Raw genomic sequence first — 72,089 nt, forward strand, 5'->3', positions numbered from 1 at the left:
TTTTTTAGTCTCGAGCAAGCGACTGTACGACGTTCACGTTACATGATTTGACTGACTTTTATGTAGAGAGGGGGACAGCGCACCACATTAAAAGAAATGATCATTAATGTTTTCATAACCGCTGGCCAAACTCAAAAACGAAACTAAAATTAAAAGATCTTTGAGAGCAAGGGGGCCCCCTGGTGTTTCGGGGGCCCTACACAGCTTGCGTATTCTGCGTATAGAGAGGATCTGCTCTGGGTTTAATACCATGCAGCCTTGGAAATCGGTCCAATAAAGAATTTCTTGGATTCTCGTACAAGAAATGTGCCACTTCTGGTATTTTGCCGGCAAGGGCAAAATGAAATCGAGAATTTTTTAAAATCCAGTACGCAAATTAAAACAGCAGAATCGTGACAGCCTTACTTCGTTGTTTGGAAACATCCTTCAAAATATCTTGAAACATCCCTTAAATGTCATCTTGCAGAAGAAAGAATTTGGAATTGCATGACTTGTGTAAATGATAACATTTAAATTTTTTGATGAACTATCCCTTTAAAAAATAGTTGCATAGGTCCCCTGACAATGGCCTATGTGTGTCAATAGGGTTCTCTTCTTTGCTGTATAATTAGACATTTCCATTGAAATGTATGAAGTAAACAGAAGAAGCACATTATCTGATCCAAGCCACAAAGTGCTCTCACCCTCAACCTAAATATCCTGGAGGAAATACCAGCGGAGGCTAGACTGAATAACCTAATAAAGCCACAGCACCTAAATCATCAGATGGAGCGGAAGCATGCCCCTCGAATACAGCCAGATGGAGATGCTAATTGGGTTTGGACCTCCAATAAACAGCGCTGATGCCTTTGGGCATCTACATGGCGGATCAAGTGGCTGTATGAGGATGGAGGTGGACTGAGGTGACGAATTTTCACGGAGGGAGATTGAACAGGTTTTTGTGAAGGACAGAAAGGCAGTGAGCAGAGGAGGGAAAACCTCAGAAGAAGGTGGGAGGAGGGAAGAAGATCTGATGCAAGTGTGTGAGCGTGAACCTGAAATGTTGCCAGTCTGTCTGTGAGGCGTGTTGCCCCAGATGAGCCGGGACCCATGGGAAGACATAGATTTGTTTCCAGGTACACCTACAGCACCGGGCTCCCCTGCCACAGGCAACCTGAAGCGAGTACATCCCGCTGTTAACGCCACAAACAATTATGATGAAACTCTGAGGGGAGCAAATACGTAGCCGTGCATAAACAGCACATATAGGTAAACAAACATATTTCTACATGGAATATATTGCCTGTTCTTTTGTAGTGACTCACAGTCACACCCACACATACACTTTTTTCCTTAGCTATCTAAATAATAATCTGGGTTTTATCGTAAACTAAAAATAAAACTAAGGTGAATTTTTTTTTTTCTATGATCAAACCATCTTCAGAGGAATTTAACCATCTCCACGTGTCAGATAAGACATCCCACCTGCCAAGCTGAAAATGAAAACCCACTACTGTATCTAATTAAAAGTGTACTATTAAAGTAAAATAAATAACAGTTAATAAGTTGATTAGACGTATAATAGCATTGATATTACTTAACTTAACTTAACTTAACTTAACAGACAAACTGTCAGTAAAGGTGCTGCCACATTACTTTTGGAAAAAAAAACAAAGTTCCATTGTCAGTGTAGCAATATATTTTATTAAGAGCTCACACAGAAGTCCCTTCAAAACCAAGCAGCTTTCTATTGGTCAAAGCTGCAAACTTGAATCCTTTGTGAAATCTGTAGGGAAATATTTATGAATCTCCGTGACCAATTAGAATCTGTTGCAAAATCAGTGTGGGGAAATATTTTCGAATTCTGTGTGACCATCTGGAATCCATTGCGAAATCTGTGTGGGGAGATATTTTTGATTTTGCTTGTCATGAATCTGTAGCAAAATTGTGTGGATTCCTATCGAATGACTGCATTTTAGCTGCAAAAATTCGCCAAATGACAGATAACATGACTGCATAACAAATCAAAAATGACAGTGGATACTGTATATCATCAAGTGCTGATATATGCTCTGTTTATTATAATCATGCACTGCATTTATCTCTTTTGCTGCTTTCAGTGTTTTAGCACTTAAATATCTGGTTTTCATCGTGTTTCAAATATTTTCACGTTTTCATCATTCATCATTGTAAAAAACAAAACAAAACAAACAAAAACTTTTGAAAGTGATTCCAATGACATGGTTTCTCTGTGTTGTTATCATTAAGTTATAACTGTGGTGTGAACTTAGAACTATATTCTAACAAAATTAGAAAACTTTATAGAAAACCTATTATAGAAAACTTTATAGTTTAGTCATCGTTGGGCGGGCCTTTATTACTTGGTGATTTTCAGTGACTTCTTCTGCATGTTGCATTGCTACGCCAGTAGGTGGCAACAAGTGCATTTTTTAGTCATTGAATGAATGATTAATTTTCATTATTAAGTGTTTTAATTGATGGGGCAAAACTAGATGAAGGAATGGCCAATACTGGGTCTAAAATGTAAGTTATTCATTACCACATGTTACTTATTAGTTACTCATTTGTTGTAAAGTTGTATAAAAGCAGTATAAACGTGTCTGTGATGGCTTGTGTGGCCTATAAATGAATCACATTCGATGTCGATTAATGTTCCGAATAATATTTTGAGCAGCACTCATGCCATAACTACTTGTATTGTTTTTAAATGAATGAATATTCACAAACTCTTACTACTACTACCATAGTGAGAAGTGAATAGACTGTTTATTCTCTTCATGAACCATTTTCTCATTTGAAGCGATTCTTAAAAGGAGTTGTTTTTCAGGTGTAGCTAATTTTTTTAGATATGTTTCAGCAATGTGTGTTTCACATATTTCAGCAATATGTGTCCAAAATAGCTACTCTAGGTAGCTAGACACACACACCCAAGCCACGAATGAAAAACAATTTATTTGGTCAGACAGTGCACCTAATCCATTTATTGGATCTAAGAGTTGCAGAGAGAAAGAGACAGACAGACATGAGAGACAAAAAGAGACTGAGATCTTTGAAGCAAAGAAAAACAAGTGAGCAGACACTCTGGAACTGACACGTCCTCTCCCACACAAAGTGGTCATCATCCAGTATGGAACAAAAACACGCTGCAGTCTGATCTAATTAACTAAAGAGCAATATTTGCTCACCCGGAGGACAGCTAATGCAGCACTGCCTTTATATGGAACGAGGCGAGAGCAAGGAACCAAAGAAAGAGTGTAGAGCTTTTAGAGTAAACACATTTGGTGCCCTTGAAAAAAAAAACATTCGAAATGTGCTTGGACGGAAATGTATGGACATAATGCAATTGAGTCTTGGTGTGTATGTGTGTTGCTTCAAGTAGTCAAATGTAGTTCTGATGCAAAAGGCTGTAATATATATAAACTCCATCAGTTTTTTCCTGTGTAACTGTGTAAATGCAGAGCACGATGTCTGTGAAGCGACACAAAGCCCATTGTGGTGACCTTCCCTTTTGATGTGCTCTCTTGTTCTCTTTCTCTCTCTATTACCCTGTTTTGTTGAGAGCTCTCCATTTAGCTTACATTTAAATTCAGAAAACGCTCAGGAGCTTTTGTCTGATCCAGCTGATGTCGTGGAGGTGACAGCTCTGTCTTTGGCCAGGCAAATATATGTATGTTTGTGTGTGTGTAACTCCAGCTTACACTTTGACGCTACACTTAAATGCTTTAATAACACTAAAAGGAATAAAGGCCGGTGCTGACGTGGATGACCTATTATGGGCCCCCTGCCACTTCGCTTTTTTTCTGTCCATCTATCAGGGCTACTTGCTCTTTTCAGACATGAAAATACATAACCTGCCTAGCCCTTGAAAAACCAGTATGGGAAGTAACATGCAGATATTAGAGCGTAGGTTATTTGTGTGTAAATGACAAAGAGTATTTTTAGATGCAGGGGAGATGGGGTCTTTGAGGTGATCTGGATCTCTTGAGCACTCTGAAATACTATGAAGATGCAGACTTAAAGGGATAGAAATATCTCTCATCCTTCACATACTGTTATGTAGTTGCAAACCTGTATGACTTTTTTAAAGAATTTTGGTAACCAGCTTTGTTACCCCATTTCCACCACGTAAGAAAAAAAAACGTACTTTGACGAATCATAAATTGAAATTATGAGATATTAAGTCATACATAGATAAAAGGTGAAATTATGACACGCATAAACATAATTTTGACATAAAAGACTGAAATTAAGTAAACTTTTATGTCATAATAATGTCTTATATCAGAGTTTACGTTCTCATAATTTTGACTTTTTATCTTATTATGACTTAATATGTTTTGATTTTTTATCTCATCATGATTTATTGCGATTTCAAATTTTGTCCTAATTATGATTTTTTTTTTTTAAATCTCATGATTATGATTTACCAAAGCAAACATCTTTTTCTCAGAATATTGACTTTTTATCTTATCAATACTTACCTACAATTTTTTAATTTGTATATCATAATATATGACTTAGTATGCCTTCATTTCAACTTTTTATCTCATAATTATACTTTTTTGTCTCAATTTTGACTTTTTATCTCATAATTACAATTTACCAAAGCATTTTTTGATGGACTTTCAAAACATAAATTTCTGTATGGACAAAAGAAAAACAACCTCATGGAATGAGGGTAATTATTAAAGGATGACAATTTTTTAAATATCCCTTTAACACAGCTCTATGTAAGCTGATGACTTGTACATTATCTCAGCAGTCAAAAGCATTGGTTAATTCAGTGGTGCTCTTGGATATTAACCTTACTGGAAGTGATTTACTGATTTAATGTGCATGTTTGCAATAAATAGTGCCATTAACTGACCATCTCAGTGAGCTCATATAAACGACAGACTGCTGTACAGTATATATATATATATATGTATATATATAGATGCAGGCTTATTCCATAGTCACTTAATTACTAGCACTTAAGCTCTTGCCATAATATTTACTACTATTAGTAACCCTTCACAAGCACGCTTGTTTTAAACTCCCCTTAAGCTCATACTAAAAATCATTAGCCATTATGCTTGAGGTAGTGCAGTCAGTCCCCCTTTTTAAAAGCTCAGTCTTTGTTTCTCAAAAAAAATTGATAAGGAAAACGTGGATCAGAGTTTAGTGCAGTGTGACAACAGAATAGACTAAAGTGAGAGTTTTAAATAAAGTTTGACTGTCACACAGATGGCTCCCCCTGTGTGCTCTGAGCTACTAATTTATCTTAAACACACTTGGCCAGCTGGGAAATCCGTCCTGAAGAGCAACACTGACCTCAATATACAACCTGCCTGGTCTATAAATGACCACACACACACAGACAGAAGCTAAACAAGTTCAGCTTGGACTGCGTTAGTGCTTACAAGAGTGTGTTCTCCTGAGAACTGTACTTGGCAATGCAGTATTTCTATAGAATATAGTGTCAAATGAAATATGACGTGCAGCACACTGTTAAAATAAAAGTTCTTTGTGGAAGTCAAAAGGTTTATTCGAAGCCCTGAGGGGACATGGAGATGGAAAATATATGAGATGGGTGGAAAAATTATATTTCAATGCTTTTGAGTTTATTTTGTAAAACTTTCTCATTCTCATTCAAAAGTGTTGCGTTCCCCCGAGAAACAGTGCGCAGTTGTTTCTCCCACCTCGTATTATTTCCATCGCAAAATGTTTGAGTGAATGCAAAGTTTCTTGGGGGAGCAACAATTTTGCTAGAAAACGCAAAAGCATTAAAATAAATTTTTTCTTTAGATTAATTTTTTTTCCCACTCACCATGTCCTTTTAAGAGCTTCATAGTAGGTTGTGTTTTTAAAATTTGAAATTCGAGAGAAAGAACGTGCAAAATATATTTTTAATGGCTGTCAAACTTATCATGGTAACAATAAAGAAATTAAAGAAATATACCGAAAACAATATTTAAAATATATATATATATATATTTTATATATAAAGCAGTATAAAACAATATAAAAGCAGATTACTTAATAATTTTTTTTTTAATTTTCTAGTATTATGTAATATTTAATTATTCAAATATATTTTTTTAAATTATATTTAACTTTTTTTTAACTGATAAATAAGTTTTCAGATATTTTATGCATGAAAATATACCCTTGTATTTTTCTTTTAGGAATAGGGGGCCCTGTAGCCCTATAAAGGGGTCCAGAACAGGATAACCTATAACTATATGGTGTCAGGCAATACAATTTTAATAAAATTTTAATTTGTGCCTTTGCATTGACTTATCCAACCTGCATTCATTTTTTTAATCAATATAATGCCTTTTGTTCCATTTTAAATTCAAGATATGAATGCAATTTGCATTTTACTCTGCATGCCGAGCACATAAACCTTGCAAGAGTTTCAGCGGCGCAGCTCAGAGCAGCAACGTGTCAAGCAAAATGCAGGGAGGTAATATTTATATCTCCAGAAAAACCGGTAGTGTGTCTTTTTATGGAGGCCAGAGGCATGACAATGGAAGAGAGATGGAGTGAGAAAGAAAACGAAAAAAAGAGATAAAGATAGACAGCATACTAAACCGAAAGAGCGATAGACACAGAGACATGCCTTCTGGCTGTAGATGAGGGTCACAGCTGTGTTTGGTATGGTATTTTTAAACGCATCAATGCTGCTCCAATCCCTGCACCGCGCCTGACCTATTTATAGCCTGAGCCGGCCATTGTTCTATTTCTGTCACCTGTGGGCCATGCTCTTGTTGATTCACATGCAAATCGGCCGCCTCCTCTCTGCAGCAAGCAACTTGATAGAAAACCAGAAAAAGAGAGAGAGACAGAAACAGGAGCTGAATGCAACTCCGAACCACCTTGGAGGACAAAAAAAAAAACCTGTTTGAGAGGGAGGGAGGACCGAAAACAGTGAATCTGCCACATCGGGGAGAAAATAACAAGCAGTTTTGTTGGGACAAGAGGAAGGCAGAGTGTGAGAGACTCTCCTGCTGATTCTCAGAGCCACTTAGGTGTCGACTGGAGAAGAATGAAGAGATGAGCAGAGCAGAGGAGGAGTGAAGCTTTTTAGTGTTAGTGAGGGAGAGCTCTGTCACTCTTCGGGTGTCAAGCGGAGGAGGAGGAGGAGGCAGGGGCGAATGTTCTTGGTCTCTTGAGGGAGAGAGAGAGAGAGAGACACAAAAACACAGAGAGAGAAACCGAGAGAAGAGGAGGGGACAAGCTGACAGCAATACAGGAAGAGCAGGGCTGGCAGACGATGTGCTGCTAACTGAAGTACTAATGCTCCAGACCATTTACGAGGCCGACTCCTGTTTCTCCACAGACGGCATCGGGAAACACCGGCTGCCTCTGACCCCTCACGACGTTGACATGCACAACGTCAACAACTCAGGTGACTCTTTTTGTAAGATCTCTGGCAGTCTTTTGTATTGTGATAAGAAGGGTCTTGAACTTGTGGAGTTTTATCCTGCAGGGCTGCAAGATTTGAAGTGCTGTAAGATTGTTTTTGTGTTGTTATTATGCTGTCTGAGGAGAGACTTTTAGGAGAGCATCATTCTGTGGATGACTATTAGTGGGTTTAACCTTAAACCACTAAATTAACAAAGGGGAGGCTCAAGGTACATGTAATTATCCTGTCAGACGTCAGAAAGTGTAGGTTATAATGGGGATAAAAACAGAACACGTACAGGATGTTATGCGACTTTGGCCTTTAATTCAGGAGAGAGGAAACTTCCTGAGAAATACGGCGTCAACATGAAAGGCGCGCTACTTTTCGCGTTTGTCAAAGACAATCAACTCGTTCTATTTTTGACCTGACACTGTTTGCCGAGAGCTTGGGTCTGACATCACTGAGCGAGGATGTGTTAGCTTCATTGTCTAAAATTTGAGCGTGACTCATTTTTGCTCTTTGCTGTTGTTTCTGACTTGTGGTCGCTGCCAGAAAGCTGCTCGCGCAAACTCTGACTGGTTCAAAACGTGTTGTTCTGGGAAATCCATGATATGAAAGTTTGGGTGAATGTGGGGGAAGAAAGTGCATATATAATAAGACAGATTGAGTCATTTCGGTTCCTGAAAGAAGGGTGGAGGACATTGCTTCACCTCTGATTTTTCTCTCTTTGCACTTATCATCGCTGAAGCGCAGGAGATGGTCTGCCTAGATTTCAGCATCGTTGCAACATAACTGAAAGTACGCTACATTTTTTCGACACACAAGTCAGCGCACACACTGCCTAACGCAATCCTGTGGTTCTAAATATAGCTCTAACCCTCATTTGTACGAGTACTGTGCACAAAGACAAGAGAAAGACTGAGCTGTCGTCTTTAATAAGGCTCAGCAGAGCAACCTGTTAGGGGACAAAGTCCAACCAATCAGGGCAGTAGGGCGCCCCGTTCCTCGCCCTAAACTCCTCCGCCTGATACCGAGCCATTCAATTAATGCTCATCTGTCCAGTGAAAGCCCCGTACAGGCATGCATGGCATTATAAAGAAGTATGCAGTTAAACAACAGCCACCCGAGCGAAGCAGGCAGGCCTGTTGCTCACTCTGTGGGTCAGCTATTCTTAGTATGTTATTTTCAGTTTATAGCATTAGAGTGCTAAGATTAGCTGCCGTGGCGCTCTGCTATCATACCATCTCCACAAACTCTTAATATAACCATACAGTGGAACAGTTATTAACAGAGAGTTTGTCACCGTCATGTGATATGCGGAGAGGTTTTACATCTGTTATTGTTGACAAGGGGTCTGCTTGTTAAAAATGTCCGTTTCTTCTTTTTGTGTTTCTGCTCGATGCAAATAGCACTGCTGCAAAATTCCGAGTGTGGGGTATCTGGAGTAGTTTGACTGTGATCTTTTCACTGTGTGATCAAAAGACAAACTGAAGTTAATGTGTTGTGGTAACTGAGGCAAATAGGTCAAGTTATGTGTTCCTTAAGGATTTAATCTGTAACACTGAACAAGCTCAAGGAATCAGCTCTTTGGTTCAAAGAAAAGATGTGATCAGAGTCGAGGCAGAAATCTATGGGAGCGATGCTGCAGTCGGAAGATGTTTATTGTAATGCTAATTTGCACCCGCTGTCAGTTTTAAAGCATTGAAGCTAGTCTTTGTACAATTGTTATAATCATTCTGACAATTCAGAGTAAAGCAAATGTTAGAAGGTTGAGTTTTCTGTTGAATGAACAAAATGTTTTGAATGAATGGTTGAAAGTCATCTTCTGTTTGGCGTGAAATGTCTTATAGTAATACAATTTGTTCTGGTCTATTTGACTGTGCTTCAGCGAAAACACAATACTAAGTGTCTCAAATGTAAAGAACTCATAAAGAGATCTAGTCTAATATACTTGCAGTAATTTTATGCTCATCGAGCAAGCAGTCCCTTAATGCAGGTGATAATTAGCGACAATTAATTTATTAGTGCAGTTTTTAATATATTTCTGAATAAAATAAATGACTGTTCATGCATCATCTTGTTGTTTTTATCTGTAGCCTTTAACAATTGCTCCAGGCTATTTTATATTAAAAAAATAATTTATGCTAATGACAGTGATGAGAAAATAATGTGATCATGCGGTCTATGGAGAACTATAAAGTAGAAAATTGCACCTTTTGTTGGGCTGATCTTATGAACTTATTATTCATCATAACAAGTTGAATGGCTCTCTGGCTGATGTTTAATGCCAGGGCTGTGATTACACGTTGTTGGATGGAAAAATTCGTTTTTACATTTTCAAGATTTAGATTATTGCAATAAATCATTTTGATAGGTTTACTAAATAATTTTGAAGGAGTTTCAATGTATTTAGTTTTTAATCTCACAGATATGTATATTGTGTTCCATACAAACACAGTATTTATACATGATATAACACATTTTTGAATTATGTTATATACACACACACACACACACACACACACATACATATGAAAAATGTTCACATTTTTTAAATGTTGAGCGAAGCTATTTTCTATTCTTATTTTTAAAAATATATTTTTAATATTTATATTTTTATAAGAATTATATATCAGGAAAATTAAGTCAAATATATTTGCTTTACTTATATTTACTTTTAATTTTTAAGGCATTTTTTACCCCTGTATTTAATAATGCATCCAAAAATAAACCCCGAAAACATATTTTTTTGCTGAAAGGGACGATCTGGATTCCCCCTGTCTTGTTTTTGCTGTGAGGAATAAGCTTCTACTTAAAAATACAGCAGCGTTTCCTGCTTTAGACACGCCTGCAGCCCAGAATAACATCAGCCGTAATGAGCACTCAGTCACCGCAGCATATGCAGCCAAAAAAGCATCACTGTTTTTACTAAGAAACACACCGTATCTCCTCCAAATATAAAAAACTGTTACTGACAACAGAGGTTAAAAAATAGAATTCAATTTAACTGTGCCGGAGGCTAATTTATAGGGCACCTGATTATTTTGCAGCTTGTTATCTGTACTCCGTATATAAACAATGTACCAGCCTCACTGAAGAAAAGGTTAACATATGCAGCATTTGAAGCATACTAAAATATGAGAATATTTATGCTCTTTTTTTATACATTAAATAAAAGTCATGAACTCTATAATTTAATTAAGCTATTCAACATTGCACTGACTCTAGCAAGCCTATTTTAAACTAAAGGTAATTTTCATTTTAAATTAAAAGGTAGCAATCTTTGATCCCTTGTCCATCTTGTCACTAGATGGCGATTTAACCCCATTGATACAGGATGAACATTTTTGCAGTCAATTCAGAAATAAATTTGCTGAGTTTATTGAAATTAACCAAGGTTCAGTGGATGATCCTCGAACACTTTGGAATGCAGTTAAAGGATTTATAAGGAATAACTCAATTTCATATGCCTCTTTCCTTCAGAAAAACCGACGCAAAAAGATAGTTGAACTGGAATCACAGCTCCAGAATCTGACTAGAAATAATCAGCGTTGTTTCTCAGACAATACACTCAGTAAAATCATGGCGGTTAGGTCCGAACTCAATTCATTATTGAGATCCAGGGCAGAATTCCTGATCCAAAGATCCAGGCAGAATTATTATTTTCAAGGGAGTAGATCAAGCCACCTTTTAGCCCTAAGATTACGCAACAGTGAGAAGTTTGCTAATATTTCAGCAGTGAAATCCCAATCTGGGCTCATTATGACAGACCCAAAAGACATTAATATCGCCTTTCACTCTTTTTACTCTAACCTCTATACTTCATCTGCTGATGGTGACCCTGACTCTTTTGCATCGTTTCTGTCCAACCTTGATTTACCTAGGCTGTCAGATTCAGATCCGAAATCCCTGTCTGAACCGATCACTCTTCAGGAGCTGGAGTCAGCAATTCGATCTATGAACAAGGGGAAGTCCCCAGGCATAGATGGCATTCCAATCAAATCATATACTACTTTTTGGTCGGATTTAGGCCCCCTCATGTTAGATATGATACATTTTTCAGTTACTCAAGTCAGGAAATCGTCTCAAAAAACTATAATGGTATTCTAGCCAAAATATCCTCAGATTTGGAAAATTGGTCTCGTCTTCCTATTTCTTTTCAGGCCCGTATATCGGTGATTAAAATGAAAGTTCTCCCACGTAGTGATTTCTTTTCTTCCATGATTCCTCTCGCTCCACCGGTTGGCTACTGGAATAAACTAGACGCATGTGTTTCATGGTATACATGGGATGAGAAACGACTACTTTACAACGATGTAGATTACATGGAGGTCTTTCTTTCCCTAATTTTAGACAGTATGCTCAAGCCTTTCCCTCTGCCCTTTATCAGTTTGGTTTGATCCTGACGTTTTTGTGTCTTGGAGAGCAATTGAGGAATCTATTGTTTATCCGTATAAATTTAAGCATCTTGTTTTTTCGGGAGTTCCGCTTAGGCAGTGTAAATCTCTGTTTTGTCCCATTGTAAGCCATCTCCTCTCCACATGGATGGATGTTGAAAGATGTTCACAACTAGTTACAAAATGGCATAGGCATTCGCCTATTTTCCACAATAATAACCTTTCGTCAGGCAGTACTCCATTTCATTGTCCGCAATGGACTCATAATAAAGTAAACACTCTGGGAAATATCTATGATGATAGTGGTTTAAAATCCTTCCAGAATCTTAAAACTCAATGTAATCTGCCAGGCACCTCCTTTTTTATGTATTTGCGTATTAGATCGGCCCTACGGGCATATGGGGTGCCTTGGAACTCTCAATTGCCTGTTCACCCTTTGCATAAACTAATCCTTCCTTCTGAGGAATCTCCCTCCTCTGCTTCAGTCATCTATCTCTTTCTTCTTGAGCATTCAAGCAAACCTTTATCTATTACAACTGTTTGGGCTTAGGATTTTAATGAGGATGTGCATGTTTTATTTTCCGATCAGGTATGGGGTATGTTTAAATTGTCTTCTAAAAACCCTAATCACCAAATGATTCATTGGAAATTGCTGCATAGGGTTTACTTGACTCCAATGAAACGTTTTTATATGAATCTGTCATCTTCTCCTAAGTGTAATCTCTGTTCTCAAGGAGTTTTAGGCACGTTATTGCATTTTTTTTGGGAGTGCTCCTCTCTCTCACCTTTTTGGACTCAGCTCTCACTGGACCTATCATATTTGTTGGGTACTGAGATGTTTGACTCCGCATAATTTTTTCATGAATGACTTTTGGGACTTCACCTTGTCCGTCCAACAAAGATCTTTACTGTTAGCTGCTCTCACAGCAGCAAAACAAATTGCTAGTCAACCGTTGGAATCCTCTTCACACAATGGACAGATGAACCTGGACTGTGTATTTGTTGGACATTATCTCAAAGGAACTCTCTACTTCTCATATACATGGATTTAACGTGAAAACTGTAAATTCAATGGCATTCAGCTTTTAATGTTGTGTCTTCTCTTCTAAAATCTTTGTAAAAATTATTTCATTGTCATTTATCTATTAATATTAATTAATATTTATTATTGTTATTTATTTTAATTAATTTATTTTTTGAGTCTACCAAGGGGTGGGTTTTAAATTTGTACAGCTGCTTTTTGTTTTGTACTACTGTTCCACAAAATAAAACTTAATAAACAGTTGTTAAAAAAAAAAAAAAAGGTAGCACATTATTGTGTGAGACGTTTCTTCCAATACAGACTGTCATGTATGCATAGACACTTAATTAAGAGTCTAATTTAGTACCTTTTTCACTTAACAGTGTGTGGGAGGTTTGCTTTTATGGCTGTATGCAGCACTACAAACTCAAGGCTTTGATCATCTCAGTAATCAACAGTAATGAGAAACATCAGTCTATGAGAAATGCATTGCTCAAGGGATTATGGGAAATGTAGTACAGCAGAAGAGTCACCATATCCCTGTGGGGAAAGGGAACCATTTGGACGCGGGGCAGGATGCTTGTCATCCCTTCCTGCTAAAAATAAAACAGGGTGCTTTCGGTCTTCGAACTTGTGTTTACTGATTCAGTGCCACATCTGCACCACCATTCTCATCTCATGTCATACCGTTCAGTTGAGAACTTGTAAGTAAAACCACAACTAAAGACAGTTCTTGAAAGCTATAAGGTGCTTGAAATGTTTGTGGTGGTGGGGGGTTAAGGGTGGGGGTGGGTAGCGCAATAGCTTACATAAATTTGACAGGGTGCTCTTATTTTTGCCTCAGTTAAAATTACCAGATGGCTCCACACGTTTGACAGTCTTTCACACATTCCCTATATTAAGAGTGTGCTCAGAAAAGCAGTTATATTTAGCCCAGTTACTGCTGTTTGCGATAGCTCTTCTTGGCTTCATTACACATAACGTTCTTGCAAAGGCTCGAGGCCAAAACAGGTGATGCAAAAATGGCCCACGTCCCACTGTAGTCTCAACAAGTGTCTTGTTAACATAATTAAAATAGAGTGGCGGGATTGACGAAAAACATGAACGTCATTGCGGTTCTATAGCATCCAACCTGTTGATTCATTTTGTCAACAATGTATTATGAAAGCTAAGCGGACTGAAGCAATATAGGTGTTACCGAATTACGCAATCGGTTGACGTTTGTTGTTAGTGGTTCTCACACAGTTTGTACGCTAAATATGAATATGTGAATGCAGTCCTAAAACACAGGCAAAGTTTCATGTGTACGCAGTGCAACACCTCCACTGAATGATACATCATGAAACAGTCAGTGAATAGTGAATCAAAAACTTTCAGAGCAACCAGTTTAGTCTGATTCACAAATGTATGACTCTTATTAGTTGGTTCTTTTTAGTGAATCAAAACATTCAGGGCAACCAGTGTAGTCTGATTCACAAACCAATGACTCTTAAGTAGGTCATTTGTAGTGAATGATAGGAATGTAACGATTCACTCAACTCACGAATCGATTAGATTCACGATTTTAATTTTTTTACAAAATGAGATTTAAGTCAAATTATAAATTAAATGTGTCCTTTTATTATTGCTTGGACAAAATGCAGCACGTTTCTTTGTGAAATTTAAATATAATACTATATAATATACTACTATAGCACTTGCATATTATTGCTCTTTTGTTGGTTTTGAATGCTTCATTTGTAAGTCGCTTCAGATAAAAGCCTCTTCTAAATAACAAACTGTAAATATAATGTAAATGTAAATAACAAAACTAAATTGAAATTTTAAAACAAGCTCCAAATCAAATAAATAACACAAATCAAATAAATCTCTTCATATAAAGAAAATAAGGCTTTGTCTGTGCTCTTTCCATTTAAACTTAGAGGCAACCACTGCATTTTAATCATGATCCAAACAAAATGCTGCATACATGCAACATGAGCAGTTTTTAATCTAAATTAGATTGTATCATTTCGAAATTTGAAGCAAAAACAGAATGGTCTGACTTCAGTTTTGCGAACTGCAAAACTACTTATAACTACTTTATACATAAAAATATCTGAATGAAATGAAACAGAAGACGAGCTGAATGAGACACAGATTCAGTCTTTAAGTTTCCTGGTTTCCACTGTAAACAAAGCAGCGTTGCACTTATGAATTTTAATATGCATTATACAGAGGCATTATGAAAAGAAAAAATACCATCTAAACTTTTCTAAAAGACAGTAAGTTCCCCTCAGACATACATTCATATAAACTCCTACCCCTAACTGAATTGCAATTTGTTTAGCATCTCAACCGATTTGAATCATCACATATATGAATCGATTTTCAACCAGCTCGCGGTTAATCGCTACATCACAAGAGAATCAAAAACTTTATGGGGAACCAGTGTGTAGTTTGATTCAGGAATGAATGACTCTTATGAATTGGTTCTTTTTAGTGAATCAAAACATTGAGAGCAACCAGTGCAGTCTGATTCATGAATGAATGACTCCTATGAGTCAGCTTCTTGTAGTGAATCAAGAACTTTCAGGGCAACCTGGGTAGGCTGATTCGGGAATTAATGACTCTTATGAGTTAGTTTTCATAGTGAATCAAAAACTTTCAGGGCAACTTTGCAAACTAATGATTCTTATTAGTTGGTTCTTTGCAGTGAATCAAAACATTCAGAGCAACCAGTGTCCGAAAGCTTAGGCAGCTGACTTGTTGCACAAAGGTACCTCACAAAACTGATTTCAGACCGACTTCTGAGGCAGCTTAACTCTTTATTGATTGAGCAGAATATAATTTTGTCTGTATCTAAGTAAATATTTAATTACAACAATACTAATTTTTCACTAGAAATGACATCAAAAGTGGAAAAAGTTAGTCAAAACATACATTTACACAACAACTAACCATGAACCACAACTTTTAGATATCTTTTTAAATTTTTTTAGTTCAAATGCACAGGATTGTGGGATATCATAGGCAGTGAAGGATACATCTATGCTGCCTTCAAAAACTGAATCAGATAAAGGTATGTCAGTAGACAGGATGTGACACAATCAGGGCCGTCGCTAGGGGGTTGAAAGGCGGTGACGATTATAGGGGCCCGCGGCTGAGGGGGGGCCCCCGGCGATCTCAACCGACTGGCTGAGGCCAGCCTAAAAAGATGCTCAGGACATTTGACGGGCCACTGCTGTGCATCGTCACGAAAGCTTATCATTTACACGTGTACTTTCAAAAGATTTTAAAGCATTCAAACACAAGATGTGGAAAAGCTCAACTGAATACAGGCGCGCCGTGTTCGGTGCCCACGCAGAGAGCCGCGTCTCATGGACAACAAGACCGAACCGAGCTCTCTGCGTCCTCCTACACCTGAACGAACAAATACAAATCGCAGTTTAAACTTTCAAAAAGAAAAAGATGTGAAAGAGCCCAATTCAGCGCACGGTGTTCTGTGCGCATAGGGCGCACGAAGAGATACGCGTCTCAAAGCGCTTGAACACCGAATTTGCCTCTTCGTTCTCTTGTACCGACAAATACAAAATTATGTCAAAATACCCGTCTTGGAGAGTATCCTTGAAAAAACTGTTGGTTATATCTAAATTGAAAGTAAACAGTGGAGAAAGAAATCAGATGTGCATCATTATATTGGATGCACTGTCTCTTAAAGTGACTGCGCCTAATTTACTACTGTCGGTGTCCTTAATGTTAATCCAAGAAAATGAAAGAAAGAAAATCAATCACTGCTCTTGACTGAATTACTTTGTAGTTTTAACAAGAATTAATCCACAGTCAAACCAAAAATTATTCAGACACCGGATATAATTTTTGATATTTGTTTTTACTAGTGGGTGCAGGACACTATGGTTAATTTTTATTGAGCATAACAAAATAAAGTAAACTGTGACATATTATACCCAAAAATTCTTCATACAGTGGACTACCAGTAAAACTGATAAATTTGGGACCAAAAATTATTCAGACACTTTGAGCTGACCATGTTTTGCTTAAGTGTTTTTTCTTTATGCAACCTTTTTACACCACAGACTGAACGAAATTAAGCATTGCTTGGTAATTGGTCAACAAAGTATTGATAGTTGTGTATATTGTCATACAGTTATCTGAATTTTTGATTGATTGTAATCCATTACATACTTTTCTATCAAAGTCATCTGACATTATCAAGCTGAATTTGTTCTGACACAGTTTAACTCTGAGCTCTTGTCATATTTTATTACAATTTTCTAAACTGTGATAATGTGAGAAATGTTGAAGGTGTCTGAATAAATTTTGGTTTGACTGCATATTTAATTTTTACAGTGAAGACTATGCAGTGCTATTTTACATTTGATTATTCGGTTTCTGTACCTGGACCCCTACAAACTTGAAAAAACTTAAACATTGTGTAAATAGCACAAATAAATAAATAAAACAAATATACAAATTAAACGATTTCAAACAGGGCCCACTGGTACAACCTGCACTGCGGCCACGCAAACCCCAGCTACGGCCCTGGACACAATCATTGAATTCCTACTTCCGTATATGCTGCCTGCATGCCATAATTCCTGAACAAATAACTGTAACGACGTGGACCTTTTAGTGAATCAAAGAAATTTAGCACAACCAGCGTAGTCTGATTCACGAAAGAATGACTCATATGAGTTGTTCATATGACAGTGTGTACTTAAAGATACACATGATGTGTTTCTTTGGTAATATTAAAAAAAATATATATATACATTAATTAAATGCTTCTGTTTTTTGTGTGTGTGTTTAGTATTGTTGTTCAATTAAAGCCAATTATTGGATTGTATTAATGCCGCCTCAAAAAAAGCAGCATAAAAAGTGTAAAATCACCTTTTGCAGGAACTGATTTAAACTCGTTGATGAAATTATCTCATCATTTTGGAAGTTTCCCCAAATATTTATTCTTAAAAGGTATTAAAAGACAGAAGTGTTAAGGAACCAGAACTGTGAAAACGAATCAAAAAAGTAATCATTAAATTCTTTCCAGTTACCATCCTTAAACCCTATAGTTCACATTAGAAGAAACCTTTTGACCTTTGATGACGTCAGTGCTTCTCTTCCCAACTATGTGTCGCAAATGATGTCATGCTGTCTGGAACAAGGTTAAGTTGTATTATCCAGAGAGCCATTTGGTCTAACCTGGTCATTGTTAATCTTCAAACCGCCTGCTACCAGTTGAGTTGGGAGGTGTGAGTGGGTTGACCTGAGGTTTCTTTGCCGAGAGCTCGGCTGGATGGTCGGATCAAAGTGTATCATTTTAATGACGGTAGTGGGGAGGGCAAGCAGGGAAACATAAGATAAATGAGATATCACCGTGGTGAGCGCTCCAAGCCAGCAGGTGTTTCTGAGGCTATTTTTAGCTCCATTAGGGCAGCGAGCCCAATGCCTGTGACTCATTGTTGAAGCTCATTGGCTGACTCCACGAGTGCTGTAAGTACACAGGCTGCTCTTTGTAAAGAGCTCTCTCAAGTCAGAATTAATATTCCCCCCCCTCATTCCAGGATGCTTAGGGTCATCTATTTGGCTCACTAGAGAGAGCTGCTCCTTGTCTCTTCAAAGTCAGCTCTCTGCTGAGAAGTGCCGCCACGACAACAAACCAAGGTGAATTTTTGCTAAACACCGAGAAGTTGGACCTGGCAGGCATTGCCGATGTGCATCAGTGTCGACAGAAAGAGGGAGAGCTTGTGTGTGTGTGTGTATGTTTCTGTCTTATATAAGGGATGATATAATATCCATGGGTGCTCTCGGGGAGGAGACACCACACAGCGCAGCTCAATATCTGCAGGAAGAGGAGTCATTATGATGTCGCCAGCGTTGCCATGGCAGCCAGTTTGGGTGGTGGATTGGGTGTGGGTTTTGTCATAGTCTAAGATTGCACCACTTGCTTTTACGTTGCTATTTATAATCAGCGGTTGCGCATGCAGACATTTTTGATGATGGCGGAGAACATTATGTTCAATCAAATAAGCACACAAATGCTTTACCATTAATGTGTGAATTGCTGTGTGTGTCACAGTAAGTGCCTTGCTATGGCAACTCATTAGGGAAATATTCTAGACTTGAGAGACACTGGTTCATGGATAGGATTTGTAATTTAAATGCTTTGCCCCTGTGTGTGTGTATGTGTGTGTGTGTGAGCATGGAACAGCTGGTGGTTCACTATGCCAATAACAAGCTTTCTGAGGATTAAAGTTACATAGTTAATGAATCTAGTCTCTTGCATCCAGTGTGTTTATTGAAATCCCATCCATCCATCCATCCATCCATCCATCCATCCATGTTCTGTTTTTCAATCACTCTGTCATTCTATTGTTCTGTCATTTTGTCATTCTGTTGTTCTATGAATTGTTCAATCTTTCTATTGTTCTGACATTCTATCTATCCATCCATCCAGCCAGTCATCGTTCTGTCTGTCATTTTGTCTGACGTTCAAAATATAAAATATTTTGAAGATTGTTTCAATTTTTTTTTCTTTTTCTTTATCCCCATAATGAAAAATAGTAGGATTCAAAACAACAACTTCAGACCCCATTGACTTTCAGCTTGGACGAAAAATAAAATATTGTCTTTTCAAAACATTTTCTTTTGTGACATAAGAAATAGAGTGATACAGTTTTGGAACAACAACAACTTTAAATAGAAATGACATTGCTGTACCTGAAACCATGAACAAATCAATATTCTCAGTTATTGATTCTGTTTATCAGCCATTAAGGATACTTAAGCACTCATTAAAAATTAGCCAACTAATCCATCATGCTGACTAAGAGGAAAAACCATTTGACTTAATCATGTTTCCAGACACTTGCTTACTCAGTTAACCTTAAAGTGACTTGATTTCTGTTTGGGACTTCCTGTCGTTACATCATCCCCAATTGTGTAACAACCACTGTGTGCTTTCCCTTAATGAGAAATTCACTGGTCCATAAGTATATCCTGACCAGCCGTTCTGGTCTTCTTTGTCTTTCTTCTCCACACCCATAGATCATTCTGTACATATACACTTTCCAAACGCCATGTCTTCGTAATTGCTTTTCGTCATGCAGAAGAGTCACAGTCTCTTATGATGAGTGTCTCCTCTTATCCTCTTTCCGAGGGACTGTCCTCCAGGCTTGCTATTGATTTTCACTGTGGGGATGCCCGCTGTTTATTGTACCCGGTGTATTACTTGTAATGAGGCACAGCTTGAAGACTACAGCAGCAATTTTTCATAATGGTGAAGGTGTGATGATGGCTCTAAGGAGGGAGGATGGTGGGGGAATAAGAGGCAGGAACACAAGCATCACAACTTTCTGAACAACAAACTGCAGCCCTGCAGTCTCTATACTGACCAGAGGTGTCAGTAGAACACATTGGACCAAACCAAGGCTAGAAATAACCCTCAGAATTGCACATGGAATGCTGGCTGGGGTTCTTATATAGACACTATACTGCAGAGTTGTTTCTACTGTATCATATAGGGCCATACTTAGAAACATTTGATGGGGGAGGTGTTCAGCTGAGGAGGGAAATTAGGACAACATTTTCTAGCATTTTGGAAGATTCAGCTTAAGAGCTGTTCACACCAAGCTATAACTATCAACACAACTATAATGATAATGACACAGGAACAATATTGTTAGAATCAATTTTATAGCAATTTTTTTTTTAACAGCTGATGAACACTAAAAACACTGAAAGCCAACTTGACTTTAAAACCCATACAACAATTATTTTCACATTAATTTTAAAATAATAAAGTTTAAATTTAATGTCTCTAAAAGTGTCATGTGGTGTAACTATCAAGTAAAAATAATACAATAAAAAACATTCTCTCGCAATGAATACATATGAATGAATAAATTGTCAAGGTTAAACGTTTATTTATTTATTTGTTTAGTTATTTTATTTTTATAATTATTCATGAATGTCATGTTTTGCAGTAGTGAACACATTGCATTTTACACATGGTCTTGACTTGTCATAAAAACAATGCATGCTGGTTGTACCACATGACTTTGATTTGATGGACTCGAGTTTTTTAAATATTAACAATTTCAAAACCAAAGATATTCATATCCTCATATATGTATACCTGATCGTTTAAATATATCGAATAATTAATAATAATAAATATTTTAAAGACTTTTGTACTAAATCCTTCTATTCTCCTTCTTTGTTTCTCAGTGGACATTAAGCCAGAGATTCTACTGGCTCTTGATCCGGGCTCCCCACTGGACCTTCGTACAGACGTTAGGATGCAGAGCTCTGCTTCAGATCCCACTCTGTGGGAAAGACAACTTCAACAAGAGCTGCTCCTCATTCAGAAACAGCAGCAGATTCAGAAACAGTTACTCATCAGTGAGTTCCAGAAGCAGCACGAGAACCTGGTTCGCCAGCATCAAGCTCAGATACAGGAGCATTTGAAGGTACCAACACAACCCTGTTGAAATACTGAGCTGACGCAACACAAAAATCAAGAAGTACAACCGTACAGTCCAACTAGATGAATAAAGGTATAATAAATATCTGCCTCTCAGTTGCAGCAGGAGCTACTTGCTATGAAGCAACAACAGGAGCAGCTGGAGAAAGAGAGGAAACTAGAGCTCCAGAGTCAGGAGAGAGAACTGGAGAGACATCGCCGTGAACAACAAGTCCTGGTCCTCCGCAACAGAGAGAAGAGCAGAGAGAGTAAGAGCTCATCATCACGCTCACGCTCACGCTCATGTTCACCCACACAACACTCAAACACTCCACAACCTGTCTGTACCTAATACCATCAAAATGTCATCAGTCAAATGACACCTTTATATGACGTCTGCTTCTTTTCCATGTTCACTAGAGAGGTGTTGAAAAATCCATTAAAATTAAATCATTAAATAAAAATTAATACATCTTCATTTAGTAAACATACACGTGTATATATATATATATATATATATATATAAATAATATATATAGAAGTAAGAAGTAACTATATGATTACAGATTAATAATAATGATAATAAAATGTTGGAGGAAAATGTGCTTAATTATCACGAATAATTAGGATAATTAAAATAATTTCATATTTTTTAAAAAACGTATGCACCATTAGAATAGATTTAGTTTTTGATAGTTCCCTTTTTTGTAAGAAGACATCATTTCTTAATTTTGTCTTATTTAAGTCATAGAAATATGACTTAATATTAACACCCTTGACAGGTTTCATACAAATTACTCATAAAGAACTCAATTATGTAAATTTTGCACAACATTTTATTTAACAGCCTTCAAGAGTGCTTCACTGCTGCTGTCCAGAAGAGGGAGATATTCCTTCTTTTGTTTAAAGGTGCTCAAAAATGTTTAGCCAATGATGTTACAGAGGCATCTGAACTGGAGCTTTTGAGAGGAGTGTGTGGGTGAATGTGTAGGAGAGAGATGCTATTGTTTGAGGCCGATCCTGCTGTGTCTGGGAGTGGCAGTAATACAGTCATTGCTCTGACCTTGAAATGAAGCCAAACTCTGGAAACAAACATTCTTTCTGTTTACAGTGACTGTATCACGCCAACCACAGAATGTTAGTCGAGCTCTGTTAGGAATATTTCAGTTTTATTGTATCTAAATATAATTTGAATCAACCCCAAGATGCTCATAATTTCTGTTTGTGCGTCTCCTGGTCTGACAGGTGCAGTGGCCAGCACTGAGGTCAAGCAGAAACTCCAAGAGTTTCTGTTGAGTAAATCCACCAAAGACGGTACAACCAATGGGATCCCCCAGAGCTCCAAACTGTGGTACGCGTAAGTAACCTTCACATACCTCAAATACCTTAAAAACATTTGCTGTTTTAAAAGAGCTGGATTTATTTTTTTTAAACTTTTCATTTTAAATTAATTTAAATTTAGATACTATTTAAAAACTAGTACTGTCAAACGATTAATCGCGATTAATCACATCCAAAATAAAGGTTTTTGTTTACATAATATATGTGTGTGTACTGTGTATATTATGTATATATAAAAAGACACACACACACACATAATAAGTATTTACATGTATTTGGATGTATATATTTATATTAATATAAATTATATATAGATATTTAATATATAAACGTAAAATATTTTTCTTAAATATATATATGTATGTGTGTGTATTTATATATACATAATAAATATACACAGTACACACACATATATTATGTAATGTGATTAATCGCGATTAATCGTTTGACAGCACTATTAAAAACGTAACATCTTAATAGATAAATCAAAATATTATTCACTATGATTGTAAAGTTTGGTGTCAGTAAAATTTGTAATGTTGTGAAAGAAGTCTCTTATGCTGCATTTATTTGATCAAAAATACAGTAAAACAGTAATATTTTGAAATATTATTGCAATTTAAAATACCTGTGTTTTTATTTGCATATGGTTTAAAAACTAATTTATTCATGTGATGGCAAAGCTGAATTTTCAGCATCATTACTTCATGATCCTTCAGAAATCATGCTAATAAGCTTATCGGATGCTCAAGAAACATTTCTTATTATTATCATTGTCAAAAACAGTTGTGTTGCTTAATATACATTATTTTCAGGATTATTTCATGAATATTATGTTTAAAAGAACAACATTTATTTAACATATCTTTGTAACATTATAAATATCTTTACTGTCACTTTTTAAGAATATAATGCGTCCTTTCTGAATAAAAGTATTAATTTATTTTTTTTAATCTTATTTACTCCAAACTTTTGAATGATTGTGTATTTAAATGTTGTAATATATATATATATATATATATAAAAAAATAAAGCAAGACTGGAGGAACATTTTAGACTTTCCAAGGTAATAATATATAGGTGATTTGAACTAATAATCAGTAATGTGATACTAAGGTGGATAGTACTAGAGCACAGAAGAGCTGTCAGCTGTATTTATGGCTGTGAGGTAAGTTCAGGAGTTCAGTTTGCATCTCCTTTCTGTTCAGGGCCTCCCATCACACCTCTCTGGAGCAAAGTTCACCTCCTTTGGGAGGAGCGCCCTCCTCCTGCAAGATCTCCCTGCTCTCCCCACAAGACTCCCGGGACGACTTTCCTCTGAGGAAGACAGGTAGGTCTCTAAAAGTTGGCCTCTCAAAACTGTCACAGAAAGACGTTACTCACACTATCGTTTCGTAATATCACCATAATGTGTGTTGCATTCATGAGACATACGACAAATTATATTTAATTTCAGTTTTTATTGCTTTATGAAACATGGGAGGTGGGGTTATGACTCAAAAGTCTTTTTCCCAGAATTACATGATCCCTTGAGAGACGACGCATAGGCTCAGATTTGCATTATTTCAGGGATAGTTTAACGAAGAGTGGATTTCCACAGTAGGATTTCTTTTCCTGCTATAGAACCACAAATTTCCTAAAACGCTAAAGATATATAATTTTCAGCTATATAAGAGGCTTTAATTATTTAGAAAATCCTTGACTTTTCACAGAAAACACCACAGGTTTATTGACTCAGTGCTGGAAGGAGTCTCGTAGGAAGTCAGTATTAATGTGAGTCATGACTCCCACTTGGCTGGCCAGTCATGAGTTCTTGCAAAGGCCGAACTGTTCATAACTATGCTGTTAAGTCACGGAAATGACATTACATTCCTTCCCCTTTGTGTCCCTTTGAATTATTACGGTAAACAATTATACCTGCTTAAATGTTTTACCATATGGGTTGGCATGTTGTGTATTTACATAATTTAGGGATCAGGCAAGTGAGGTTTAATCCTAAATTATGCGGACTGTGTCTGCCAAATGTAAACTAATCTAAGGTAATTATCTAGGTTGTTCTGTTCAAATAAGCACTTTATAGACACATGAAAGAGACGTGTTTATTGTCTTAGCTTTTGAACAGTAACCTCCCAGTTTCAGCATCAATTTCTGCTTCGCTCCACTGAAACCAGCCAATATCCTGAGAACTAAAAGGAACGGAAGGTTCTGGAATCCAAACAGCCTGCTGAGAAAGCAATGGCTGTCCCAAGCAAAGAGAGAGAGAGAGAGAGAGAGAGAGGCCTGAGCTGTTGCTGTTAGGAAAACTTACAAATGTGAACTGCTTTGGTCCCTATCCCACAGTATTGAGATCAATAACATATGGTGTGACCATAATAAAGAAAACAAAAAATCTTCTTATTTCAAAAAACATTTATTTCAAATTTTTAGAAATGGGTCATTGTGTTCATGTTGGATTCATATGGTTTTAAATTTTTTTTTTAAGAAACGTTTACATTATGACTCATTACATTAATGTCATGTGGTGTAACTATCAAGTTATAATCATCAGTAGTATAATTTGAGTATATTTGAATACATGTGAGTGTAAAATGAGTGTAAAAAGTATTTAAAAAATGTAAATAATTTAAATGTAAAAACGTTTTTTTAAATGATTAATTCATAGATATAATAAAGTTTTTGAGAAATTGCACCATATGATATTTTATTAACCTTGCTTTGTGAAAAAAAGATACAAATATCTAATATTTTCAGAAACCTTGACACAAAATACATGATATTTTAAGAGACCTTGACACACTTTGTGATATCGCTTCCTAATCTTTTTTCCCTTTTTTTCCTCTGTTTCAAGTTAGTTGCACCATATGACTATAGTGGACAATTTTAATGCACAGTTTTATTCTCTCTAAGAAATAATAATACAATTATGCCTGCTGCTACATATCTTAATTTTTCAATTAAAAGTTTTTGTTTATTCATTGTTGTCGAACTTATTCAAGCAACAAACTTTTGGAATAAACCATTTAAGTTTATTTAGTTCATCAATGTGCACCATATGTATGGAACTACTCATCTTTAAGTGTGTTAATCTTATCCATTGCCTAAAACTTTTAAAACCTATTTCCTACTAGTTGGATTCCAAACTCTATATGTGGTCACACCCATGCAAGGTCCCTTCCCCCTCTTCCTGTCTGTCTCAATTAGACTCCCCTCAAAGTAGGCATGCAACAGGAGCCACACAAAGATGCTGGTTGTTCCACGTCCTGGATTTCATCTGAGATGCTTGACTGGCATATGTCAAGAGGTTAGGTTAGCGCTGTGGGGAGCACTAACCAAAACAAGGCAAATTTAGTGAGTGCAACAGGAACGTTTTTAAAGAGGTATCCTTCATTACTCTTGAATCCATAGCGCCGTATCATCTGCAGAACTCAATGTGGCTTTGGTTTGATCACACTGTTCTCGACTGAAGTTGTCAAAGACAAACAAGCCATTTAGCTCCAAAACATTACATGTTTGTTTAGTCGCCATGTATCTTCTGTGCGCCGAGTTATGGACCAGAAAAGATCTGTGTGGTGGCACGTGACACTGCTGCGGGCAGGAATAGTCCAGCTTATTGAAGAGAAGGAAAAACCTTCTTAGTCTTGACCCACATACCAAACATGTGGAGCAGGTGCAGCTGAGATGAGAGGCATTTGAGTTTGTGTGGTTTAAATGGTGGATATTTTGGGCCCCCAAGACCAGGCTTGTTTTATTATGTCATGCTATTTCCCCCTAACGGATATGAAGGCGATGGGGGAAGGGAAAAAAAGAAAAATGAACCGAGATGAAGTAATATGGTTTGCAAGGGCAGTATTGTTGCATCACATAGTCCTCGTCTCCTGGGTAAACAGGTGTTTGTATTTTTACTAATGAGAGAAAAAGTATCAGAGAGGCAGCAGGCAGGATCAGGTGTGTGCAAGTACACATTGCCTTTAGAAAATTTGACTAAGCTATTCTTCAAAAGAAATGCCAAAAATTCTCAAAATTTAAGGAAGCACCAAAATTGAAATGCCTGACTGGTTAGATATATATAATATGATTATATATATATATATATATATATATATATATATATATATATACATACATACATACATAAATAGTAATATACACAGTAAACATGTTCTTTTTTGCCATAGTCTATTGCTGTGCCTTTAAGTTAATAGTAGATAATGATCTGAATCTTAAAATAAGGAATATAAACTTTAGAATATTTATATATAATAAATGATTTATTTATAATGTATTAGTGTAAAAAATTTGTCAATATTTACCCTGATAAAAAAAATGCACATATAATCTTATTAACAATATAGTGCCAATACAGTGGAATTAGTGTGAACTGCTAAAATTTACTAGTCATAAATATTTCTTACCAGTCATGTTTTGCCTTATTTTTATATTTGTCCTTATGTCAGTTGAATGTCCTTGTCTAATTTCACTTAAATTTTTGTTTTTGTAGTAATTTTGTTTTTTTTATAGTATTTGTATGTCTTATTTATTTATTCATTTTATTTATTGCTTTTAGTTTTAGTTATTTTACTACTGTAGCTTAATCTAAATGAAAATGAGAGATGTTGCTAAAGTTTTTTACATTTTATTTCAAGTAACAATATATTTTTAATAGATTTAGTTCCATTTAACAATAATAATCCTGTCTCTCACTATTTACATCACTGAACATCTCTGAATACTGGTTTAATGTATTAAGTTACCATAACTAACAACAAGCAACTGCGTTTTATTTATTTAGCCATTTTTACTCTATTTGCTGAGTGTTAATTATTGACCATGGTTAGCACATCTTAGAAGATATGATCTTTTTTGGTCACTTTGCGCATACATATACACTCTTCACACTTGTCAGACACATGCTACGCCACACAACTCTGAGGGGAACTTTGTCTTTGGGTTGAGACAACACAATAAATAGACCTCAGCAGTGTGTGCCCTCCAGCGCTGCTTTCAAATGTAATAATATGATTGATTTATGTGCCTGTTAAGTCTTTGCCTCATATATATTCCTGTTTGACTTGGCCTCTGGTTCCAGGCCGTGTGTCAGCGTGAGGAAAAATCAAGCAGGTGTCGGCCTGTCACACCGCTGTTTTTGTGGAGTAGAGCGATGTGTTCTCCCATGGCATCACGATCACAGCCTCCTACTAAACCCACCAACAATCGCTCTTCCACCTCCACAACAATAGGGTAGTGTTCCCGTGGTGACAGGCTGTAGCGCCGAATAAAAATAGAAGGCAATCAGGACGGTGTGGGGTGCAAGGCGGATTGGAGAGGGCTCCCTGCAGTTCACTCTCGGCCCACTCCGCTAGCGGGATTTACATCCCATTAGTGCGCTGCTGGATGGGAGCAGACAGTCCTGCCTCTGCTTCTGAAGAGGCCTGAAATAGCAGCCCAGCCTGCGGTCCAGTTCTCTCCCTCTCGTTCTCTCCTCTGAGATTACTGCTTACAGCTGTGTCTTCCCATGACCTCCACTTCTCATACTAACTCATCCTATATGATCATATCCATTTGGTCAGCTGTCTTTTTAGTATGGCAACAATCTCTCTCTCCCTCCTTCACTGCAAAAAAATGCTTTTCTTGTTTCCAGCCAAAATATCGAACAATTCTGAAATCAAGAAGGATTTTCTAGACAAGTAGAAATTATTGTCTTGTTTCCAGAAAAAAACAAGTCAAAATTAAGTGACTTTTTTCTTAAAAACAAGCAAAATAATCTGCCAATGGGGTAAGCAAAATAATCTTATTTAAAACAGAAAACAAGATTATTTTATCTATCTATCTATCTATCTATCTATCTATCTATCTATCTATCTATCTATCTATCTATCTATCTATCTATCTATCTATCTATCTATCTATCTATCTATCTATCTATCTATCTATCTATCTGTCTATCTGTCTATCTGTCTGTCTGTCTGTCTGTCTGTCTGTGTCTAATCTTCATCTTCTCTTGCTAAACAATTTTTGTACTGTTGTTTGTTTGCCAGTGTATGTCCAGTGCAGCTTGTGAAGCAAACCAGTAGAGAACCAATGATCTAGATTATAAATTGCACACACTTGATGGTAGTGTTACTATTGCACAATGGGGAACTGAGGGGAAACAAATAAAAACAGTGCTCATAATAATGAGACTGAATTTCTGTATTTTTGGCTGCAAGTTGTATTGTGGGTGTTTCCCAAAGGGAGGGACTGAATGTGGGTGGCTGGCTTACTCACTCGCTTCCCATCAGAGAGTTGTTTAGAAACACTTGCCTGTACATTACAGTCATATAAACAGACACATCTCCATAATTCAACAATATTTAAATGACGACAAAATACTCCATATGGTTTATCTGGTGGTGGACGAGGAGATACCCCCCTTACTATGTAAAGCGCTTTGAGTGCCTAGAAAAGCGCTATATAAATGTAACAAATTATTATTATTATTATTATTTAATATAATTATGTAGATTTCTTCTTCACTTGCGGTCTTTCTTTTTTTTTTACACATTTTGCATGAATATGTATTTGCATAGACAGGGTGTGGCGTGCTGCAGTCACTCACCAAAACATCTGTTACCACCAAATTTGTCTGGTAATTTATTTACTACCATACAGAGACTAACTATTAAAAAAGAACCTCTACAGCTAAACATTGCTAAAGTCTTGAGTTCATTTAAATATCTAGTAGACTTCATAAAATATCTATAGATTGAATTATTTGGAGTTGTTATTATTCTAGTATTACAGTTTTTCTCAGTCGCTTTGGTACATTTCTCAGATCAGAATTGAAATTCTCAAAACTACCTGTTCAATCTTCACATCATTGTGTCACTTGTGCACATCAAAAAAGCAGTTTCTCATTTCTTTGAACAAGTTGCAAATGCTTTGGTACATCCATGCAAATTATTATGTACAATTCTCTGCTGTTTCCTACATTATCAATTGCTTATGTCATGTTGATCAAATGTATTACATAGTTATATAAACTCTGTGCTATTGTTTTACCTCTCAAAACATCTAGTCATTAGTTCATCGTATAAGTCATTAAATGCAAAATGGTTGATCTAGTTGTCATAAACTGTCAAGCATATTTTCTACACACGATTTTTTGTAAATTTCCCATGAACTGTGCAAATGAATCTTGACTCTCAATATAGATCAACCAATTATAAACCAATTCTCTGAAATAGCTCAAAGGTGTATTTCATGACCCTTCAATTGGATATATAGCATATAAGATATAAGGAAGCATATATAGACAGAGGACAACACAAAAGTTACAAATTCTGACGATGGATGAACATCCAGAAAACGATCAGGGACAACAGCCGAGAGGAAGAAGAGAAGTGAGGATGCATGGAAGTGTACAGAGGCCAAGGACAAGAAGAGGCCAAGGACAGAGGTGCATATCAGATGAAATAATGTTGTCAATCATGGCCTTACAATGGCTGAAGGGTGCAGCTAAAAATTGGGAGATCGACCATATCCTCAATAATTCAAACATTTTGAAACATTCCCTTTCAATCAATATCCCACATACAGTAATGTGTAAATTTGTACTTTTGAAAGGAAATATGGCATACATAAGAAGTGCAGCCTTCTGCATGTCAGTACAGTAACTGTTATCCAAACTGTTGCCATAGTTTACATCAGAACATCCCTCCAGAGTACACCGTTATATTGACAACATGACTAAGCAATTTGACTGTCTAATAAGTACACAATGACACAAGGACTTGTCATTCTGATGGCACTGACATGTTTACTGACACATATATTTATTTTTGAGAGATGAACTAAGTATTTTGAGCAAGAGACTGGCTTTTGCAGGTAATCCATGGTGTTTTGCTATTTGTACGAGAAATGCACTTACTGTTTTGCAAATGTCAAGGATTAACAAAAAAGCGATTGAGGAAAACTGCAATACGCTAATAATTTTAATAATATCATGGAAATTAATGTAATAGTTTATTTAGATTAAATATTATGTATGGTAAAAAAATTAATACAGTAAAAACAGTAGTACTGTAATATACTATTACAGTTTAAATGGTTATCTATTTTTAATATATTTTAAAATGTTATAATAAAACCATTCTAACAAGTTGATGTTATTTCATCATGTAACACTTTTGTTATTATTATTAATGTTGAAAAAGAATTTGCAGCTTATTATTTTTGTTTCAGGTTTCTGAAAAGCAATAGAACAACATTTATTTGAAATCGAAATCTTGTGCAACATTATTAAGGAATACTTTCCTTTTCAATCAGTTTAATGTGTCTTTGCTGAATAAAAGTAGTATTTCTTTAATAAAAGATTTTACTGATCCTAAATGTTAATTTCAATTAGTGCTGTCAAATGATTAATCGCATCCAAAATAAAAGTTTTTGTTTACATAATATATGTGTGTGTACTGTGTATATTTATTATGTATATAAATACACACACATACAGTATATATATTGAAAATATTTAGTAGACAAATATCTATTTACATGTCTATATTTATATTCATATAATTTATATTATATATAAATATATCTAATATATATATATAATATAATATTTTTTTTCAGAAATGTATACATGCATATGTGTGTATTTATATATACATAATAAATATAGACAGTACACACACATGTATTATGTAAACAAAAACTTTTATTTTGGATGCAATTAATCGCGATTAATCGTTTAACAGCACTAATTTCTATACAAATATATATTTTTTAAATATATTTATTATTTAAATACCTAAATTTATTCTTTCTTATTTTTCTGAGCATATTTGTTTGATGGTGTATGGTCAGCCTGGCTCTTTTTTTTTTCTTACTTAAAGCCTTTGTTGCTCAGGCTAATTTACTCCAGATGATGAGGAAACTCTGATCTTTGAAAACAACCTGCAAATGCCCACAGATCTAATCACAGTCCTATAACATCACAGTACAGGAATGCTACTGCAGAACAATGTGGATTCCTCTCTCCTACTTTCTGACATGCATAGCTACAAATGCATCAAAACATTTCCGTAACAACGCTTGACTAGAAAAGTTTAGACTAAACAGTTGAGATCCTGAATATTTGATTAACGTGTTATTATGTTTTCTCTCCAGTCTCAGAGCCCAATCTGAAGGTGCGGTCCAGGTTAAAGCAGAAGGTTGCAGAGAGGAGAAGCAGCCCGCTTCTTAGGAGGAAGGAAGGGAGCATCATGACACCCTTCAAAAAGAGAGCCCTGGAGCTTCTGGGTAGGAGTGCCATCCCATAATGCATCTTAAAATTAGACAACATACCTGGGGCATAAACAATAAGATCTACCGGTTGGCTGTTCGCTGGCGGTTTCTCTCCAGTAATCACAGCAGCCGTCCATGGTCTGTACAGCTCAGTGTGCTGATGTTGTTATGTAACAGCTGCTCTGCCAGGTGTCATCCAGAGGACCATCTAGTGCGGTTTTGAGCCTTGGCCGGTTGAATGATTTTTTCCATTGTGTTGCAGTCACTTGTGTTTATTTGTAATGTATGAGTGGCAGCAGTTGGTGGTTGGCTTTGGAAACAATGTGGCAAGATTGTCATCCAGTAAATGTAAATATGCCAGATATGACATCCTCCTATTGCTGATTATCTCAAAAATAGATAGATGGGTCAATGGAATGATGTTTATTTTCTTATGTTTACATCTATTCATTTATTTTAAAAGATTTAAAAATTGCAATATGTATACATAGAATTTTTTAAAATACATTTCTGAATTAAAATTCATTTTGATATTACTGGGGGGGGGCAAATCAGAAGTAACAGGGTGGTTTCAAAATGAAGAAAAAAGCATGACATTTTTGAAACAAAAAGATTACATAAAAAAAACCCCATTATTTTATTAATATTGTTTCGTTAAAAAAAAGTTAAGCATGAAGTAACACATAAAAAAAACATATTTAAAAACCTTATTGAAATTGAAAATCATTTTATCTTGAAAATGTATTTCAAAACCTTATTGAAAATGTTAATATTGCACAATGACAACTGCATGTACTCAAATTGTATGTAAAATATACCTGGAATTTACACTTGATATTTAATTTCATATAAAACATTTGTTGAATTTGATATAAAGGTTTTTTTTAAAACAATATGAAGGATTTATAGATCTACAGTATATATAATATATTATCAATAATGTCTATTCTTGCACTTATGTCTGTTTAATTGAATCTTCCTCAGAATCCACAGCCAGCAGCAGTGCACCAGGATCAGGGCCCAGTTCACCCAACGGGGCCTGCAGTGCCTTGGGGGCTGAAAACGGACCGTCCTCTCTACCAGTCACCACACGTACTGAGGTACTTACATTAAACATGTTTTATTACAGGCAAGCAAGTCTATTAACAGTTAAGTTTTCTCACAGCAGTTTCATCAAAGCTTTCCTGAAAGATTAAAACCTGTACGACTAAAAAGAAAATTTGATGGCCACCAGGCCACACCCATTAATTTGTCTTGACACAAGCCCAGCCTGTCTTCATGCAGCTATGAAAACACAAGTCTGTCTCTACAGCCTGTGACCTGCTTGTCCGTCTCAGTCCAATGAAAACGGCTCCCAGCACGGACAATAAAGAGTCAGTTCACTTCCTCCCACAAACTCCTGCTCTGTACCGCTAACCTTTACTGGCATAGCTATGTGGTTTTCTTTGCCTGAAGCTCTCGTAAAGCGCAGGGCAAGAAAGAGTAGATCAGATATAGTTCAAAATAAAGTTATGTACAGGGCTCATCTATGGATATTCTTACTGCCAACCTTCAAAATAGTGTGCAGGTTCCAGGTTCAGCACATCTAAAGCTCATTCGACTTTATATTATATATAAATCACCAACTCTGACTCCCCTATTCTTTAAAAAAGTGTTGGTTTACAGTGAGGCATTAAGAATGGAAGTGAAAGGGGCCAATTTGTAAATGTTAAAATACTCAATGTTTCAACATTATAGACACAAGACGTAACAAACAAACAAACAAACAAATAAATAAGCCCATTAATTGTATTGTGAAGAAGACGCTTACTAACTTTTTCTGTGTAAAGTTATATTCAGTTTTATTTCATTGCCATGACAGCATAAGGACTAAACCTCTGATATGACCATAAAGTTTAGGTTTAACAAAACAACTAACTTCATTTTTTATTTTAAATCGTCCAAAAATGGGCCTCAATCAATTCCATTATAACCTTAATTTTTGCTTTTTTCTAAAGAAAACTAAGAACAAGCCAGAATTTAATTTAAAAAGTATGCACTGCGTGAAGCGCATGGCATTGTGTTCATTTACACGTGAGCAGCTCGTTACAGTGTTTTTAGTATCTTATGGTGAAATTTATAATTGTAAGTTTTTGTTAATTTTAATAAGAATTTCATAATCATTTGCATATATAATCACAAAATTGTGAGCCAAATTGTAAAGCCCTACAATCTTAAAAAAAAAAAAAAATCATATCATCCCAATTAAGCATGGTTTTACTACAAATAAAACCAAAAACCCATGGTTACAGTAGTTAAACTGTTAACCACAAATTAACCATGGTTCAGTTTACCATGGTTAACCATGGTATTTTTAGTAAAATTGTGGTTACACAAATGGTAATCAATACACCAAAAAACCTGGTTACTACACTACAGTAAAACCATGGTTACTTTTTGTAAGGGATGCAGCCCTACTGCCAACTGAGCGTAACTTGTATTGAACCCAAAATATCCTATATGAACATGGAGGGCTTTTCCCTTTTGCTGATGTTCATTAGCTCCCTCTGACTCACTTGCTGGTGGCTTCACGGCTTGGTTTCTCCGGGTCCCTGTGGACTTTGCTCAAAAGAGGTGTATTCTGGGCAAATGCGACATGTCTCTGTGAAGCCTCAGCTTAGCAGCTGTGTTATTCTTCAACACCACTGTTTACACTCCCATGGACCTCCAATGCAATAGCCGACAAGGAATGCTTATTGCGCTGCGATCCAGGGTCGAGGTGGTGGGTGGTTGAGCTTAATTGATCCATCAGCCGCTGGTAGCCAAAGACACGTTAACAACACTAACACGCCCGATCGCTATTGTATTGACATTAGCTTGATGTCTCATGGATCGCACCGGTGCTACCCGCAGACACCGCGCCAGTTTCGAAAGCCAGCCGTGTTTGTGATCCGTTACATTGGGTATCTTCTTTCAGAGGGAACTGGTCCCCTGGGTCAAATAAGGCCGGATATCCACATACAGGTCAGTGAATAGGCAGGAGGGATTGGAGGGTAAACAGTACAGCCCCTCTGCCACATGCTGATGGGCCACACCACTGGGTGGAGGAAGTACAGTCAAAAACTGATCAGCAGTGAGACTGCTTTTACTCTGATACAGTTTAGTTTGAGAAATGATAGCAAATGGGATACGATTCTGCGTTTGTGAGCTTCTCTGTGGCCTTGGTTTTACGTCCTCCAGTTGAGCTCATACAGCTCCGCTGTTCAAGTTCAAGTTCAAGTTTATTTGTATAGCGCTTTTTACAATACAAATCGTTGCAAAGCAGCTCTACAGGAAATTAAGTTTCCACAATATATTTATATATTGCAGAACCTTAAAATATTTAACTTATGGCAAAATTTGGTAATTCTGTATGTTGTCTGAGCGTTGGCATCCTCTGAGGTCCTCTGAGGTGTTGGCATTATCTTTTCTCAGGTGTTCGGTCATCTCAGATCATTTAAGGGTTGGATCCAGATTGAAGCTTCTGTAATTCCTAGTTACCACGGGATGTTAATCCCGTGACAGAAACAGAGAAACAAATAGAGACATAATTAGCGTAGCTGCTGTTCCATCTAAGCAAAAATGATTTATTCAACCCAAGCTAAAGAATAATAATAATGTACATTTGATCAGATATAACTGCAGTACAAGATTATAAAATGCATTATGTGAATGCTTCGCTAAAGAGATGTGTCTTTAATCTAGATTTAAACAGAGAGAGTGTGTCTGAACCCTGAACGTTATCATGAAGGCTATTCTAGAGTTTGGGAGCCAAATGTGAAAAAGCTCTACCTCCTTTAGTGGATTTTGCTATCCTAGGTACTACCAAAAGTCCAGAGTTTTGCGACCTTAGGGAGCGGGTTGGATTGTAGCATGGTAGAAGACAAGTTAGGTACGCAGGAGCTAAACCATTTAGGGCCTTATAGGCAAGTAATAATATTTTGTAAATGATACGGAACTTAATGTGCCAGGAACAAAACCATCATTTGTTTTAGTACAGTAGTTTATTGTTCTGTTGCTGTTGCTCTTTCCAGTGGTCCATAGTGGGATTTCAAAATATCTCTCTTTCTCTCTCCCTCCCTCCCTTCCTCCCTCTCTTTTTCCATCACAGCGGTGGCCGTCACAGCCGAGGTTATTAGGGCCTGAAAGCTCAATGTCTATGTTAAATCTCTATACGTCTCCATCGCTGCCCAATATCTCCCTGGGTCTCTCAGCTGCCTCTTCTCCCATCAGTGTAAGTCAAATAATAACATGCATAATCTTTCATAACTTCCTCTGGATTTTTGGCATGAACAACATGACACAATGCTTCCCTATGAACTCTGTAACACTGAGACTGCAATGAGTATGTATGTATATATATATATATATATATATATATATATATATATATTCAGGCATTAAGGCTTTTCAAAAGATTGATGACACTTAAGTGCAAAACTACATATTATATAATATTTTAATATTTTAGTAAAAAAACAAAACAAAATATAAATAAATATTTTAATATTTTAAGTATTTAAATATTTTGCTGAAACTTTTTTATAAAATATAATATTATTTGTCTCTATATCAATATTAAAAATATATTAATATATTTATGCAGTATAGTATATATATTTTATTTATATTTATATAAGCGTTCACTGTTAAGTAATGAATGAATTAATAATATAGTAGTTTTATGTGATATTTCTTCTTCTTGTGTGATATTGTTCATTTACCAGTCAAACGTTTGGAATTATGAAGATGTTTTAATGTTTTTGAAAGAAGATTCTTAAACTAAGAGTATAATTTATGAATATATTTCATATGTACACATATGTACGTGTGTATATATAAACATTTTATATATAATATTAATATATATCATATTTAAATTTACATTTAAATATGATATATAGAATTCCATATTGTATTAAGTGTGAATAGTTTTGGTGCAATATATAGTGTGAATATTTAATATTTTAATATCATTTTGTTGTCACTCTTGGTGTAAGCTGTCACTCGACTATAAGGTATAATCAGGACATTATTATTGAAAAATCACATTTTTAATTTATGTCTCTTTTGAATTCCAATAGAGTCACCAATACTGATTTAATTCTAATGAATTTGATGTGGATGTTTACATTGATAAATGAGGGGAAATGTAGTTTATGGCCTTGGCTCAGCTGCATAGTGCTTTGACTGTTGAAAGACTAGCCATCACTGGCTGACTGGATGATATGTGTAGCCTCAGGGTGCTGGCCTTTGACCTTGGGGGATTTTATAGGCCTTAGATAAATATTGTGTTTAAGTGTCTGGTGTCGGTTGCACTCCAGCCCTCCCCAGTCACCTCATCTATTACTGCTGTTTAAAGTCCAGCCAAACCAGAATAATCAAGTGTAGCTCCAAATAATATTTAATCTAGAGTTAATTTGCCGTTTAAATAGTTTATTGCTCCCTACCTAGAAGATTAAATAAACAAGAATACATGTGTATGCATATATTTGGCTATAAGAGACTTCCTGATCTGAACAATCCAAGACCATTCCAAACAGTCCCTTATTTATCAGAGCACATACTGAGGTTTGAATCAGTTAATTCAATACTTTTGCAACTGTACCAATTGAAATGAATCGACAATATCCTCTCTGTCACCTCTCAGGCTGCTTTAGGACTTCAGGAGAAGCATGTTGAGGGTGGTGGCGTATCAGCGGTCATTCAAGGTTTGCCCACCCAACTTTTGGGTCCAGTGCCCCTGTCTGTTTCAATGGAGACTAAAGTGAGCAGCAGCCACCAAGCTCTCCTCCAGCACCTCCTCCAGAAAGAGCAACTCCGCCACCAAAAGATCCTCTCTACTGGTGAGAACATCAGAGCTTCAATATAGCCAAAGTTCTGTCATGAAACTCTAGATGGTACAGTCCCATATGTATAACTCAATCTGGCATAATGACATCATCACAAGGCGCAGCTGATTGTTTTTTTTTTTTGTATCAGCAGCCAATGTGCTTGATGCTCAATATTCGAATACATGGCTAGTGGTTGCTGTAGCAGTTGTAGTGTGCTTCAGAAACCCTCCACCTTCCTCAGCTACACCTATATAGATCTGCTACGGGGTAATTCACGTATGCTATATATGGGGTTTATTCATATATGTTATATGTGCAGCAGCAGTATTTCTTACATGCTCACAGCAGCATGATGTGGATGCATTGGCAGTAGCAAGTCCATACTTGCTCTGCAGCAGCAGCAGCGTTGCAGATCTATTCCGCCAAGACCAAACACTCAAACATTGTGATGTACATTACCATGCCAAACTATCTGAGAGTTGTCATGACAGAAATAAAATTCTTACATAATACTTAAAAAGATTCAGCAGAATAGAATTAGTTTTCAACTGGATAGGCTACATCTTTTTTCATAGCTTTCACTTCGCATTGTTAAGTTACAGGTACATTCCCCCTGGAGTAACATGGGGTTAAGTGGCTTGCTCAACAGTGCAATATAGGTTGTAACCTTGTTCCAAACCCATATGACTTTTTTCCTTTCTTTCTTCAATGAAATAAATGGGGACTAGATACTTGAAGCTTCAAAAAAGCAACATAAAGGGATCAAAGTCTTCTGAAGTCATGCGATAGCTTTGTATGATGAACATACTAGGCTGCGTTTCCCAAAAGCATCGTAAGCCTAAGTTAATTGTAGCTCCATTGGTGGCAATGGGTCTACGATATACAGCACTTAGGCTTACAATGCTTTTGGAAAACACAGCCTTGGTCATTGAGACTGAAGGCTCGAATACACAACATGGCTTTTCATATCTGAACAGATTTAACTATCTAACAGATTTAGACTTTGTAAATGGTTACAGAGGAAAAATGGGCATCAAACACTAAACAATATGATGCTACCAGACTTTCAAATCGTTCTTAACACAAAAAACTCAAGCAGAAACTTGCTTCTCGTTGCTATGAGAAATGACAAATGTGAACAATGTGTTCTAAAATCGTCTCAAAATATCAAATGTTTGATGTCCTCAGACTGGATAGGTCTGAAGTCCGAAGGAAGTCTGTGCCCATTATACACTACACAGTTCTGAGTGAAATCTGTCAACTCAAATCTGTAGACTCTGTCTCACTTTTAGCAGCTAGCGTCAACTTATCCAGACTGTAAACTGGTGTTCTGGGCAAAAGTAATGTGGTGTATTCCAGCCTTGTGATCAAATCATCCAGACTGCTTTGTAAACTGAATCAACCAATTCATTGAAAAGATCCAACCTAAAAGAATGATTCATTCACAAATTGAGCTTTACTTCTTCTCTAGGGAACATACTAAGGAGATTTAGAATGAGTATAGTGACAAATTTAATTTTTGGGTGCACCATTCCTTTAAATGAAATCAGGACAGAGAGGGTGAAACTTTTATTCTATTAGATTTATATTTATCAGATCCATACATTTTGTTACATAGGTCAAAGTCCTGTGCATCCTCCTTCTCCACTGGCCATGATGGAAAGCTCTCCAAGCAGCACCCGACCGAAACTGCCTCGTCACCGGCCCTTAAACCGAACCCAATCGGCTCCGCTGCCCCAGAGCACACTAGCTCAACTTGTGATTCAGCAGCAACACCAGAACTTCCTGGAGAAGCAGAAACAGTACCAGCAACAGATCCACATCAACAAGGTACAATCATTTAATCAACCTGTCAGTGCAACAATGACTTTAGTGCTGTAATGGGAGGATGAGGATGAAGCTGAATGATTATGTTGTCATCCTAAAGCACATTTTCCTTGAAATACCATTTAGTTCACATGGAAACTAAAGTTGGACAGCCCATCTCTATTATGTGAGGGAAAAACCTGTTCTGGGTTCAGAAGCGGCACTTAAATTAGCATAGCTTAAGGCATCAGTTGCATGCTAACACCACAAAATTGCACAGGGACAAGTTCAAATGGGCACCAAAGTGGATAGAAGACATACTTTTGTTCCCCTGTGGAAATATTTGTGTTTCTGTGCACCAGCAGCCGTGACCTGGCCATCCGTTTAAGTGCAATTATTGCAATGCCGCGCATGCAAGGTTAGCAACATGGGAGGCTCGCGCTGTGAAAGACTCCATTGTTTGCGGGAGCTTGCAGACTGATCTGCCTTATTATTGCTGAGAGTACTATGGGAAATTCAAGGTTACAAGTGCAATTTTCAGACATGAATATCAAAAGTGCCCAGAGAGCACTTGTTTTTGGCTATTTATTGTTATGTCCTCCAGGGCCATGTACAAAAAACCCCCAGTCTAATCTGAGTCACGAATGACTGGTATAGTTGCAAGACTGTAGTTTGAAAGTTGCTAACTCATTTGTTTTTCATGTTGTGAAACTGTAGCAAATCATGTTTAAATTAGTGCTGTCAAATGATTGCTCAAGATTAAAATAAAAGTTTTTGTTTACATAATATAGGCTATGTATGTGTGCTGTGTATATTTGTTATGTGTATATATAAATACACACACATGCATGTATATATTTCAGAAAAATATGTTATGTTTATAAATTAAATATTTTTATTTATAATATAAATTATATGAATATAAATATAGGCATGTAAATGCATGTAAATATTTTCAAAATATATACTGTATGTGTGTTTATATATACATAATAAATATACACAGAACACACACATATATTATGCAAACAAAAACTTTTATTTTGGATGCAATTAATCGCGATTAATCGTTTGACAGCACTAGTTTAAATACAGTGTGCATAAAAAAAGCACAGGTTCTTGGAAATGTAGTCTTTGTATTCATGTTGTTGTCATATGAATTTGGAAACTATTAAAAATCTGCATTCACTGACTCATGTGGTTTCATGTGGGTAAACCATCATGTAAAATCTTAAAACATATTTTCCCTACACGTTGAACACATATGAGTGTACACAAATAATTATTTTCAAAAACCTTTTTAGGTATATTTTTTGGGGGAGTCGTACCACATGACATTTTACAGTTTGAACTAAAAATATCAATCCGATATTTTAGGAGGTTTTTACCTTGATACACATTTATAAATTAAGATATAGTTTCATATTGTAATTTTTCTGCATGTTTACTGCATATTGGTTGCACCATATGACTCCAATTTTATGTTAATAAACAATTAAGCTAAAATATTTTTTCTAAGACATAGTAGTAGATTATTCCAAACTATTTAAGGATTAATTTTCAAAAAAAAAAAAAGAAATTTTTAATTAAGCTTTTTTCTTCATTATGATATTAGGACAGTTGCATCACTCTGGCATTTCTAACTTTATGCCCCCCAAAATATCAAAATTAATTTTATTTCAGAAATTCAAACATGCTCATCATATAAGAGATGTTTTCTAATTAGTGCTGTCAAACGATTAATCGTGATTAATCACATTCAAAATAAACGTTTTTGTTTACATAATATGTGTGTGTGTACTGTGTATATTTATTATGTATAATACATTTCAACTAGGGGCACTTTTAGCCTTGTGAAGTTGAATAAAAAAAAAAACTTGTTCAAAAGTCACGTGTAACAGCCTCATAAATTTAAATAATTTGTCTAGTTTTAAGGTCTGTAAGAGGACAAACTTAGATTACAAGAGAAATTGTTAATATTTTAAATTTTTCCGACCTGCAATGAACAAATGTCATTTCCACCACATCTCAATATAAAGCTGTTATTTAAATATAGAATAACTTATGCCACTCAAGAATTGTGTGAGATCATTTTTGTAACTAGTTTTAACAGTTTTTCCACAATGTACAATAATTATACAATTGTCAATGAGATAAATTAACTGCCCTAAGGACCAAATTCTGAACTGTACACCTGTCATACTCTGAAATTTTATATTGGTTTGGGTAAGAGCTTGTTAGAAAATAAATAACTTGAATTTTTATATTAAGTAGAGCATGAGCTCATAAATTGTGGATATATTTTTAATGTGTGATGAGAACTTTTTAAATTTTTTTTTTTAAATGTGTGGTGATGGAAATGACAGGGTGGTGGTGCAAATGACAGGGTGTTGTGGAAATGACAATGAATTAACGTGAATGTAGAGAAACAGCAAAGATATTTATTAGAAAAAGTCTTAAACTCATCACACTCATTAAACTCAATTCACAAAGTCATTAAACATATCAATTGTACTTTGAAAGCATAAATGTCATTTCCACCACAGAGGCAGTGTGGTGGAAATGACTGTGGTGGAAATGACTTTTCTGTAGTTTTTTGTGAAAAAATGGAAGATAACTTCACTGAGTAGCTTTGAATTAATACTTAGCATTTAATGTATGCAAAATACACTTATTTAATAAATTTTTTTTAGCTTTTTTAAAAAAACCTTGAAGGTACAGCATGTTTGGAAATGACGTAGAATAAATATATTAGCTGATCAAGCAATATTTACCTTGATTTTTTTTCATATATTGATGAAAATTTAAATTCCCTCCATGTCCAACATGCGCTCTGATGTCACTGAACATGTCCATAGAAACCCCCTAAACAATCTTTCACACAAACTTTTTAAAGGGACATTACAGTGTTGTGGTGGAAATGACACCAATACTGTGCGACAGCTATATTTTGTATAAAAAGTTATATTGATAGTGGTCTCACATTAAATACTATAATGTATTTTAATTATTTTACTAGTGCTTAATTCAGGTACATTAATAGTTACCAGATATGTCATGTTTAAAAATATGATTTTGACACATATAAGGAGGTTGAAAAGTATGAAAAAATTATATGAAGGTAGTAAAAAGTTTTTATGTTTGTTTTATTGTTAGTTTGACAAAGAAAGAGGAATTTGTCCAAAATTATATGTATTTTTAAAAATATGACCAAGAACCTAAAAGTGCCCATAGTCTAAAAATCACCCATATATAAATACACACACATGCATGTATATATTTAAGAAAAATATGTTATGTTTATATATTAAATATATTTATATATAATATAAGTATATACATGTAAATACTGTATGTGTTTTTATTTATATATAACTAATAAATATACACAGCACACACACATATATTATGTAAACAAACTTTTATTTTCAATGCAATTAATCACGATTAATTGTTTGACAGCACTAGTTCAAATCTTATTTATGAATAGCATTTTTATGTATTTTATATAAATAAATTAATAGATGCTATTTAATTGACCCTGCTATTTGTTCAACAGCTGAATTCAGTTTGTACCATAAAAATTATGTGATCTGACTGGAAGCGACTCCTAATTATTCTTACTAATTATTAATAAGTAAATAATCTCTCTTTGGATGGTCTGTAACCCTAAACTGTTGTAGCTAGGAGTAATAAATGATTTCTGAAAGAAATGAGGTCATGAGGTCTGTGAAATCAGGGATTAGCTTTCTGGTTTAATAACTGACTGTTTTACCTGCGCTAAATAGGGCACCTGTGTAATTTTACATCCGCTTACAGGCTAGTGGGAGATATAAAAAGTATTTGACTAATTCCAGGACACAATGACTATATTTACTTGACGTAGGATGTATTTATATGAGGCGCACTGTTTGGCTTTTATTCCATCTTGTGAATGAGTTCCAATTCTGGTAAATGACAGTGTTTGTGTTGCCTGAATTGGCACAGGGACAATAAATCGTTCATTGACTGAAACACTTGTGAACATCCAATAACAAATCATGTTTCTCTCTCCCATAGATGCTTTCAAAATCAATTGGGCAGCTTCGTCAGCCAAACGTCCACCTGCAGGAGTCAGAGGAGGAAGAAGGAGAGGATTTTTATGACCAGGCCATGCAGGAGGACAGCTCGCCCTCTGGTGGCGTCATCAGAAAGCACAGCCCCGACAGCAACACCTCTGCTTCACCCACCGAGCTACGGGACACCCACCGTGGAGTCATTCGGGTGAAAGAGGAGCCCAACGCCAGTGATGATGAGACAATGTCCACTCAGAGCCTGGCCAACAAGCAGAGCTCCTACATTCACCATGTTAAAGGCAGGATGGTGATCCAGGCCATGATATGAAACGACAGATACACCTTTGCACTCGAAGGCACAGGCTAACATACACGCGACATGCTTACACGACACAGAGCCATTGCTTTGGGAGCTCCTGAACTGATCTAATTTGTGAACTTGTGAAGTGGTCTCTGTATTGTACGTTGTATGTTTTGTATATAATTGAATAAGATGAGAATTTAGCCAACTTGGTCTTTTAAATGCTAAGAAGCAGTTTTTGATTGTTTGTTGAAATAATAATTTAAGAAATCCTTTCTACTTTCTACCCACCCTTTGAGAAACAGCAACTCGAAGCTCTTGTAGGATATTTATGTGATTTCCCATGGCACTATGGATTTCTTATAGATCTTTCTTTGCTTTTTATGAATGCTATTATAAAGATATGTTACAGTTTGTATGATAAAAAAAAAAACATGAAAATCCACACCACAACAGAATAAAAGGAATATTCTAGGTCTGACACAAGTTAAACTCAGTTAACAGCACTTGTAGGATAATGTTTATCATAAATTAAAAAAAACAAAGGAAGTTGATTGGGCCCCAAATTTTTGCTAACAGCCAATAATATAATTTTATACAAAATGTAATACATTTTTCTATTGAAAGTTGTCTATTATTTGAGTTTTAAAGTTGTTGTCATCATTTTTATGGTCATTTTTGGGTTTTAAACATTCTGTTGTCATATGGCAGGAAAGTTGTAACACTCATAACTTTATGCAGAAAAGATTAGTAAGCAATTTTTCATATTAAAATCATGTTAACATCCATATTAAGTACTATTATAATGGTGAGTATTTTAATGGATTGGCCTCATTCATTTTTTGCTGTCGATTGAGCTAAACTTGCATTGCAACCCAGAATATTCCTTTAACAGTTGGAGCAAAATCTAGAAAGCTCTAGAATGACATTCTGTGTTCCCTGTTCTCCTGTGGCCCAAATCGAAGGCTGCCCTGGATCGTGAGCAGCGCTCTGCTCCTTGCTGAATTTTGAGAGGGAGAGAGTTGTAGAGGAAATGCCTGGTGGAAGCCAGGAATCAGAATGATTCATGAGCGCAGGAATGCTGGGAGAGGACAACTCCACGCTGAAGTCAGAGGGCCCAGCAGTGAGCTCTGATTTACTGTTGAGGCAAATTACAAAGTGAGTGAGGAGACGGCGGGGGGAGCCCCCTTTTAAAACCAATCATTTCCTCTGTATTCCCATGTGATGTGTTTACCACGACATGCAGGCTTGATGTTACTTCGGTAGAAAAAAAAGGTAATCGTTCTGTTCTCTCCTGAGTGTTGCCATTCGTTGTCTTTCTTTATGAAGAGCTCGGATCAACTTGCGTGATAGTTTCAAGAAATGTACCATTGTCATTTTTTTGTTAGCGAGCCATCTTTCCTGTATTTTTCTTTTTTATTTCAAACATTTGGTGTAAAACTGTTGTTTTTGTGACTGAGATCCTCTGAAAAACAACAACAAAAATAAACTTATAGAGGAAAACATGTTTAATTGATGTGAGCCATCACTCTGTCTACAAAAAGCCTGTGTGAGTCAACCTGAGCTGGCCTGTTTCGTTCCTGTTGTCTGTTCCACTGTTCTGGATGTTAATAAGAACGGTCTGCTAGTGATAGAATGTCACATTTCGTTTGTAACCATACGCGTTCCCTTCTGTCACACATCACCTTTTTTAAATAAAGTTATTTTCATTCCTGTACTTCTCTGGACAGTCTTTTCACAGGATATGTTTAAGGAGTGAATTTCCTAAATAGACAGAACTGGAGTATACAATGCAGTTGCTCTCTAAAAAATTTTCCCACACTCAACCAGAGTCCGGCTTCTGATACTGAAGGCGATACAGAGGTTTTAGTCTCTGACTTCGAAGGCTTTCGGAACGGAGCTTTGAAGTGAACATGAGAGGTTCCTTAAATCTGCATTAAAGCTGTTAAGATAAAGTGAACTTCAAGACGGTGATATACAACCTGGGTTAAAGCGGCCAGGCCAAGTTTAACCAATTATGCAGGGTGGGCTTAGCCGGAGCTCGGACAATTCCTGGTCTGAACCAGCAATCCAAACACAGTGTGCCACCTGTAATAGTCGATTTTTGTAGTATATTTTAATTTGACCAGCTCATATCGCGTGGGCTGATATTAAATAGCACAATAGAGGGCAGGTTTTTTTTTAAACTTATGCTGCAGGTCTTATTATCTTGAATATTCAGGATTAGTGACTGACTGCCGATTTTATGCGAGATATTCTAAAAGTCTGAATTTTGGCAGAACATCAACCAAAAATGTAATCACATTTAATGAATATAATTTAATTTAAATATGAATGAATATAAATAAGTATTTCTTGCTCTCTGACTAGATTAATTAATTAAATATAAATTCTGAGCCACTGGCATGGCCAAATGGATTTGCAAACATAATAGCACTTCTCAAACAGGGCTCATGGACACACCCTTCATATCCCTGTTGAAAAAAACAGCATATGCTGGTTAGGTATGTTTTGAAGCATGGCTGCTGGTTCTTAGCTGGTCATGAGCTGGTTTAAGCTTCTCATGTGCTGGGCCTAAGATGGTCCTGAGCAGGAGCTAGTTGCTTAGGACCAGCACATGACCAGCTAAGAACCAGCTTAAACCAACAGCCATGCTTCAAAACATACCTATCTAGCATATGCTTTTTTTTTTATCAAAAGGGATGTCATTGGCAGAAGTGTTTTTAAGACAAGAAGACAAGGGAAAATAATAAGTTTATTCAGTTTGTTTTTGGATATTTAAAAAGTTGCATTCATCAAATAGTTTGGATTTTTCTCCATTACACATAATTATGTGGCTTTGTCTTTGAATAGGTATTAAAGGGATAGTTCACGCAACAATGCAAATTCTGTCATTAATTACTCACCCTAATGTCGTTCCAAACCTGTAAGACCTTCATTCATCTTCAGAACACAAATTAAGATATTTTTGATGAAATCTGAGAGCTTTCTGACCCTGCATAGACAGCAACACAACTACCATGTTCAGGACCCAGAAAGGTAGTAAGGACATCGATAAAATAGTTCATGTGACATCAGTGGTTCAATCTTAATTTTATGAAGCTACAAGAATACTTTTTGTGCAGAAAACAAAAACAACTTCATTCAACGATTTCTTCTCTTCCGTGTCAGAATTCGACATGCATTCACGACATTCCAATCACGTGCATTCCTCTTTGCGCTCAAAAAGTATTCTCATGGCTTTGAATTTCAAGAAAAATATCTTAATTTGTGTTCTGAAGATGAACGAAGGTCTTTTGGGTTTGGAACATCATGAGGGTGAGTAATTAATGACAGAATTTTCATTTTTGTGTGAACTATACCTTTAAGATGGATTAAGTGAAAGTATTTTATCATTCGCTTCAACTCTTTAACATTTTTTTCTGTCAATATAAAATATGTTAAATTGGGATTTATATTAATTTATTTAGCTCTCTTGTAAGTGTCAACATAGTTTAGCTTGCAGATGTAAATGCATCATCTAACCTAATAAATATAGCAATGATTTACAGTAATAAGATATGAAATAGCTACTTTTTTGGCACATTTTACAGTGAATAGTCAAGTTTAGTATTCCTAGTATCTGACAGTCCAGCCCAGAAAAGTGTTTTTTCAGTGGACTGGTGTGAATGTACTGATGCCAGTGAGACGGTGAAATTAGATGTGTGTGTGTGTGTGTGTGTGTATGTGTGTGTTTTGGTCCTTTTCATTTGCCTTGACCAAACTCAAGGTGTGATACAAGACTGCTGAGACTGTCCTGGCAGCCAGTAAAGGAAACAGCAAGAAAGAGTTATAAAACGCCCACCCGGGATCCAAATTTATATCTAATAAAAAAGGAGTGTGAACTGTAAAGGCTCCTCTCTGGTGTGGATTCTTTTTTTTTTTGGCGATACTTCCATGCCCAGTTCTCTAGGGCCCGGTGTTGGTGTTATTTTTGCAGCCTGTCAAACCAAATGTACATGGTGTGCCGTTCAATTGTTCGGCTGCTTCCAAGTTGGCCGACTGTGATTGACTGGCAATAAACTATGCTTTGCTTAACTGACAGATCATGGGCATTACATCAATGGAGAAATTCTGTCATTGGATTCATCATGAAACATATATCTGCAAAGCAAAATATAAGAGTGGTAACTGCTTGATGGGAACGTTGTGGCTCGTGCTGGGTTATCATTACCCATTATGTAAAGCTATTTGGTGGTTTTGCAACGTTTCACGTTGTATGGTCAAGACCTCATCCAGACGTCAGTGTATTGCAAGCAGCCAGAATGGGAGAGTGAGACACTGGGACAGCCAGCTCTTGTCTCGCCCTTTGCTGTTAGGGAGAACTGCAGTTCCCCACCCTCAATGATTTAAAAGGAATAAATGCTGCCATAACTTTGACCCACAGAAATGTTGTCGGTCTCACTGGCCAGTGTCATCCAACCCGTTATCGTGACTCCAACAGCATTGATCTTTCTTGTCATGTTTAATGAGGTAAGCGAATGGAGAAGGGGGCGTTCAAAGAGCAGGCGGATTGCAGGACCTGCTGTATCTCACAGTCAGATTGGTCGGGCTGATAGGTGAGGGTGAGGAAGAGCAGTGGCCCAGGATAAGGGCTCCCCTGGGAGGAGCTGACTGCACTCCAATCCATGAGGGCCAAGGAAAGTTTTCAGAAAAACACCAATATCCTAGCTAAGTATTTTGTTTTAAGAACAATTTGTATGAAATGTTATGAAAACATTCTTTCTTGTTTATTCAAACATTGTGGGTAATTGCTCACCAATGGGTCCTCTGCAGTGAATGGGTGCCATCAGATTGATAGTCCAAACAGCTATTGCAATAATCCACAAGTAATCAACATGACTCCAGTCCATTGATGAAAGTCTTGTGAAGCAAAAAGCTGTGTGTTTGTAATAAACAAATTCATCAAGACATTTTAATTTAAACCAACGATTCTGACCAAAACAGGAATCCATAATCCATAATAATGCTTCCTCAATTAAAAATCTATTTCGCAGCTTTTTGCTTCACAAGATGTTAAGTGATGGACTGGAGACATGTTGATTGCTTTTGGATTAGTGTGGTGTTTTTATCAGCAGTTTTGACTCTCATTCTAGTGGCACCCATTCACTGTAAAGGATCCATTGGTTATCAAGTGATGTAATGCTAAATTTCTCCAAATTTGTTCTGATGAAGAAACAAACTCATCTACATCTTGAAGGGCCATTGAATGCGGAGTAAATTTTCAGCAAATATTCGTTTTTGGGTGAAGTATTCCTTTAAATCACTGACATTTAAAGAATGTTACATTAACAATGTTTGAATTTCATGATATGGTTTTGAGAAGGCTATCCTATTAATGCTGCTAAGAGCATTTTGTGTGTACTTTTAAGAGATCCTTTACATTACATTATGAGGGAGTATAGAAGAGAAAGAGAAAAAGAAAGGGAGAGAATGGGGAAAAAGAAAATAAGACTTTGATATGCATGGCCAGGCGTTTTTTTTTTTATGTGCCTGCCTTCCCAATCCAACGGTGTGTGCTCCAGGGCTCATAAAGCAGACCTTTGGCTGGGGACCTCTGGATTTAGTTGGGCAGGACATGTTTGTAAGTGTTGCTTGAATGGACCGCCAGGCGGAACAGCCCCCGGAGGACTCTTAAGTCTGTGATTTTTGCTTCCAGCTCAATCCTATATGTGTCATTCTGTGCGATCATGGAGCAGAGAGGCTGCAGACATCATGGCCTATTAAAAATGGAAATCATTCCATTCTGACTTCAGAACTTATCATCATACTACTATAATTCTGTTTGAACGATCCGTCTTGTTGGTGTTTTTGAGTGTATGTTATAATAGAATATGATACTCATGCACAAATGTGTATATTTTGTTGCATTTTTTCACAATTAGTCGCAGTCTTGAGCCCTGCAGCATTACAGTGCTATACATTATAGAAACGCTAAAGACTGATTTACTGATTTACAAACACGTTCATGTAAATAATCTCACAGTGCTGCCACACACACACAGCATAAAAAACATTTCTGGCCCTAATGTTTTGGAACTGTATTGGTTGGAATATGATGAATGGACCTGTCAGGATTGGTTGCATTTGCACAGTGATTTGGCAATAACACAGAGCTTTTCACAGCAATTTTGTACAGCAGGAAGAGAATGGCAAGTTCCTATATGACTCCCTTCATCTTCTGCAGAAAGAAAAGTGTTCATTAGCCACCATATGTCAGTGACTACTCTCTGAGGAGAACATTTGGAAGATAAGGCAGATAACTCAGGCATGCAGTGCAGCAACCTTGCTCTTTAAACATGAAACACAGGTCCAAAACACTATTACTGTCACTACTACCATAATTCTCCCTCGAGGTGTGTAAATAACGTCATCACACAGTTGGTAGGAGTAACCAGTGGGGCCAGTGTTATACGTCGCTCTTGAAGTCACTGCATGAGTTTTGGGTACCATAAAAGTCACTAAAGTTCACGTTCGCCTGCCTTAGGCTGAAGCTTATATTAAATGTAGCAGGTTTGTCTCACTCAGTAGGGCAAAGTTGGCAGAGAGAATTTTTTTTTAGTGCACTGCTGAAATAGCTGGACATCAAATCAAGGGTGCAATATAAATCTATTAGAGCCAAACTCCACATAAATATATCTGGTCAAAACTGTTTTTTCTTACACCTATGGTGCAGAAGTTGCTTTCGCGTACAGCCAAGCATATAATGCTTTTTCCGCTGTGGATATGAGCGAGGGGTGAGAACCAGAAGGCCGTAAGTGACATTTTTGGTGAAATAGAGATATATATATATATATATATATATATATATATATATATATATATATATATATATATATATATATATATTTATATATATATATATATCAAATGAAAGCTCTTAATGAGCTATTTCTACTGGCAAAAGTACTGAGTGTACTAATGTTTATTATAAACAATTGAAATCAGTACACAAAGTCAGATCAAACTATGGTAAAAATTTTTGTTTTGGCTCTCCTGTAAATTTGGTGAAATGTCACTTACGCCTTTCTGGTTCTCACCCCTCGTTATGTTCCTGACCTTGATGCCAATACCAGTGAACCTTTTTTCAGTAGAATGTAATGATGAATCATTTAGTCATTTTTTCTTGCCACATTTTCTAGAAAAAAAGTGGTCTGCTTTAAAACACTTGGTGAGATATTTTGACAGGATTTCTATCTTCATGAGCATATATGAATGGCAGCACAAAAGTTTGTCAAACATCAGATTGAGGACATCGGTTTATTCCAGTTTGATTGCAGAAGTGGAGATTTATAGGACTAATTGACTTGGGCTACTTAACATTCTTTTTACTCCAGTAAATATTTCTTAGAGCACTTTTTTAAATGAAAGTTTATATTTATTAGACTTTTCTTAGCAAAATATAAACAGAAAAACAATTCTGAAGGCCAAACGATTCATTAAAAAGCTGAAGTGTAAAGTTGTTTTGGCCAACAAAAATGCAAATTGATTATATAAATGAGGTATTTGGAACCAACCGACCAGAACCTCTGCTCAAAAAACCCCCCAAAAATTTGAATAATTGGACGTTTGACGTACAATCTTTAATTTACAGAGATATCGCCCTTGCGAGAACTTGCTTGTGTGACAACCAGCCCCACTCTGTCCTGTATGGTTTTTGACATTTCCTCCAAGTTAATATAATTACATAGCCAACAGAAGAAGATCTTAGATGAGAGACTTTCTGAGGCTTACCTAGTTAGATTTTGCAACATTAAAATTTGCAAGCCTCCAGTACGGCATGATGAGGCCTACCACAAGTTTGTACCTAGATGCCGAAGCTTTTACTTCACAGCACCACTGATTTCCAGAGATGAATAAGAATTCAAAGACCAAGTAAAGAAAATTACAATAAATCTTCTGTTGTGGAAGTGAAAGTCAAGCCCATTTAGAAATAAACAGTGTGAGCAAAGAGTGTTCACATCTGTTACATGAATTAACAGATCTGACTAAGCACCGTTGCCCCCACCATCTGCCCAACACCCTTGGTTAAATGAGCTGAAAACTGTTTTAAAAGGCTGTCTCCTGGTGTTTTCTGCCGCAAGCGCAAAATACAGCAATGTCACACCAAACAACAGATTAGAAACATTCTGTCAGCTGCCATTCCAGATATGTATTGCTTATAAGTCTGAACAATTGAGTTAAAAAACATTTGGGGTTGGTCAATTTTTTTTTAAATGTTTTTGAAAGAAGTCTCTTATGCTCACCAAGGCTATAACGCAAATTCGATACTCATCCTCATGTTGTTTTGCCAAACCCTTAAGACCATTTATCTTTGAAACACAAATTAAGATATTTTTGATGAAATCCGAGAGCTCTCTGACCCTGCATAGACAGCAACGCAACTGACACATTCAAGGCCCAGAAAGGTAGTAAGGACATCGTTAAAATAGTCCATATGCCATCAGTGGTTCAACTTGTATTTTATGAAGCTACAAGAATACGTTTTGTGTGCAAAGTAGAGCTGCACAGTAAATCACATGTGATGGTCATGCGCATCTCGTCAGTAAAGCCGGTTCTGTGATTAGTAGTTAATCTCCATCACGTGCTTTCAGATGGAGCGGCATTTACTGCACAGAGCCATAGATCGCTGACAAGCTACGCAATATTGCGTTCATAATCGCAGATGAATCGCATTCGATGAACGCGATATTGCATAGCTTGTCAGTGAACTACGGCTCTGTGTATTAAATGCCGCTCCATCTGAGAGCACATGATGGAGATTAACAACTAATCAGAACTGGCTTTACTGACGAGATACGCTTGATCATCGCATGTGATTTATCGTGCAGCCCTAGTGCAAAGAAAACTATTTTATCAATGTCCTTTCTAGGCCTTGAACGTAGCTGTTTATGCAGGGTCAGAAAGCTATCGGATTTCATTTAAAATATCTTAATTTGTGTTCCGAAGATGAACAAAGCTCTTATGGATTTGGAACGACATGAGGGTTAGTAATTAATGACAGAAATTTCATTTTTGAATAAACTACTCCTTTAACATATTTTAAAATGCCATTTATTCCTGTGATGGTGAATCTTAATGTTCAGTCTTTTGTGTCTCATGATTCTTCAGAAATCATTCTAAAATACTGATTAGGTACCAGTCTTGACACCACATCTTTTGAACAGTAGTGTATTTTGTCGCTATGAATGCTAAGTAGTTCATCAGCTGGGGTGATATGAAGCTAACACAGCCATCCTGACAGGAACACAATATCTGGTGAGGATAGCAATGGCATGCCAGTCGTAACATGCTAGGAAATCACTCTTTATTAACGGGGATCAACTGATTTGAGTTGTTGGATGCCACAGTTCTCAATGTACTGCAGTTAACACTAGCCCTTATTTACATTTTGAAACTCAGCTGGCACCGCCAACTCATATGGCCTGAGGGTACTCTGCCATGAAAAATTTGACCTAATTCCAAGAACTTTGGGAATTGGCGAGGAAACAGGTGCTTTCTTCCACAGCTGCCCTCTGCATAATCAGAGCTCTAGTGTGGGTCTCATTCATATGAATGGAGAGACTGACATTCTTCTGATTGGAATTTTGCTTAGGCCTCATAGGCATACCGACTGAATGCCCGAAGTGTCACACATGACTCTGCCAACACATGCCGGCATTGCTGGTTGTGTTCTGGTACTTTGGCAGATGGGGAATGATTGTTTATCCACAGACCTCCAAATATTAATTATTTAAATTGTAACATTTATGGAAGTCCACAGCTTTGAAAAAAAAAACAAAGAAAACCTGACAGACCCTTGCCAAGAAAAATAAAGGAGGTGTTAAGATTAGTTGAAGTCCTTAAGGAGGATTTACTGATTTACTGAGTGGCAGATGTTTTCTCCATTTACTGTATGCAATCTCTGCAGAAAATGCACAGAAATGGCAGCCTAAAAACTAAAAATAGTCTCCCAATTTCCACCACCACCCACATGCTTAAACTTTCACCTGAGGAAAAAATGAAGGCCTGGAAATCTTGGACGTTTTTCCATTCGTTTAGGTCTATTTTTCAGAGAATGTTGCCATCGTAACTTCAAAAGACCTCAAGCACGTTTGTTATTGTTTATATCTTGGACTGAATCATGTGCTTTTCCCTAGATACACGGCCTCAAATTGATAACAGATTGCTTGAGATCCTGTTCTGTGCTGAGGGAAGGCACTGTTTTCTTTCTTTTTTTAAGGGGGAGGGGGGGTAGTAAATGTTTGAGACACTGTAATTTTTGTTTGAATGAGAAATGAACCTCTGCCCTGATTCAAAACAAGATTAAAAATTTGTGCAATTTGAATATACGTATATTTAAGCTTTAAGTCTTCAGTCGTCGACACGTTCACGAGAGTACCACGATGCATGCATATTGTTGAATAAAGTTATTTTTGTTTTCTTTGCGCACAAAAGGTATTTTTACTCTTAGCTTTATAACTTTATGATTGAACCACTGATATCACACGGGCTATTTTAGGTAGTAATATGTCCTTACTACCTTTCTGGGTCTTGAATGTGTCAGTTGTGTTGCTGTTTATGCAGGATCAGAAAGCTCTCGGATTTCATAAAAAATATCTTAATTTGTGCTCCGAAGATGAACTAAGGTTTTACAGACTTGGAATGACATCAGGGTGAGTAATTAATGACAAAATTTAAATTTTGGGTGAACTATCCCTTTAACACACAAGAGCCGATGTTTTTAAATGGTACTTTTTGTAACTTTTGGATTTTAACAGCTCCTGGTTACCATTCACCTTCACTGTATGGAAAAGAGCAGCATGAACATAAACATCTCTGTTTATGTTCCATGGGAGAAAGAAATTGACTTTTCATTTTTGACACTGTTTTTCTCTGACTGACTTTTATGACTGTCATTATTTCGAGGTATAATGAGTTATTTTCCATAATACATAATGTTCCACAGCTCCTAGAGATGAGCTGTTTTGATAGACAAGCTCTGTTCTTCTTAGGTATGGTAAAGTGAAAGCCTCTATAGCAGGACTTGGCAAAAGATGAAAAAAGGATCAAGAGAAAGACAACGTACTGGTTTTAATAAAACGCTGGTATCCGCCAAGAAAGACTGACAGCACAATCATATATCGCTTGTTTGATGGCTGTCAGCAAAATACTTTTTATTGCCCCTCTGCAAAGGTCTTAAGTAAAACGCCTTGAAGAGGCATATCTAACATCAACAACACTGGCTTGTAAGGAATTTGATGGTATATCAGTGGAAGATTTCATGTTGCATGAAGAGAACCTCGTTTGAACGCATTCACACATTTATACCTCTCCGTTGTATATAGTTATTGTATAAAAGATGAAAGTTTGAAGATGGTGTTGAGGAATTACGAACTAAAAGTTGAAATACTGCTATGTTGTTTCATTGTGCCAGTAGTTATGCAGTTTTTGTAATAATCTAGCTTTCCTGCTAACAAGCTAATTTCCCCATTTGAGATAAAACAATCAATTTTAAGTTTCCCACTAATAAATACAACTTCTCTCATTAATGACATAAATTTGTCTTCATTTGAAGGCCACTTTATTCTGACCTCCTTGCATATGTTAGTGTATTTTCCACCTTCTTCATCAGTTGTTTTCCATTGTTTTCATCTATGTAGATCTTGAAAGCAGCAGCTCAACTTTGAGTATTGCTACCTAGTGGATCCACCAAATAGTTTGGTCAGTTCTAGTTAACATCTACTGAATAGACGACACGTTCAGTTTGCTACTTTTTAGTTAACAACTACTTGACAGCTACTTTAAATCACAAGTAGTCTGTACCTCAGGAAGCTATAGTTTCAAGTAGCCTTCCAACATTGCTCTTAAGTGCAAGACATTTTATGCCAAGTTTTTCATCTTTCCCTTCAGCACTAACTGGGATTTTTGGGATCCAACTGAATGTACCATTGGGCCTGACAATCTGACTGGTGTGTTTTGGCCAGCCTTGAGCCCTGCAAACGTAATGCTCTTTGTAATGAGAAATACAAACTAGGGACAGCAGTGAGGCATGACAAGTATGTGTTTCTGTTGGAGGGAGCCCCTCACAAGAAAATACAAAGGAAAGATGAAAAAAAAGGAGAAGTCTAGGCAGAACCATGTCCAGAAGGAGATCTCAGCTGGGCCTGGCGCAAGACTAATGTTTTGATATATAGGCTGCACCAATGCCAGGCCTCCACCGACAGTCCCCTGACAGGTCACTCTCTCGCTTTCATTCCTCTTGCTCTCTCCCTTGTAACGCCAGAAAGTGTTTGCTCAGGTGGATGGTGACACAGTTAGAAGTGAAGTATGCTCCACCATCTCCCCGTGCGCAGCCAAAAGTTGTGTCACGCAGGGAAAGTAAGCTCCCGGCCCCTTCACACAGTGGGTGGGAGAGAAGCAGGAAGCTGCAACACAAATACAGACCAGATAGATGGTGAAAGATGAGGGAGAGACGAGGTGCGAAGGGAGAAAGAGAGTGAAGAAAGAGGAGGAAATAAGCAAAGGAGGTGAAAAGATGGCGAGCATGTATACACGCTAAAAAGTCGAAAATGAGGGGGAAAAAAAGCGAGAGGTGGGCGACCACCCGTTTAGATAATGAACGTGGGGGCCGGGTTATGGATTTTAAAGTTTATGGTCTGTGGAACTCGCCTTGAAACGGCGCAGTTCTCCGTTTATTTTATCATGCCATGCCGTCTCAGAACCTCTGTCAGGAATTCTCATTTCGTGAAGACTAATCACAGTCTAAACACGACATCTGAGTCAATAGGCAACCCCACTGTATTGTTTACTTTTGCTTCCAAACAATCCCGACATCAGTCTGAGATGGAATTTTGCCCCTGGGCTGTTTATTTTTTGAGAATAAAAACTGGCAAATAAAAAAAAACGGGAAATCAGATGCCATTGATACTTTTGAACACAAGTTTGGTAAAGTTAGTTATGGGTTTGAGTTATATTAAAGGATGTTATATAATGTTATATTTCCTTCCTACATGCCATTCGAAACCTGCATTTTGTCCTGTGAAACACAAATATAGAATCATTATACAGCTTGAGCCAAAAAGCATAATTTTGGACCAAAAGTTCTCCATAGAGCTTGTGCGCTACAGTAACTTTGTGTGAAGAACATAAATTTTATGGTATACAATTTCAGATAAACTCAAAAAATATCCATGTAGCTCTGATGTCATTATTTCACAAAAACTATGGTAAAAAAACTGAATAGTAATTCAAAATACTTTAGCAGCATGACTCGATAAAAGTAAAACGATTTCAATGGGTGTTAAATCGTTCAGAAAGGACTATTATTGATCAGTATGACCAGGTGTGTTGGGTCAGGACTATATATCTACAGTTTTAAAAAAAAGTTTCTTTATTGGCATCTATAGTTCCACAAAGAACCTTTACATTCATGGAAACTTTTCATTGCACAAAAGATTATTTTGTGGAAAATGGTTCTTCACACTAAGAAAAAAATGGTTTTTTGAAGAACTGTTCACTGAAAGGTTATTAAAGTAACCAAAAAAACTTTGTTCTGTGGCATCACAGCGAAACCCCCTTTTTGGAACATTTATTTTTAAGAGTATTTACAGAAAAAGCTTCAATTTGTTATGAAAAGCCTCACTAATGCGCTTTCTTTATTAGCAAAACCATTAGCAGAATATTCATCTCAAAATGGATGGCAAATAAAAAAAGAAAAATAAAAAAAATAAAAAAAAACTTGCAACAGCAAGCTCAAAAAAGGAGCGTTAAATGATTAGATTAATTTTAGAAACAAACTCAGCATGTATTTGTGAATTTCCAAATGTCCAAGACCAAAGAACTAAGGTGATATGAAGGAAAAATAAATTTTTCATTTAATCAGCTGTTAATGATGGCAATGGGGCATGATGAGCTTCCAGATCTTTGTTCAGCAAACCCAACTAATTACTCAACTGTAATTAATGAGCTCTGATTAGTACATCCTGATGATATGACAGATCGATAACACGCATAACTGATAGTAAACAGCACACTCAAACTATCACAAAACTCGCTGTGAAACATAACAGACCTGGAGATGTGTTTAGATGTTCCTAAATGACACTTGCCCAAAGTTAGTGTTGATTTACAAGATGACGGTATATTTTAACAGCAGTTCCCTCTGAGGTGTAATAGGTTGTCTGAAAAAGCAGAGGCAGGAAATGAAGGCTGCTATCAATGAGAACGCCTCACATCTGGATGCCATTATTTGCCCTCGTTCTTTTTGGCAAGTGATAAAAGATCTAGCCATGCAGCTCTGACATAATTTTCTCAAGGCAAAAACAATGCTCAGAAACACTGTACAGTAATTCAAAATACTTTGGCAGCATGTCAAAATAAAAGTAAAATGATTGTGATATTTTAATGTTGGGTGCTTTCAGAGGGGGTCTTTTATTGAAATCTTTAAATCGGGTATGACCATGGGTGTTGGGTGAAGATACGTTTGAATATACATTAGTGATTTTACTGCAATATGAAAAATTATTACACCTTAAAACCATTTTGAATCTAAATCATTTTGAAAAGATCTATAATTCAGTGAAAGAAATAAGTATAGAATAGCAAAGTATGAGAATATTTTCACCGGAACAATGGACGGTATATTTTAGACATTGGGTTTCAAACACCGTTGTACCCCATTGATTGTTTTTTTTATGCAATGAATTTTATTGGAAAAAAAAAAAAAAAAAAAAAAAAAAAAAAAGTAAAGTACAAAATATTTTGTTTGCGTTCCAAAGAATAAACAAAGTCATGAGGGTGAGTAACGATGATGCAATTTAAATTCTTGAAAACTTTCCAGGATTTATTTAAACTCTTGGAAAATTTTACCAAACTTTATTGAAATTTTTCTGCCCCTTTGCAACCCTAGACATCACGACAAATATACACTCACCAGCCAATTTATAAGGTACACCTTGCTAGTACCGGGTTGGACCCCCTTTTGCCTTCAGAACTGCCTTAATTCTTCGTGGCATAGATTCAGTCCATATTGACATGATAGCATCACGCAGTTGCTGCAGATTTGTCGGCTGCACATCCATGATGCGAATCTACCGTTCTCAAAGGTGCTCTAATGGATTGAGATCTGGTGACTGTGGAGGCCATCTGAGTAAAGTGAACTCATTGTCATGTTCAAGAAACCAGTCTGAGATGATTTGAGCTTTGGGTCATGGTGCATTATCCTGCTGGAAGTAGCCATCAGAAGATGGGTACACTGTAGTCATAAAGGGACATGGTCACCAACAATACTCAGGTAGGCTGTGGCGTTTAAACGATGCTCAATTGGTACTAAGGGGCCCAAAGTGTGCCAAGAAAATATCCCCACACCATTACACCACCAGCAGCCTGAACCGTTGAGACAAGGCAGGATGAATCCATGCTTTCATGTTCTTTATGCCAAATTCTGACCCTACCATCTGAATGTTGCAGCAGAAATTGAGACTCATCAGACCAGGCAACGTTTTCTCAATCTTCTATTGTCCAATTTAGGTGAGCCTGTGCGAATTGTAGCCTCCGTTTCCTGTTCTTAGCTGACAGGAGCGGCACCCGGTGTGGTCTTCTGCTGCTGTAGCCCATCTGCTTCAGGGTTCGACGTGTTGTGCATTCAGAGATGGTATTCTGCATACCTTGGTTGTAACGAGTGGTTATTTGAGTTACTGTTGCCTTTCTATCATCTCTAACCAGTCTGCCCATTCTCTTCTGACCTCTGACATCAACAAGGCATTTTCGTCCACACTGCCGCTCACTGGATATTTTCTCTTTTCCGGACCATTCTCTGTAAACCCTAGAGATGGTTGTGCTTGAAAATCCCAGTAGATCAGCAGTTTTTGAAATACGCAGACCAGCCCGTCTGGCACCAACAACCATTCCACGTTCAAAGTCACTTAAATCCCCTTTCTTCCCCGTTCTGATGCTCGGTTTGAACTTCAACAAATCGTCTTCACCACATATAGATGCCTAAATGAATTGAGTTGCTGCCATGTGATTGGCTGATTAGCAATTTGTGTTACCAAGCAATTGAACAGGTGTACCTAATAAAGTGGCCGGTGAGTGTATATTTGCATTGCTCACAGCACCTTGGAAAAAAAAAAACTAAAAACCTTGCATTTTGATGTATGATTTGTTGATACGCAAAAATAAAACTCAAGCAATATTTAAATATATATATATATATATATATATATTTAGAGTTTACACTTTAAATTAGATTTATTTAAATATATGTAACTTTGCTAGTACAAAATTAAAGCAAATTTCAACTTTGTATTGTTTAAAACTTATGCATTTCATTTTCTTAGTTCATATTTAAATTAACTACTTTATATACATTCCTTTTAAAGACGACTTTTTAATGTAAATGTGTCCTAAAACTGAATGTCAGGTCTTAAATATAGACTGAAATATTTTTGAGTGCAGTTTATATGCCTTTAAGTTGAGGATAATGACAATATTAAATGGGTTTGTTCAGACCGTAGGGTGAGGTGGACTGGAGTGAAGGCGACTGACCTTGGTGATTACACCTCATATTATTGTTCCTGTCATCTGTTTTCATTGGCCTCAGGGATGGTAGCCATGGCAACGGCACATAGCAGGCCAATCGGCGGTGACCCCGCCGTCCTTTGCATTTCCTGGTGTGCCCGTGATGAAGGGAGGCTCCTCCAGGGGCAAGGATCTCCGTGATGAGGCCAGGTCTCTATTTCGGCTCCAGGTCCCAACCCCCTCCCCGCCCCCTCCCCCCAGCACTGTTCAATTACAACTGAGCTCCTGCCTGATTAGACTTACATTGTTTAAGTTCTGTGACGGAGCTGCTTAATTGTATGATTACTTAAATTGACCTATGGGACCCCCACCTCACCTGGGTGTCACTCAGAGCTGGAGAAGGGTCCTGTCATGACTTGGGCCATGACTTGGGCCTCTGCTTGATGATGCTGGCCAGAGAGCATGACCAGTCTGTGTTTTTTCTGGGATGATGTTTCTCTAAGCCATCATGTGGGAGAAGGAATCCAGATTTGAATAATTGAGATTTTGCTTGGGCAGGTGGTCTGTTGCCACCTTAAGGTAAATAGTTTGGCACAGCTTAGGCACTTGTTGTTTTTGTATCCAGTACTGCATTGCCAGCCTTTTGACAAAGTAATATTTTCTCTCCATGATGTAGCTCGTTTCATTGCTCTGTGTGTGTGTGTGTGTGTGTGTGTGAACAAAGAATCATTGTAGTATGTGGGTAAGTGATAAAAAAGTGTATCTATGACAATGAAAATGAAAAATCTAGTTTGAAACACCTGTGCCAAAAAACACTCTTTGTATTTGTGTTGGTTTTATTCAGTTTGGGAGGAATATTTAATACGTTAATACCATTTTCAAGAAACGTTTCAGTTGAATGATTTGAAAAATGCACTGTGGTGACCATCAAGTAAAAACATTTGCCAACTTCAGTCATTGCCTTTCACATCTTAATTATTATTAAAATAAAAAAAAAATAATAATAATAATTTTTTTTACATATATATTAATTCATAAATATGTTTGTAGTAAAATGTTTTTTGGGAGTTACGAGTTACACCATTTGACATTTTACAATGTGAATAAACATTGACGTCATAAAAAGGTCTAATTATCTGATAATTTTAGAGACTTTTTGACCACGTTGGTTGAACCACATGACATTTTTAGTGGTAATAGTTGTATATTATTGCTCTTTTGTTGGTTTTGATTGCTTCGATTGTCATCATTTGTAAGTTGCTTTGGATAAACGTGTCTGCCAAATTACTAAATATAAATGTAATGTAAATATAATAGGCAGCTTTATTTATTTATTTATAAGAAATAATAATAAAATATTATACCAAAATGGGTTGTTTTCCCCCCAGATAATGTCGTTTTTTTAATGAGCCCCCCCATATTATGATACCAAAACAGTTGACCTTGTGGTTCGAAATAACATTAAAATCAATTTAAATTCAGAAATTCATAATAAAATGCAATGTATTGAGGCCATTATAATGTATAAATTGCATCTTTAATGTTGTTGTTTTTGTTTTTTATTAAATTATCAAATAAATGAGGTAAGTATACGAAATGTTCCTTTGAAGAAAACTTCAGTTTCACTTTTCTTTTTTTTTTCTTTTTTCACGTATGGGACCATAATGACATTTTTGTAACAATAAATCATACCGTCTATTGTTTACTCATGCAAATAAAATTCATACTTACTGAGACACACAAAGCAGTGAGAATAGCATGGGTGGAAAGTCACACTCTAAATCATAGGGGTGTTATGTAACTACTGGGTGTAAACTTTTAACTGTCATCTAGTATACTATTGGACTGATCAATTTGCGTAGGGACTGCATTCCTTACACTGATACAGTTGATGCATGAACTGGGAGCCATTAAGGTGACCCTGGGAGTGAAACCAAGAGAGTCTGCAAATTTTCACCTTATCGGAAGAAAAAGGGTTGAATTGTGAAACAACAGGGGAAAGATAAGCAGTAAACGTTTGGTTGTGTATGAAACATATACAGAATATAATGTATTGAAATAAATGTATGTGCACTAGTATCAGTACCAGATGTCAAAAGTTAAAAAGATAAACTGTATACTTTGCCGAGTAAAATAAATTGCACGAAAACCGAAACTTTTGGTTCCTGTCGGGGGGGCACAAAAGAATAAGCATTATTTACAAAAGCGTACAAATATTTGATCACCCCAGGCAGGGGGTCTGAGTGTTGTAATGACCCAGTCGGCAGTCTGCAGTCTGTTTATGAACACAGTATTGAAATGCCATTGAGCCCCTTGGGTCAGCCTTTGAAATGAAACAGATAAGATAATTGGCCCTAATAGAATCCAGAAAGCTGGTGCGTCAAGGCTTTCCCCAAGACCTTTCTCACTTTTTGGTTTTCCTTTTATTATTTTTTCAGTCCCTCTTGAGTTTGCGTTTGTGAGGCGTGTGGAAGTCGCTTCTTAATTTAAACCAGGCCCTGTTCTGCCAGACCCTGGAGTCTGCAGCTTGCAGACCTTTTGAAGTTGTGAAAGTGTTCGGAGCACAGTTGGCCTTCTAATTTGGTTGCCGTGGTTACTCTAATTTGCACACTTTAATGCTGACTTTATTATGAAGGAAAGCAGCCATTATATGCACCTTGGGCACTTGCGTGGTTTTGGGCTCAGTGTCAAAGGTCACCCCAGCTTAATCTGAGATTTTGAAAGCTGCCATTGCCAAATCACATCCGTCACAGAAGCAAAAGTAACTGTACTAGTCCAAAACGCTTGATTGTGATCAGGCAACTACTTTTAAAAGATGCAAAGATTCATGGGAATGAAGTGGAAAGAGTCCAAGGACTTTTTTCTTTCCTCGGGTGGAGGTTTTAGCATGCATGTGTGATTGGAGGAAGAAACTGAGGAGCAATGTGTGCAACAAAACAGTCACTAAACAACTACTTTGTGTTTATGGGATGTGGCGCTCATTATTTTGTCATATCTGTTTAATAATTTAAAAATGCATTTAAATTAAAAAATATATTTTGTTATTTTTCGAGGGCATAAAGTGAAAATATCAGGGTCTACTAATACTGTTCTGATATATAATAAATATATTTTATATTATAAATATATTATATTTCATTATATAATAAAAATTATTTTATTTTGATATTTTAATTTAATGTAATTATTTATTTAATTTTATTGATATATTATTATTCATTTAAAATGTATTTATTAATTTATATGTTAAAATTTTAGAGGATTTCAAGAGGTTTTGATTTTAGAGGATTTTTAGAAGTCTTTATATCAGAATAAAACAAAATATTCTTAAAAACGCAAGTAGTTTGGCTTCATCTTTTATTGTTCTTTCTTAGAACAAAATTACTGCTTATTAATATTTGGTACATTTTTGTTCGTAAAACCAAATTGTTCAATCAACATGCAGAAACATGGTAAAGAAAACAGGAAATAACATCATAAGGAGAACACCTGCAGATCCTCAAGACTGTCGACATCAATAAGTCTCTTTAAATAATAAGATCATTTGATCTTTTCTTGACAAGGCAAGCTTAATTCAGGTTTTAATGTCATGTGGTGCGACTCCCCCAAAACTTAATAATATTTTTGAATAAATAGTTCATGATTTGTAATAAAAAAAAACTTTAAAAACTTTAAAACACACACACACACACACACACATATATATATATATATATATATATATATATATATATACACAACCCAAATTCTGGAAATGTTGGGAGGTTTTTTTTTTATTTTAATAAAATGAGAACTAAAAAAGTTTCAAATCACATAAGCCAATATTTTATTCAGACTAGGACATTGATGACATAACAAATGTTTAAACTGAGAAATTTTACAATTTCATGCACAAAATGCGCTCATTTCAAATTTGATGCCTGCTACAGGTCTCAAAATAGTTGGGACGGGGGCATGTTTACCATGTTGTAGCATCTCCTCTTCTTTTCAAAACAGTTTGAAGACGTCTGGACATCGAGGTTATGAGTTTATGGAGTTTTGTTGTTGGAATTTGGTCCCATTCTTCCCATTCCAGCTGCTGAAGAGTTTGTTGTCCTCTTTGATGTATTTTTTGTTTAATGATGCACCAACTGTTCTCTATAGGTGAAAGATCTGGACTGCAGGCAGGCCAATTCAGCACCTGGACTCTTCTACTATGAAGCCATGCTGTTGTAATAGTTGCAGTATGTGGTTTTGCATAGTCCTGCTGAAATACACAAGGCCTTCCCTGAAATAGACGCTGTCTGGAGGGGAGTATATGTTGCTCTTAAACCTTTATATACCTTTCAGCATTCATAGTGCCCTCCAAAACATGCAAGCTGCCCATACCGTATGCACTTATGCACCCCCATACCATCAGAGATGCTGGCTTTTGAACTGAACGCTGATAACACGCTGATAACATGGAAGGTCTCCCTCCTCTTTAGCCCGGAGGACACGGTGTCCGTGATTTCCAACAAGAATGTCAAATTTGGACTCGCCTGATCATAGAACACTTTTCCACTTTGAAACAATCCATTTTAAATGAGCCTTGGCCCACAGGACACGACGGCACTTTTGGACCATGTTCACATATGGCTTCCTTTTTGCATGATAGAGCTTTAGTTGGCATCTGCAGATGGCACGGCAGATTGTGTTTACCGACAGTGGTTTCTGGAAGTATTCCTGGGCCCATTTAATAATGTCAATGACAGAATCATGCCGATAAGTGATGTAGTGTCGTCTGAGGGTCTCAACACCATGGGCATCCAACAAAGGTCTTCGGCCTTTTCCCTTACGCATAGAGATTTCTCCAGTTTCTCTGAATCTTTTGATGATGTTATGCACTGTAGATGATGAGATTTGAAAAGCCTTTAAAAATAACGTTCCTCAACGTCAAATTGCAAAGTATTCCACAATCTTTTTTACGTACTCTTTCACAGATTGGAGAGCCTCTGCCCATCTTTACTTCTGAGAGACTCTGCCTCTCTAGGACATCCCTTTTATAGCTAATAATGTTACAGACCTGATATCAATTAACTTAGTTATTAGTTATTATAATTAGTTGCTAGATGTTCTCCCATCTGCATCTTTTTTTTTTTTTTTTTTTATCTTTTCAAAATTTCTGGCTTTTTCAGCCCTTTTTTGCCCCCATGACAACTTTTTTGAGACCTGTAGCAGGCATCACATTTGAAATGAGCTCATTTAGTGGATAAAAGTGTAAATTTTCTCCGTTTAAACATTTGTTATGTTCTTTATGTTCTATTGTGAATAAAATATTGGCTCTGTGGAATTTGTGCTCTGCATTTAACCCATCCAAGTGTACAAACAGTAGTGAACATACACCCGGAGCAGTGGGCAGCCAATGCTGCGGCGCCCGGGGAGCAGTTGGGGTTTTGGTGCCTTGCTCAAGGGTCTCACCTCAGTCATGGTATTGAGGGTGGAGAGAGTGTTGGTTATTCACTCCCCCCACCTACAATACCTGCCGGACCTGAGACTCAAATTAGTAATTAGAAATTAGTATATTGCATAAGTCTTCATACCCTTAAATCAGTACTTAGCTGAAGCACCTTTACAGCCTCAAGTCTTTTTGGGTATGATATGACAAGTTTTGAATCAGAATTTGGCAATTATCTACCATTCTTTTCCTCATCTCTTCGCGTCTCAAGCTCTTTCAGGTTGGATGGGGGCATATGCACATCTTCAGGTTTCTCCAGAAATATTTGATTTCATTCAAGCCCAGGCTGTGGCTGTGGAGTTGTCTATAAGCCACTCTTGTTGTGTGCTTAGGGTCATTGTCCTGTTGGAAGTAGAACCTTCTGCCCAGTTTGAGGTTCTGAATGCTCTGGACTGGGTTTTCATTAAGGCTATCTCAATATTTTGGTGCATTGAGCTTTTCTTCTTCTCCGAGTCCCTCAGTCCCTGCAGCTTAAAAACAGCCCCACAACATGAGGCTGCTACCAGCACACTTTACTTTTGGGATGATACTCTGCAGGTGATGAGCAGTGCCTGGTTTCCTTCAAACATGATGTTTGGAATTGAAGCTCGTTTCTCAGAGTCTGAGGGTCCTTTAGGTGCTTTTTTGCAAATTCCAAGTGTGTTTTCATGTGTCTTCACTGAGGAGAGGATTGCATCTGGCCACACCAGCTTAAAGCACAGATTGGAGTGTTGCAGTGATGTTTGTCCTTCTGTAGGTTTCTCCTATCTCCACATATGATCATGGAGTTCAACTAGAGTGACCATCAGGTTCTTGGTCACCACTCCAACCAAAGCCCTTCTCCATCAATTGCTCAGTTTGGCCAGGAGGCCAGCTCTAGGAAGAGTCCTGGTTGTTCCAAACTTCTTCCATTAAGGGTAACGGAGACTACATGCTTCTGTGAAACTTAAATGCAGCATAATTTTTTTCTGAACTCTTCCCCAGATGTGTGGTTTGACGCAATACTGTCTCTGAGCTATAAAGGCAGTTTGTTTGACATCAGGGCTTGGTTTTTGCTCTGATATGCATTTTCAGCTGTTAGACCTTTTATTAAGACACGTATGCCTTGCCAAATCATACCCATTCAATTGAATTTGCCACAGGATAACTTCACTCGAAATGCAGGAACATCTAAAAGCAATATGAATGCTCCAGAGCTAAATTTCAACTGTCCCAGATAAGGGTTTTATTGTTTTATTGAAAGGATCCCCATTAGCTACAGCCGTGCTGCAGCTATTCTTCCTGGGGTCCTAGAAAAATATATACATAAACAATAAAAAAATCATAAAAAATACAGAAAAAAATAAATGAAAAAGATATTTATTAGCCTAGTAAACTCGATGAGAGATTTCTGTGTGTCAGGCCGTCACCTTCACGTCGGAGCCTGCCATTTTTTCCCGATCTCCACACTGAGGTGTCGAGATCGTGGTGTAAACCTTTCTCGGCCCATCTCTTCATCCCGCCTCTTGTAATTACGGTAATGTGGCGGGGTTGGCTGAGCACGGTTATAGAGCGATGCCCCGAGTGGAACAGACGCTTGTGATCTATCTGTCACCTCGCGCGGCGTTGTCTCTAAAGGCTCCGTCCTTGCCTACCAAGCCGCTGCGTACAACTTCAGCGCTGGTGGGCAAGGGGTACACAGCTGCGGGTCAGGCTGGAGCGTGTCTGCACACCATGGCGGTGTTACAGGCCCACCATGGCGGTGTTACCAAGCCGACCTGCTTCAAGAGCTGGATGAGGGAGAGGGGCTCAGGCCTGAAGATATTACTGAGCTCCGTAAAACCGCTGATCTGTCTCTCCGCGCCACCAAAGAGACTGCCCGTGCCGTTGGCAGGTCTATGGCAGCACTGGTGGCTGTGGAGAGTCATTTATGGTTGACTCTGTCCAACTTACAAGACAAGGACAGGGTCCTCCTCATGGACGCCCCGCTTGCGCCTTCTGGCTTGTTCGGCGACACCGTCAACTCTGTCGTCAACAGGTACCAGGAGGCTTGTAAACAGGCGGCGGCGTTTCAGCGGTTTCTCCCTCACCGATCTCTAGCTCGGAGGGCTTCTGGGCGGGAGTGCCAGCTCCTTATACAGGGATGCACAAAAACAGAGCGTGACTACCCGCACCCTACTGAGGTGGGGCCGTGGTGACAAACGCTCTGGGTCGGGGACCTCTAAGGCTAAAGGTTTATGAGGGCAGACCTCTCTGGGGCAGAACGGGGTTACACCTCATTATACGATGTCCGTCTCCCCCCAGTGCCCTCGGGAGACCAGTCTGCCAACCCTGCCAGAGTTCCAGGGCATAGCTGGCTCCGGCGAGTGATATTCTCAGTTTCTTCCGCCCCGAAGTGTAGCGGAGCTGAGAAGCTCGCCACCCCTGCAGGGGTCTCTAGAGTTCCTGGTTCGGCTGTCTCCTACCGGTCCTCCGCTTCAGGGCACCGAGCCAGCAGCTCTGGGTACATCAGAGGCCAGTCTCAAGAGACTGGTTCCCTTAGTAGACCATCTGGAAACTATGTGGAAACTACTGCTAAATGTATCTCAGTGGGTCCTGCGTACTGTAGAGAAAGGCTATCGTATTCAGTTCGGCGCTCCGCCGCCGCCTTTCAATGGGGTGATTTCCATGTGCGTGGGCCTCGAGCAGGCTTTGATCATGGAACAGGAAGTAGACACTCTCTTGAGGAAGGAGGCCATCGAGGTGGTCCCTTCTCACGAAAGAGAGTCCAGGTTCTACAGCCGGTACTTCATTGTTCCAAAGAAGGATGGAGGCTTGCGTCCCATTTTAGATCTGCGTCAGTTGAACCGCTCAGTCATGCGACTGAGGTTCAGGATGCTTACATTCAATCAGGTCGTGTCTCAGATCAAGTCCGAGGACTGGTTTGTCATGATAGATCTAAAGGATGCATACTTCCACGTCTCCATCCTTCCCTCTCACAGGAAGTTCCCGAGGTTTGCTTTTGGGGGCAAAGCTTACCAATATCGGGTTCTTCCTTTCGGCCTTGCACTCTCACCCCGCACCTTTATGAAGTGTGTGGATGCTGCCCTGGCTCCCTTGCGACTCCAGGGCATTGGCATACTCAATTATATCGATGATTGGTTGATTTTAGCTCGATCAGAGCAGGTGGCGATTCGACATCGAGATGTCTTTCTCACGCACATGAAAGTGCTGGGGTTGAGACTGAACGCCAAGAAAAGTGTACTTTCTCCAGTACAGAGAACCACTTATCTAGGCGTGGTGTGGGATTCGACCACGATGCAGGCACGTATATCTCCTGCTCGGATCGAGGTGATCCTCACCTCAGTCAAGAGAGTGAAAGAGGGCCAGTCACTCACTGTCAAGCAGTTTCAGAAACTGCTGGGGCTCATGGCAGCTGCGTCCAACGTGATACCTTTTGGCCTGCTGTACATGAGACCCCTACAGTGGTGGCTCAAGACCAAGGGGTTCTGCCCGAGGGGAAACCCGCTTCGCATGATCAAGGTCATGCGGCGATGCCTACGTACCTTAGACACGTGGAGCCAACCTTGGTTCTTGTCTCAGGGCCCAGTACTGGGAGCTCCTTGTCGCCGCGTAATGCTAGCGACGGACGCATCCCTCACCGGTTGGGGAGCGGTCATGAGTGGCCACCCTGCCCGCGGTCTGTGGAGTGTTCGCCATCTCACTTGGCATATCAATTGTTTGGAAATGTTGGCCGTGTTTCGTGCACTCAAGCACTTTCTCCCAGACCTAAGAGATCACCATGTGTTGGTGCGCACCGACAGCACAGCGGTGGTCTCTTACATCAACCACCAGGGAGGTCTGCGTTCGCGCCCCTTATACAAGCTGGCGCACCAGATCCTTGTGTGGTCCCAGGGCAAACTTCACTCGCTGAGGGCCGTCTATATCCCTGGGTATCTCAATGTGGGAGCAGACATCCTGTCGAGGCCCGGGGAATGGATGCTTCACCCCGAGGTGGTGAAGCAGATATGGAGAATTTTTGGCCAGGCTCAGGCGGACCTCTTTGCGACTCAAGAGACAGTGCAATGTCCCCTCTGGTTCTCTCTAGTTCCTCCAGCTCCTCTGGGACTGGACGCTATGGTACAGACCTGGCCGAGGCTTCGTCTGTACGCTTTTCCCCCGATTGCTCTGCTCCCGGGAGTTCTGGCGAGAGTGCGCCAGGACGAGGTCAGCCTACTTTTGGTAGCACCGTTCTGGCCGGGCCGAGTATGGTTCTCGGACCTGATTTCTCTCCTCGACGGCCCTTCATGGGAGATTCCCGTCAGGAGAGATCTCCTCTCACAGGCAGGGGGTACTATCCTTCACCCCCGCCCGGAGCTGTGGAAGCTGTGGGTGTGGCCCCTGAGGGGGCGCAGCTCATAGCTTCCGGTCTCTCAACCGAGGTTGCTGAGACCATCCCCAGTCCAGAGCTCCCTCTACGAGGAAATTGTATACCCTGAAGTGGAAACTTTTCACTTCTTGGTGCGGAGACCGCCACCTTGACCCATTTAACTGCCCGATTGGTACAGTGCTGGAGTTCCGGTTTGGCCAAAGCATTTCTCTACCCTCGAGCGGGTTATGTTCCTAAGGTCCCCTCTTCTATACCACGGCCTGTCGTGTTGCAGGCCTTCAGTCCTCCTCCCTTTCGGGAGCCCTACCAGTGGAAGCTTGATTGTATGTGTCCAGTGCAAGGGACATTCGTTTCTATGGCCTTAATCTGTGGGCCACTCCTGGCTCTTCTGTTCTTTCGCCCTCGCTGTGCTCTTGAGGGATACACACAGGGCAGGTACTTGGAAGTCTGGAGGCGTGGGCATCTCGTTCCCCTAGCGCTTTCGACGCAGCTCGAGTTCCTGGAAGGGAACGTCTCGGGTTACATATGTAACCCTGGTTCCCTGAAGGGAACAAGACGCTGCGTCTCGAGGCCATACTTCCTGCATCCCTGCGAGCGGTTGCTTCATTCCTAGAAGTAAACGCCGGCTCCGCCGCACGTGCTTTTATGCTTCCCGGTCGGTGACGTCACCCGCCTGTGATGTCTAGCCCATCCATTGGACAGATTACACTCTGGTCAGAGCGCGGTCACGCTGAAGGCGTTCCCCTAGCGCTCTCGACGCAGCGTCTCGTTCCCTTCAGGGAACCAGGGTTACATACGTAGCCCGAGATGTTTTCAGTGAATTGCCTATTCTCTACTTTTTGTCTCTTGCTCCTGTTTCTTCTTTTGCCATTTTGAAACAGTCCCCACAAACCTGGTTACGATCCACCAGCATGAAATGTGAATACTTGTAATGTTTCCCCCTGGTCTTAAGATTTGTTCAGGAGTATGTGTGTGTGTGTGTGTGTGTATATATATATATATATATATATATATATATATATATGTATATGTATATGTAACATTTTTTAAAATAATTTCTTGAAACATTTCTTGAAAATGTTGTAAAATCTCAGCTAATAACTGCCTGATTGGCATGATTGTTTTTGGCTTAGCGCTGAAGTACATAGGCCTATTTATCTTAAAATCGTAAAAATAATCTATAAAATAATTGCATATGAAGGCAACTGCAGCTTCATTGTGCAATATATGTATTATTCTCTGAAATCAATGTTTTTTTTTAATATATCTTTCCAATCTAAGCTCATTATTTAAATATAACTCTTCAATCAATCCTTGTACACATCATGCAGCTTTACAATGTTAGTGAAATGGTGAGGAAGGAGGATGGAATGGCGTATTGGAATGGAGTTTTCCTTCAAGGCTGGTAGTTTGCACTCATCCACAGCCCATGAAGAGTTAATGTGGTGTGTCGCAGGGAAAAGGCAATAATTACTGTCCCATGCCACTGCGCAGTTCAGATCGCTCCACGCTGGGGTGCAGACCACACTTTACGTGAATGTCCACATTCTTGGGCAGGCTAATCAACACGATCAATGGTGCCAGACAGTTGAGCTTTAAAACAGCGTTACGTTCTGCCATGCCTCTTTTACCCAGTTTCCCCACAGTATAGTTTCATCTTATCAGACATGTGGTATGTGCAGTCGAAAAATAGTTAGGCTTTCAGGCAGATTTAACATGTTGATTTCAGGCACAAATTTGTAATGAGCTGCTGTTGACCTAATGGATCTGCTTTGTTCTCAGTGAGTTATGCAATTCTCACAGTTTTTGAGGATTTCCATGCGTTGACAACACATGGAAAACAAACATTCATCATTTTT

The 72,089-nt window shown here is 37.7% G+C and overlaps 1 protein-coding gene across 2 annotated transcripts; it reads left to right on the forward strand.

Moving 5' to 3' along the window:
- The first annotated feature begins 6,777 nt into the window (after positions 1-6,777).
- On the forward strand, positions 6,778-45,604 carry LOC306878113 (histone deacetylase 9-B). 2 transcript variants are annotated; one of them, XM_079430236.1, is made up of 11 exons: positions 6,778-7,393; positions 21,035-21,276; positions 21,388-21,538; positions 22,515-22,626; positions 23,819-23,940; positions 31,758-31,889; positions 32,859-32,974; positions 36,004-36,126; positions 37,543-37,738; positions 39,345-39,556; positions 43,592-45,604. In XM_079430236.1, exons 1-11 carry the CDS (start codon positions 7,282-7,284, stop codon positions 43,913-43,915), a joined length of 1,842 nt encoding a protein of 613 aa, XP_079286362.1. In that variant the 5' UTR covers positions 6,778-7,281; the 3' UTR covers positions 43,916-45,604. The 2 variants fall into 2 exon arrangements, with proteins under 2 accessions (XP_079286362.1, XP_079286363.1); XM_079430237.1 differs by having other exon boundaries at positions 6,811-7,393; positions 22,515-22,620.
- Positions 45,605-72,089: the final 26,485 nt, after the last annotated feature.

The sequence above is a fragment of the Barbus barbus genome, assembly GCF_936440315.1.
Source record: "Barbus barbus genome assembly, chromosome: 12".
Lineage (NCBI taxonomy): Eukaryota > Metazoa > Chordata > Actinopteri > Cypriniformes > Cyprinidae > Barbus > Barbus barbus.

Bases quoted from the DNA above. Each gene is read 5' to 3' on its own strand.
- LOC306878113 (XM_079430236.1), top strand. From the start codon at position 7,282: ATGCTCCAGACCATTTACGAGGCCGACTCCTGTTTCTCCACAGACGGC. The intron at 21,277-21,387 runs GTACCAACACAA...TCTGCCTCTCAG, and splicing joins AGATACAGGAGCATTTGAAG to TTGCAGCAGGAGCTACTTGC. The intron at 22,627-23,818 runs GTAAGTAACCTT...CTTTCTGTTCAG, and splicing joins AGCTCCAAACTGTGGTACGC to GGCCTCCCATCACACCTCTC.